Source organism: Zootoca vivipara, chromosome 3 (genome assembly GCF_963506605.1).
Source record: "Zootoca vivipara chromosome 3, rZooViv1.1, whole genome shotgun sequence".
In the NCBI taxonomy this organism is placed as follows: Eukaryota; Metazoa; Chordata; class Lepidosauria; order Squamata; family Lacertidae; genus Zootoca; species Zootoca vivipara.
The window spans coordinates 46,967,469-47,038,277 of record NC_083278.1 but is presented as its reverse complement, the minus strand read 5'-3'; the positions used below and the strand labels follow the sequence as shown (position 1 = coordinate 47,038,277).

The 70,809-nt window shown below is 40.4% G+C and overlaps 1 protein-coding gene across 2 annotated transcripts; it reads left to right on the top strand.

Moving 5' to 3' along the window:
- Window positions 1-28,068: 28,068 nt before the first annotated feature.
- HACE1 (HECT domain and ankyrin repeat containing E3 ubiquitin protein ligase 1) lies at window positions 28,069-64,960 on the top strand. Of its 2 annotated transcripts, none has more exons than XM_035109321.2 (24): window positions 28,069-28,335; window positions 29,509-29,563; window positions 30,127-30,216; window positions 30,980-31,084; window positions 32,713-32,788; window positions 35,016-35,147; window positions 35,862-35,944; window positions 37,268-37,364; window positions 39,307-39,408; window positions 40,611-40,717; window positions 41,266-41,416; window positions 43,091-43,428; window positions 45,236-45,304; window positions 45,729-45,816; window positions 46,977-47,088; window positions 47,177-47,274; window positions 47,873-47,960; window positions 49,153-49,302; window positions 49,817-50,013; window positions 55,298-55,429; window positions 56,024-56,122; window positions 56,360-56,430; window positions 63,142-63,255; window positions 63,806-64,960. In XM_035109321.2, the coding sequence occupies exons 1-24, from the start codon at window positions 28,260-28,262 to the stop codon at window positions 63,906-63,908; spliced, it is 2,733 nt and encodes a 910-aa protein (XP_034965212.1). In that variant the 5' UTR covers window positions 28,069-28,259; the 3' UTR covers window positions 63,909-64,960. The 2 variants fall into 2 exon arrangements, with proteins under 2 accessions (XP_034965212.1, XP_034965210.1); XM_035109319.2 differs by having other exon boundaries at window positions 41,266-41,512.
- The last annotated feature ends 5,849 nt before the right edge of the window (window positions 64,961-70,809 follow it).

Sequence of the window (70,809 nt, the reverse complement as noted above, 5' to 3'; positions counted from 1 at the left end):
CCCAAGTGGGGCTTGAACTCACCACCTTGAGACTCTCATGCTCTACTGACTGAGCTATCACAGTTTATCAATAAGCATACACTACATTAGACTTATGGGTAAAGTTAACTGTAAGGCTGCAAACCTCAATACACCTTACAAGAGATTAACTCTATTGACCAGAGGGATTTTTAAGGATGGTGAGAAGGGGATTGTGATGGCTTCTTAAGTTTGGCTCTGCATCTTCTGGTTCAGAGGGGGAGTGGTACTGTGTGCCTTTAAATACTTCCTGGGAAGTATTTATTGGTAAAACAAAGAAGTGTATGTTAAACTTAGGCTACAGAACTCACTGGCTATTATGATTAACTTTTATTTGGATGCAGCTGGCACCTAATTTAGGTAACTGGCAGTCAACCCTTGGAAAAATCAAGGTACATTTTAATGTTGCATTTCTTCAGGGAAACTAGGCTCAATCAGTTTAGGAAAGATGTTCTCGGTTCCAGTCACCCATAGGCAAACTAGCACAATCACAAAATGGGGTGGCGAGAGGAATAAAGAGGACTAACCTGGACTTGAAGAGGCTTCCCAGAATGATTTCATAGTCTTCTGAGGCACCTAGAAATCAGAGAGCTGCAGTCACTACTATGTTAATTCTACCAGAGCACTGTATTTAATTATCTGTTCTACAGTTTAATGGCTCATTAGAAGGCCATAAAATGTCTGTTCTTGACTCTATGAAGTGACCTGTAAACTTTTAACAGGTTGCGATTTACCTAGCTCATCACAACCACAATGGGATAACCAGGTGGTGTTCTAATCAGTCTAATGCACTGAGGGGAGAAAGACGCCCACATTTTTTATGAAAAGTGTTCTTTAACTGATCTCTTCCACAAGCAAGATACCTAATGGTAACTGGATAACACAATGCGTTGTTCAATTAATAATGGCAGAAGCAGTTCAAAGTCTATGGCTTGCTGGGTGTAGCATTCAGGCAGCACATGTTATATGCAATATAAAATTAATGTCATTGTTTAGCCACAGTCATGAGGAACATATATAAAATAACCCAGACAAATGCAAATAAACCGTAGTAGTAGCAAACTTAAAGGCATGTCACATTTCTCTGTTACAAATGAAAATCCTATCAGCCATTTTCCTTCAGAGCTTGTTCCTACAGACGTTAAGCAAAACTTTGCTTCGATAAACTGAACGTGTCACATTTTGTTTTTAAACTGTTTAGTGCTTGCATGTTGGGTGTCTAAAAAGGGCAAACTTATTAGCTGGGTTATGCATGTAGATTAGGTTACATTCTAACAATCCATTTCTGAGTTTTCTGGACTGTCCAGAAACCAGCTATGGTATGTAATGACTATTCCAATAACTGTGTCTCCCTTACAATTGATAGGTTAACACATGCCAAAAGCACTTCACCATTTCCTTTTGTTTTATTACAGCTTTCTTATCAGTACCTCCCCACCCCACTCCCAGCAAATTTCCAAAGTCACTCCACATTTGAAAGATAAATCACACAAAATACAGCAAGCTACAAGAATTCATGTAGTAATTAAGATTTAATTTTGTGTAAGCTTGTTGAATTATTCAGGTTGAATTTTTTCTATTCTATCAGGCTACATTTTTTCCATTATAGCTATCTGGTTTCTGATTTTCAATTATTTTATATTGTTTTCACTGTATATTCTAATGGATAATTGTTATAAACTGCTCTGATGTTTTTATGAATAGCAATGTATAACCGGTAGTTATTGAAATATATACATTTATGATAAATACTATATTGAGATAAAGTACCACATCATATCAATGATTCTTTGTACAATTTAAACTATAACACTGGAACACCTTGAAAATTCACACGATACAAATAAAATATCATTTGTTTCTTAACAGACCACAGCCATCTTGGACTGGAGCATATTTCAGTGATATAATAGTTACTCATGAGTGGAGAGCAGTTCCCTGCCCCCTCTTACTGTTACAAGATTGACACTATACAGCACATTCTTCAGTGCCTTGTGATTTTCTTTAAGCAACCATTTTTATTATTCTTAGAACCAAAAGGACTGATTCTTCTTCACTACATAACATTTACAAGGCAAATATACAGTACTTGGGTTTTACCTTGACAAATTCAATGAAAGTTCCCATTTTTCATGGAAAAAATAGCTCAGTTTCATGTAGCAGGTAGGAAGTCCATTTCCCCATAATTAAAAGGGAATCAAAACATCAAGAAACAGAAAATTTGCTAAATAATAATGGATACTTACAGAATTTGGGGGCTGCTGGATTTCTTTTAATTGTGGGCAAACCCTCCCAGAGTAATTTACCTGAGGGAAAATACAATTCCTGAGGCAATGATTTTTACCAAGTTTCACCCAAAGCTTCTAGTCCAGGCAAATTCCATCTGTCCTCTTCCACCTGCATTATCTTTTTGCATGCAGCAGTATGCTTTGGTATTGCATGATATTATGTAGATCAATAGGCTAGCATAATCCCCAGCACTAGCACAGGAGTTTCAGAAAGGAAGTCAATAAGTTGGGGGTGGTACAAAAGAGATGCGTGTTGGCAAATGCGGATTCCTTAGTCTCGAGAAAGTGCTGCACTACAATGGGATGGATCTACTGCAATTTCATATTTTTTTCTCCAACTGTTTAGTGAGAATTAGAAACTAATAACCTAGAAATGAACAAAGATCTTCATTGTATTATTGGGCAATGCAGAACCAGGCAACCTATTCAGACAAGCACATCCACAGCTTTCCTGAAAAATCCAAGCTATATTCTGTCAAGTAGTATAGTAATAAGTATGTTTGGGGACACTGTCAAATTCAAGATATTGATATTATAAATTTTGCCTAAGACAACCCAGAGCTTATTCAGCAAAATGTTTCCCTGACACTTGGACAAGAGATGGTAAAGTATTACATCAAATTGTGTCATATGTTTAAATGATTTGCCATTTAAATTATATAAATATTTGAAACTTCATTTTTATGTCATTTTAATCTGATATTTTTGAAACTTGTATATTAAGCCCCTGTATTAAGCACTCTTCCTCTGTCACCAAAGGCAATTGAAAGATAGAAAGTTATGGTTTTTAATAGATGCTCTGCCCTAAAATTTAATTAAACATGAGACAACCTGAATAATGTAATGTTATATATGAGTTCTGAAAAGCTGCTATTCTTTAATTTTCCTAAAAATCTGTATTAAAGAAAAAGTTTAATTTTTCACATTTTAAAAATTGAGATGGGTAAGAATCAAATGAGACAAATAAAACAGTTACGAAAAGTGAAGAAAGAATGTGCCTTTATTTAAATACATCATAATAATCCATGTTTCAGACCTTGTTTTAGTTTAAGTTATGGTCATGTTATATTGTATTTGTCTTGCTGTTCATTTCCCCCCACTTCTATTCCTAGATAGAAATTCTTCAGTTAAGCTATCTAAAATGTACAAAATACTTTTATTATTTCTATTATTTGTATGAACGTAATTCTTCTTTTAAAGGTGAAAATGAAAGCTGGAAGGTTTCCTTTTAAAAATACATTTCATTGAAAAAGAATTTTAGTGTTTGAATAAATTCTGCTAAGAGGAATTCAAACTACATGAAATTTTTTGTTTAGGTCTTTAGAAGATTAAAATTGAAAATAAACTTCAGTTGTAAAATGTTTAGAAAAACATGCAGTAAAGCCACCTCAAACCTGAAACTATTTGTTACATTTGTTTTCTAAAGCTTTTTTTAAAAAAAGAGAAAAGAAAAGAAAAAGAAAAGTGTATTCTAATGAATGATAGTAATAGAAGCAACATTACAGGTTTAAGGACCTGGTTTTATTATATGCAGTTGACTCAAACATATGCCCCACTGAATTAAATGAAAGTTACTCATAGGGATGTATGTGCTGTATAGAACTAAAGCCTTAACGATCTGCGTAACTAAGCAAATATGCATTTTGTCAACTGCATTTTAATGCAGCTTCTTTAAAAAAGAAGTTATGGGATTATTTTACCCTTCAATAATATTATAGTCCTATGAAAAGAAATTAAAGCCTATTTTAAACTGACAAAATATGTGAAAAATATATCAATTTTCTTGCTTATTTTTTTCACTAAACCTTGAGACATCATCATAGGCTAGTTTATGATTAAGGCAAACATGTGGTTTCAACAACACAGCTAGTTATGGTAATGCTTAAATATTCCTTTTTCAATTATAATAGAATTTAAATGTACTTCATTTTAAACTGGATTGTATTGTTACCTTTGTTCAAATCAGAATCCATGGGATTTCCTTTACCAAATTTAATCAAGAGTAAGATATCAGGTTTTATCTTTTTTTGTGAAATGTTGAATTTGATTTTTTTTTGCCACCTCTGTTTCTTGTTAAGGTATTAAAATTATTCAGATAGATTAAGTCAAGTGAAACTACACTTTGAAATTAGCATAGTTAAGAGAACCAATCCATTTATAAAGTCCATTAATTTCAATATATATGCAGTCAAATACAATCTGTTTTATTGATATTGAGAGATCCATATCTCAGGAATATATGCACTAGCATCAATGAGACTATTTATACCACCAGAGCCAAAAGGGAGACTTAATTTATTTATCAAATCAACATTTGTTAGCATTACATAGTTTAGTTCATTTATAGCACTCCATTCCAATTTACTTAATGAGAGGCTAAAACTGGATTCAGATATATTAGTGTACCATAGTTGCATAGTCACAAACACAGGCTGCTATTTTAAAGTAGTACTCAATGAGCAACGACTTACCCCTCTCTTCATCTCTTTTCAAATGTCTATTCAAAACATACACCTAAATTTCTTGGATACCTTAACAAAAAGAAATCAAGGGCCTTCCACTTTTTAATGATTTTCTAAACAGCCTTTAAATTAACATTTAACAATTAGTCAATCAAATACGCAACAAGTCAATGAAATACATACTGTAACTGCATTAAGTTTCCATCTGATTTACAAGAACGGAACCAATTTTATTTAAGGCCATGGTATAGTCTCAAGAGAAGACACATTTAAGAAGAGTTGATTCTGGTATTTTAATATTAGTAAATGGTCATATTTAAATTGACTTGGTATGCATGTGCAGTAAACCCCAACATATGAAGAATAATATTGATTTCTTGTCTAATCAGCTAGGCATGATATAAGACCTGGCTTATCTTGTAATTACAGTATATTCAAATATTATCCATGATTAGAAAATAAGCCTATTACCTTGATAACTGTATATTTTTGTACTCTTGTGAACCTTTGTCTATGTGGCCTGCCACAAATATTGTTAACATATTTATTTGAGAAGTTAAACATCAAGCTAATTTTTTTAAAAAAGTTATCCTAGCACTTGATGACTGTTCCAGGTATTAATGGAAACAAGGAAACAAACTCAACAAAAATATGCTGATTTTTATGTATATTCATTAACCAAGTGGCAACATTTTAACACGGTTAGGTAATATTGTATAAATGCAGGATTAAGATGTCTCCATTAAATTTACACATTTTCAGTTGTCATGAATAAAAACGAAGCTACTGAAAAGAAAAATTAGTAACTTACATTCACATAGCTTAAGTTTAATGCAGATTGTGCAAACAACTGAAGTTCATATTTAAAAATTCTTTTTAATGCAAACTATTATAAATAAAAACACATCCTGGTCCGTCTCTCACCCCCCCTCCCCAGTTTAGTGATAGGTGGTTGGTGTGTTTTAAAAAATACATGCTCCCGTTATTCTGTGCAGATTTTTAATTTGTTTAATAATACTGTATTTAGAATCTGACAATTAAAGGTGAGCAATGAGAGACTAAGTTTAGAAAGTAATTCAAGTCACTGTGGATGGCTTATTGTAATATTCAGTAATAATGGGAATCTTTTATTTGACTAAAGGAAAACAGCAAATTTGAGAGGTGTACCAGTGTTTTAGGAGGCTCACAAAGTCTGTGGCACTCAAAGACTAACAGATTGATTGAGGCCCAAGCTTTTGTGGACAAGGACCTACTTTAATTCTGAAGCTACCAATCAGGGGAAAAACATAACAATGTAACATAAACAATTCATTCAACAAAACTTTTTTTTGTACTAGTGTACTAAAAGTTTAAGATCTTAGTTCAGCTTGTTTAAATTGTGACAAGACGTGCTGTAATGATGAAATCGGTAAAGATGTGGTTGCATTAACATTTAGAGATTGTATCTATTTAGATGTAATTTACCATTAAAATAGCAATACTAAAGCTCACACACTGCTATGTAAGATATGAACAAGTTCATTACACTTAGCCTTGTGTTGTAAATGCCTATTACTTCAAAAACTGTAAAACAACCTGCATTTCTCATTTAAGGGTGACCGGATACATTTCTTTTCTGTATACTGTAGTTAAGTTTTCATTCTAGCATGAGGCAAAGTTAAATCTAATTGCTTGAAAATGAGCTGTGTGACCTTTGTCTTGATTTGTCACCTTTGGCCTTTAATTTAAGGACCCTGAATATCAATTCATTCTATTTTTAGAAACACAATTTCAAGCAGTCATGTGTTAAATATTAATATTTTTTAAATGGAAAGAGAACACAAACCGTAGTGAACTGCATGGAGTGTTTTTCTTGGGGGGGAAATGAAATACACTATTCATTCATTTATTCTGCTTATTTCTCTAAGAGCTTCTCCACCAAAAACACATTATGCTTTGCTTCACAATATTTAAGCTTATTATTATTGTTGTTGTTATTAATTACTATTATACATATAATTCTGCTGAAACTTTTATACAGACCTCACCCAACAGGTTTGTTAAGGATCAGACCTGCAATGTAAGCTTTCATGCTTACATTTCAAACTCTCAAAACTCTCAAGTCTATCTACCCTCCCTAAAATCTATTGCCACCATAGGGCTTTAGTTTGCTCGATTAAAACAATTCTAAGGTGGCCTTTCTTATGATAAGTTATTATCAATATAGAATGGTCACAGTATTCAACACCCAAGCATAAGGCACAATACACCAGGCAGACATACCTGCTTTTTGCAAAACCAGCCTCATACAATTTGTTAAATATATAATAGGGGTATAAAATGAAAGATACAGTGACTTACTCTAATAATGCTATCATTTCAGAACTTGAGGATGTTTGCAATTGGATTTCATAATGATCAAGATGGCTGTCTTGCTTCAGCACTCCGGTCAGCGACATCATACAGCGTCATGTCACCGGAGGAGCTATTGTGTAAATGCATATCCTCCAATATTTTTGCAGACCATAATTAGTTTTATAAATTTGGTGAAGTAACATAGAAGTTCAGCAATAAATATATTGGGGAAACTGTATTGATGTTTCTGCTTAATTCATTGGGAGCAATTGCATACTAGTACAGCCTTAAAATCTTTATTTAAAATGGCTCCAAAAACTGCCATCTAGTAACAAATACTGTATACAGTGAGATCTGCTGGTATGTATCAAAGCGATCAGGCAAAATGATGACTGTCACATTTTCCTAAACCATACAATTTAAAACTAAACCAAAGAATTATGTGCAATGCTTAGCTCTTTATACCTCATTTTTTCCACTCAAGGGATGTGCTCTGAGGATACTGTTTACATGGGAGCACTTCATTCTGTCAGTAGTAATAGTGAAGGATTTTAATCCTGACACAAGCCTTTTTTATTTTAATACATCACATTTTTATTCCAGCCTTTTAGATCATTAAAAAAAATTCATTTTTTAATATGTACTTTGCAAGCATGTTAAGATGCTCATTTCTGCAGATTTGGTTTTCACACCTTGTAGAATGGCTGCAAGGGGGTAATATTAAGCAGCAAAATATAAAAAGCCTTTCTATTAAGACTGTTCTTTCACAGTAAATTACGAGAACCAAAAATATAAGATCACAACAGTGTTTTTAATGTACATTTTTTGTCAATATAGCTACTTTTGTAGAGACAATGTATTTAACTAACATTGGCTCCAGATTCAATATAACTAAAAAGGAGTCATTTCCCAAATAGTGTCAGGTGTCCCTGCTTCATTAAATAATAATAGAATGGCCCAACCACCTGATTTCTATGTACTGTAGTGCTAACTACTTGACATTTTATCAGTAGCTTATTCTCAGTGGCCAATGGCTTTGCTTGGTTGAAATTAATTTGTTTGATTGACATTTCTGAAATTAAGCAGAACTGTTCCTGAAGACTATTTAGACGATGCAAATTTAAGGTGCCCCTAATTCCGATAATAGCCCTTTTAGACTTATTTTTAATGGGCAATATAGCTCTTCTGAAAGGGGAAGATGTTTTGATAAAAGGATATGTATATTAGGCTGTATCTAGTTTTCAAAAGAAAGAAAAGAATAAAGCACACGTAAAACTCTACTATACACCATCAATCATTCAACTTATATATTATTATAATCTAGATAAATATATACTATTGCTGCTGCAAGTGTCTTGAAACAGATTAGCTAAAACACCTCAAGAAGGCAGTTCAAATTCAGTTTTGGCTTGATTTTGTTGTTTTTCAGGTTTACTAGAACTTACCTTTACATGACTTTAATGGCCAGGGAACTTTTAATTAGAGTATCTCAGGAGCGTGAACCACTAAGACAGAAGACAGCCTACTTAAATACTTTAAATGTATTGTGGGATACATTAAGTTACCTTTTGTTTCCAAATGGAAAAGCAAACCATTTCTTGACTAGAGGAATACAGAAATCCAGCGCACCCTACCCCTAATACAAAGCACTCCCGTTTATGCCCACCAGATAATTTCTTTTTTTTCAGTATGAGAAAGCAGGCAACAGAGCTTATATAATTTTAGGTTCTTTATTTTCCCTTTCATTACATGCCATCAATACATCCAGACAGTTTCACAAGGAGTTTAGAATCATTGCTACGTAGTACTGCAACAACTTAACAGAAGAATAAGAAATAGCAACACTGGGAGCAATGGGGGCAGGCGCGAGGGGGGGGGGGAGGAGGAGGAAGGAAAGAATTACGGGGAGGGGGAGGGAAGCAGCAAAGGAACAACGTAAGACGACCAAGGATTTCATTTTCTACAGCATGAAACAGTTCAAAATGGCGGCCTATTACTTACATTTTACAATCCTAGTGAGGACCCCGATTTACACAAATGATCAAGCATCGACATGCCTTTCACCCTCACTTCCCCTATAAAAGCCACAAAGGTTAAGGATAGTTACGAAGGTGCATTTGTTTTGCTTTTTCTAAAAGAACCAAAACCAACAAGACTCTTTGGGCACAAAGTCGATGCAAAGGCCAGTCCCATCCTCTGCTCTTGCAGTCAGTTTTTTAAAGGCTCACGCCCTGCGGTGCTCAGCAAAACAATATAAGCGGCTTCTCTTCCTCCACTTGCATCCCCACCACCTTCACAGCTTAAGGCTCTCTCCTCCGAAGGGCTGGGCTGCGGTTCTTCCCTTAGCATCCCCCCCCTTGCACTCCCTCCCACCCTGCTCAGATTATTTCCTTGGTGGCTTTTTGGAGATACAAAGAGATACTTGCAACAAGGGGGAGAGGGGAGTGGCGAGGCAAAGGGACGGCGGGGTTGGGGGGGGGAGGGAGAGAGAGAGAGAGGAGGAGAAGACGCGGCGCCCCCTGGCGTTCACTTGCGGCACTATTACCTGGCTTCCAAAGAGAAATAAGAGAACCTTGGCGCAAGCGAGTTAATGCATTCAAATACAGGTTGGTGATACAGGCTTTGGCTTCGTGGCTGCAGACCACACATATGTGTATATATAATGTGTGTGTGTGTCTGGCTGTGCGTGTAATCAGTGCCGGATTTAGGTATAAGCTAAACAAGCTATAGCTTAGGGCCCCACTCTCTTGGCACCCCTAAAGGAAAAACAACAACTGGATGTCGATTTCCAAAATATAAGATAAAAAACAAATAAAATGAAAACTACATGCATCAACAGTGCTTTGTGTTGTGTATGCTCCTATTTGTTTTGTGCAAATGGCTTTAGGTCCATCAGTTACCATATAGCATATATTCAACAGACACAAAAAAAAAACAGCGACAATTTGTTGTTGACAAAGGACAGCTGGATATATAATGGGCCCCATTACCTTCAGTAGCTTAGGGCCTCATCAAACCTAAATCCGGCCCTGGCGTGGATGGGTGTAATTATGTATACCGGTATATGGTTCATATATATATTCTCTCTGCTTGGTCTACACATACACACACACGTACGTACACACATCTGTAAAGACCAAGCGGGACTCCACGACTGACTTCAGGGCGTTTGAGGGCTGACAGGAGAAGTCCTATGAAAAACCATCTAATATAGGTGTGAACCCGGAAGTGCACCCACCTCTCCAGCATCCCAGTGGCCACCCAGGAACACAATGCTCGCTCCTGCCAACAACTTTTCTTTCCAAGGGAGGGGGGCACACACCGCCTCGCGCGCACCCTGCTTCCCTCCCTCCGCGCTCCGGCGTCCTTGTCTCCGCCCCCTCGCCGTGTGAGAGGCGCCCGGAGGCCAAGGGCTTGCTTACCTCCCGCGCGCCATGGTTGTTCGGCCGAGTAGGGTTGGGCTTCTGCTGCTTCGCCGTGAAAGATGGAAGAGAGGAGGAGGAGGAGCAGCGAGGGGAGGGGAGGGGAGGGGGGGAGGCCGGGAGGAAAGAGCGGCGCTCGCTGGCTGCTGAGCGGGAGCGACGACGCTGAGGCGGCGCAGCTGCAGCAGCCGCTGATTTGCCGCCGCCGCGGGCGCACACCTGCTGAAGCCCTCCCGCGCCCCCCCCGGCCTCGCCGACGAGAGCGGCGCCGCTTCTCGCCCGGCCGCGCATCTTCCCTGCTCTACCTCTGCGCACCCCACCCCACCCCAAAAAGGCAGCTTTCCCTCTCCTTCGCCCCTGGCCCGGCTCGGGAGCAAGGGGGTTAGGTTTAGGGAAGTTTTTAATGTTTAATGCTGCATTGTGTTTCTAATATTCCCTAAACCTGGTGATTTGATTTTTTTTGCAGGGGCAGCTACCTCTGCCTGCCCCCCTTAGCTACACCCATGGTAGCCACTTGAGCACCACTTCCCACTTATGTAGAAATTAGCCTTGGGGACAGTGCTATACTTTATGTATATGCCACTTAATATAGATACTGTAGATGTTTTTCTCTAGAGCAGTCTTTCCCAACCTGGTGCCCTCCAGATGTTTAGTAGTACTTCTCTGATCAGCCTCCTCCAGTGCTGGCTGGGGTTGATGGAAGATGTAGTACAGGCACCCCCAAACTGGACCCTCCAGATGTTTTGGGACTACAACTCCCATTATCCCTAGCTAACCACTGGTCCTCTTAGCTAGGGATCATGGGAGTTGTAGGCCAAAACATCTGGAGGGCTGAGTTTGGGGATGCCTGATGTAGTACAAAACACCTGGAGGGCGCCAGGTTGGTAAAAGGTGATTCAGAGATATGTGTGGATCTTTTGCATGTGTAATATCACCAAGTTACACCCCCCCAATTGAAACACACAACTCCCTTGCAATTTCTGAGAATTGGTCTTTATCTCCAGTCCCTGGAATGACATTCCTGAAACTGCTAATTTCCAAGCACAGCTGGGACAGAAATGCAATACCAAGCATGCATCTAGTATGCTTTCCCCTGATTTCTCAAAGCATGTAATGTGCTTTCCTCAGTTCTCATTCTTGCCTCTGTTTATGTTTGTGTGGATGATTAGATCCTGTTGACCACAGAGAAATGAGTGGTGCTAGGACGCCTCATCAGATCTGAGCTTGGCTATGCAATTTAAGGCTATATTTACTATCTTCATTCAGTGGCAGACCTACCTTTTTGTGGCCCAGAGGCTAAAACCTCACAACCAGTAATGAGGTCTGGGTAACCACTGTTATCTTCTTCAATGGGGTTTTTTGCAACATCTGTGTTACTGACTCTCAAACTTTGGGACATAAAACATAAAATCAATTTGAGTTGTGTGACTCAAATTGGGTCTACTAAACCCCAAATGTTAAGCAGTGTGGACTAAAGTTGCTTCTGGGCTCCAAGATTAGGGGCCTTGAATCTTAAGCTTCATTAGTTTCATAGTAGATCCACCCCTCTCTCCAGGGACGACATTTAGAGAAGGCAAGAAAGGATTACCTTTGATTATTTATCAGGATTTTATTATTTCATAGGGTTGGAACCAGATTGTCTCTTCCATGCACAGAAGGGCTTTTTGTGTCCACAGAACTAAGATCCATCAAAGGCAAAAGGGAGAGGAGTCCATTTCCATGGATTCCCACTTCCCTCAGCAAGCACCACTTCCCACATGCTCTGGGCAAACTACTATCCCTCTGGAAAAACTGTAGGTGAAAAGAGGGATCAACAGAAATCACCTCTGCACTTTTTTAAGGTGGCTTCTGTTCACAAGAACTCTGCATCCAACTCATGGTCTCTTATTAAGTGACCACATCAAATGTTCTTGATGTACACTTGAGTTTGTTTTTAAATCAGGAGCAGTGCCTTGAACTAGCTTGATAATCTTGCCCTCTGCCCTATTGAAATTACTGTGCCGACTCTCTACATATCCTACATATCTGAGCTGATTGCACCCCCCCCCAAGAAACTCTTCACAATTAACTTTTTGTAAAGTCATAAAACACAGGCTTGATGATGCCCCATACCACTTCAGTCAAGGGATTCTAGATATCAAGAGTCTAAAAGAGATCAGAATAACCTCCACTGCTACCAGTAGTTTCTGAACTTAACTTCTCATGGCTTATGGTGGTACAAAGCTGGTTACATATAGACTCATAGTTTAAGCCATACTGTAATAGCAATCACTTGTAACTAGTGATGCCTTGGGGGAAAAGGCAGGGCAATGAAGAAGACAACTTGCTTTGACACAAATGTGTCATGAAGGATTTGCCTTTCATTGATCCAGAATGTGGTGGAAGGAAGGTCATATCCACACCGTACATTATGATGGGTGCTGGAGATTGCAGCTCTGTGACTGACAGACTACATTCCCTGGGATTCTTTGCGGAAAGCCATGACTTTAGAGCAGGGGTCAGCAAACTTTTTCAGCAGGGGGCCGGTCCACTGTCCCTCAGACCTTGTGGGGGGCCGAACTATATTTTGGGGAAAAATATGAACGAATTCCTATGCCCCACAAATAACCTAGAGATGCATTTTAAATAAAAGAACACATTGTTGTTGTTGTTTAGTCGTTTAGTCATGTCTGACTCTTCGTGACCCCATGGACCATAGTACACCAGGCACTCCTGTCTTCCACTGCCTCCCACAGTTTGGTCAAACTCATGTTCGTAGCTTCGAGAACACTGTCCAACCATCTCGTCCTCTGTTGTCCCCTTCTCCTTGTGCCCTCCATCTTTCCCAACATCAGGGTCTTTTCCAGGGAGTCTTCTCTTCTCATGAGGTGGCCAAAGTATTGGAGCCTCAGCTTCAGGATCTGTCCTTCCAGTGAGCACTCAGGGCTGATTTCCTTCAGAATGGCAAGGTTTGATCTTCTTGCAGTCCATGGGACTCTCAAGAGTCTCCTCCAGCACCATAATTCAAAAGCATCAATTCTTCAGCGATCAGCCTTCGTTATGGTCCAGCTCTCACTTCCATACATCCTCAAAAGATTCCATCAATGGTGTCTCCGAAAAAAAATACACATCACTTGGGAAGACAGGCAAACTAATATCAGTGTACTGGAAGAAGCAAAGATCACCAGTGTTGAAGCAATGATTCTTCAACATCAACTTCGTTGGACTGGTCATGTTGTCCGGGTGCCTGATGATCGTCTTCCAAAGCAACTACTCTATTCCGAACTTAAAAATTGAAAGTGTAATGGTGGTGGTCAACAAAAGAGGTTTAAAGACTGTCTCAAGGCAAATCTAAAAAAATGTAGTATAAACACTGACAACTGGGAAACACTGGCCTGCGAGTGCTCCAGTTGGAGAACAGCCTTTACCAAAGGTGTCATGGGCTTTGAAGACACTCGAACTCAGGACGCAAGGGAGAAACGTGCTAAGAGGAAGGCATGCTTGGCAAATCCACACCGTGATCAACTCCTGACCGGAAACCAATGTCCCCACTGTGGAAGGACGTGTGGATCCAGAATCGACCTCCACAGTCACTTATGGACTCATTGTTAAAACCGTGTTTATGGAAGACAATCTTACTCGGCTACGAGTGATCGCCTAAGAAGAAGAAGAAAGAAAGATTGCAGGTTCTCTGAACTGAGCTATATAACTATAATACTACAGTGTGCTAAATACATCTAATATTATTGAGCTTTGTGTGATATATATATCATAGAGTACTTTATATAGAGAGAGTGAGTACCTATATATTTAACTGATACCTATATGAAAACTGAAGGGGACACATTCACATACAGAAGCTTTTCATAAACCTGCATTAATCACATCTTTTTAGCAGTAACATGAATGATGCTTCGTGTGTGAGTACTATTTTCCCACCTGAAATAAAGAAATAGCATGCATGAAGTAATCTTATCTTATTTGCTATCCAAAATGCCAGATTATTTACACAGATGGGATTCTGCATGTATCTGTACTGAAGCACTTATGTGTATATCTGAATCAATGTTGACTTTAATCAACCAATATACATGCATATTTTCTACAATGCCTGGCCTTTAATGATCATTGGACACAACCCACTGGTATACAAGAAGCAAAATGATTTGTATGTGTCTACCTGTCTGTGCCACAATGTAACATAGATGTGAAGTATTCTTAAATCATAAATATGTCCAGACATTGGATTATAGATGGCTATTGTTTAAAAGCCTGGGTAAGTAAGCATGCTTTGCATTTTTAATCATGTATTAATATTATTGGTCTTATCCTAGCTTGAACCTTTTAAAAAGAATTTTGTATACATAATTGAATCTAAAGGATTGTATCATTTATTAAACATTAGATAATGATCAGAGGTTCAAGAAAAAGAGATTTTGAGAAATTGTGGAACATAAATTTAAGTTGTTGGGTGTAAGTTAAAGATCGTGATAATGAGATGAATTACAGTGCTCCTTGTTTTTACATATCATTTTACACTATATATCGATATCTATAATTACTAACTTATTACTTTTTTTAAAAAATGCAAGAGAGACATAGGAAGGGGTGGGTGTGTTACTAATAAGCCAAAGTTCTCTAGCCTTGAGCAAAACATAACCCTAAAATGAAGGGCACAATAATCTAGTTTTAATTGTTTTAATAAAACTAAAGTCCTGGTTCATTTCAGTCATTTTCGTATTCGATATTGGCAGTGTCAGTTATGACCCTCATTTAAGCTAATACTAGCAGGTCACCCTGTATTAATGGAAGAGTGATCATTTCCTGTGGCCCACTTTCATGAATGCATTATCCTCATTTGAACATGGATTTATTCAATGATAACAATAACATCCCTTGGCTGTCTAATGGAATCAGACTCAATTATCATGACCTCTAACTCCTAAAGAGTTTGCTTCCATGGTTAATTATAAGTACAATTGTAGTAAGTTTAAAGGGGAATAGTTTGATTATTCATAATATAAGAAACCTCCGACTCATAGTCGGATTGGTGTAGAAGTGAATTTGCAGCCTTGGGAATGGTGTAAACAAAACAAAAACATTAACAAAAGGGACTGAATTTGTGCGAAATTTAAAATATTTTAGAGCTGCCGACTAATGCACACCCTTGAAGATTAACGAAAGAGTAATCAACAGTGAGGGTAAGAAAGTGCTTATCATTAAGTCAAATACAGTGGAACCTCGGTTTATGAACACCTCGGTTTACGAATTTTCGGTTTATGAACGCCGCGGACCCATCTGGAATGGATTAATTCACTTTCCATTACTTTCAATGGGAAAGTTCGCTTCAGTTTATGAACGCTTCAGTTTATGAACAGACTTCCGGAACCAATTACACCCATGCTTCGGGTTAAGTACGCTTTAGGTTGAGTACTCCGCGGATGCGACTGGAACGGATTAATCCACCTTTCATTACTTTCAATGGGAAAGTTCGCTTCACTTTATGAACGCTTTAGTTCATAAAGCGCCTGCCCTGTGGAACGCCCTCCCAACAGATGTCAAAGAGGAAAACAACTACCAGACTTTTAGAAGACATCTGAAGGCAGCCCTGTTCAGGGAGGCTTTTAATGTTTAATAGATTATTGTGTTTTAATTTTCTGTTGGAAGCCGCCCAGAGTGGGCGGGGTATAAATAATAAATTATTATTATTATTATATTAGTTTAAGTACTCGTGGAACAGATTAATTCACTTTCCATTACTTTCAATGGGAAAGTTCGCCTCAGTTTATGAACGCTTCACTTTATGAACAGACTTCCGGAACCAATTGTGTTCATAAACCGAGGTACCACTGTAGACAATTATCAGCATTATCTTTCTGTCTTCTGCACCAACAGTTAAATATTGAGGATGGAATGTATGTAGTTAAGGGTCACAACAGTGCAATGTCACAAACTATTCTACTAATCTGGTGTTGCAAATAGATAAACCAATGTAAATGTTGCAGCACAAGTGAGTGAATTCAATAAAGCATCATACAATTTGTCAAGATGCTTGATTATATTGCTTTAATTTGTAAGTTGGCTTGGTTTCACATCAGAGAACATCCACCCAGCTGATAATGAGGATCCAGCTACATTAATCTGGAACATTAGGAAGCTGCCTTCTAGTTAGGCAGACCATCTCAGTACTGTCTAAACTGCAAAGGTTCTCTATGAATTCAGCCCAGAGTCTTTCCCAGCCCTACAGGGAGATGCCTAGGACTGAATCTGAGAATATTTGCTTTCAAAGCACATGCTGACCTACAGTCCTTCTCCTAAGCCTAATGCTACAAGGAAATACTTCATCTTGATGTTAATGTTTTGCTAATAAAATTTGACAGCCCTTGAAAAATTGAGTTTTATGAAGCTACTGAAACTCTTGTCAGCACTTGCTGGTAAATATTTTCCAGATTTGACTTATATTTTCCAGATTTGAAGTAACTATAGAAGTGACAGAATATTATTATTATTATTATTATTATTATTATTATTATTATTATTACCAGTGCTATTTTTCTAGAAAAAGAGGTGTTGGAACTTAAAATGAATGCCTCCTTTGTGCTTTTATAATGGCAATGGTGCCCATCGGAGAGGCGATGAAACTGAGTTCCGGTGAGTTTTGTCTGAAAAAAAGCCCTGATTACAATTATTTCTTAAATTAGGTATACCAATATATTTTGCATCAGACAGAATGTTTTCCCCACTTTATAATCCTAGTCATAGTTACCTGATGTGGGAGATTGCAGTCAAATACAACATAGGGCTAGTTAATGCATGAGGGGGTAAAGGACTACAGTGTTGTATTCCTAGATAGACTCAGTAAGGTCATGCCCCCTCTTCCTCCGGAGAGAGTGGAATAGAAAATTCCTCTCCCTTCAGAGAGGGAGGAACTTCCTCTCTCTCTCTCTGCATCATGTAAACAGATGTGTGTGAACTTGCATAGTACAGGTTTGGAATTATATTCTGTACTTCCTACCTAAGAGTATTCATGCCTGTGTTTCTCCTTGCAGCTGCATGGAACAACACATGTATCAGATGTATGAATCTGTAAGTAAAGCATTTAAAACTTACTTAGCAGTGCGTGAGCTGGTCCTTGCTAAGCAGGTAGGAAGAAGGGAACATTGTAAATGGGATAAGAAAGGTCTAACAACCTATATTCCTAACATTATTGCTCATCTTTTATGAGTTTAATACTCTGGGGCTGAAGCTCTCTGTGTGTAAGCCCTGCATTTTTAATCCAGCCAATTATTTAGCTGTTCACCCACACACGTGGGTCCACAGGGATTCATATATTAAATTCCTCCGACACCACTGAAAACAGGCTTACTTCAGAAAAAAAACATGCATAGGATTTCACCGCTGTTACATTTATCTTGCGTATGCAAAATATGGCTCCATGATAGTGGCAGGGGGTTTAGGATTGCCTTAATATTGATTGCTTGGAGGTTTATTAAATGCCTTTTAAATCCAGCATAAACAAGAAGGACTGATCTGCATCAATCTGACAGGATGTGATACAAGCAATACACAACATCTCAGAGCAATGAAATGGGGGACAGACACTTCTTTACTCCCCCACCCCAGTCTTGAATAAATAGCAATACCCTCCTGAAAATCTTTCAGCGCTTTGCATTTCTGACGCCATTTATTCATACATACAATTCATATCATGCTTAGCTTTTTTAAAAATAAATAAATCTCCAAGTGGTTTGCAAGGGAAAAAAATACAAGCGTAAGAATACAAAGCTAAATTCTGAGAGATATGTAAAAATGCTGAATCAGAACACTGAGTGCACCCTGAAAAACTTTTTATTTTGAATCCCTCTTGTTATTCAACCATGAACTGAAGCCTAAATAAGGACAGGCTTCTCAAATAATGATGATGCTCTCATCCCATTGCTGTAATAAGCAATACTAAAGGACATCCCATGTGGCAGTTATACAGACGCAGCTGTCAGTCTATAGAGAAGAGGCCCCTCTCCCCCCCCCATTGTGTAAGTAGTCATTAAAGCTTGAGATAGGAAATGGTGAACATAAGCAGATAAAGGATTAACTATCACTTTAATTATCTGTGGGATCAAAAGGAATCTTTTCTGAAGAGATGTGAATCCCATTTGAGGCTTGATTGTAAAAGGGCTGCAGTGATGTGCCTTTCAAGTAAATATGCTCCTAGCCTAGTCTTGCTTATCTAGAAGGCTAGGATTAAAATAATGAGAATTGTTGATTAGGCATCTATTTCCCTTCTTCAGTAAAACTCTTGTAGAATCCTCTTACAGGGAAAAGACTCCTACAGAGAGGCTAACGCATGACCTCCCTGAACATATTATTAAGGGGAATGGGTTAATATGTATAAATACAAAAAGAGTGGCAGCTTGGCTCTCAGTGGCATGCAGTGATAGTGGGTTTTTTTTGCAGGGGAACAGATAGGGCCAGATGTGCCAGCTTGTGAAGGCAATATGGGGGCAACGCTGCACGTGTGATGTTGTGGCGTCCTGACATTGTGCGCTTGAACATTGTGCCTCACTCCCTAAGCTGGGCAGAAGCTTCCTGGGCTTTGGGAAGGAGGTGCCAGGGTACCATTTAGGAGACTAGCCTAGTCTCCTAGCTGGCTCCTAGCATAGGTGTAAACAAACCTTCCCCTTGATCTGCCCAGCATTACTATTTTTTTCCATCAGTGTCCAGAACTGGGCCATTAACTGTAGCATGACCTGCAGTAACTAACATGTCAAAACATTTCTCTCCACACTGCTAAAAGCTTCACCAGCTTATTCCTGCATATCAGATTGATGAAAAATATTCCCTAGGTCGAGGTTTGGCTTAGTGTGAAGTGTGAAGCAGTTAACTGAGTTCACCCCCCCACAAAATAAGCTAAATTCTTCTTAATCCCTTGTCTTATTGCCCTCAGTTGCTACCGGTAGCAGCACTATTCTGCCAGCTCAGTTCTGAGATGAGCTGGTATGGACAGAAAAATGCTTGAAGCAAAAGTAGCATGGGTTTAGCCAAGACTGTGGGAGCTTCACCCCTAAATTAAGCAAATTACCGGTAATAAAAATGTTATACTAACTGAGATGCTGCTCCCCCAACATGAAACCTGCCCCCCTAACATAAATCCTGGCTCTGCCCATGGTATGCAGAAAGATTACAAGATGAGTGATAAGAAAAAGATTAGCTCCCCTTTAAACATTTGCAGTAACCACACTGTTTCATATACCAGTATATACCGTAACAACCACCACCCTGTGTTTCATATATATAACAGTTGCCTGAATAGCTCTAGATCAGATGACCTCTTTATTCAAATATGCCTGTTTTCATTTACAGATGGTTCTTTTTAAAGGGGAAAAGACACTAATAGGCAAAACGCACACACCACCAGCAAAAGCTTATCCCGTAATAGCGCTCTCTCTCTCTCTCTCTCTCTCTCTCTCTCTCTCTCTCTCTCTCTCTCTCTCTCTCTCTATATATATATATATATATATATATATATATATATATATATATAAACTGGCACATAATCGTGTAAAATATTGTATCCTTTAAAGTTATCCATTGCCTACACATTGGATACACCTATAATAAATGAACTAGCCTGTGATAACTATTATTGCTTCACATAAAAGGTACAAAGACCTGGTTGTTATTTATTTCACTTCTGTTGTAAACATAATCCCATTTCTCCAAGGCAAAACTCTAACCTTAAACAGCTGCACAAGCTATTATTGGATATTCAGTGCTAATCCAGCCCTCAGCTACTGTAGCGCTTTTATAGCTCCTTAGTAATGAGCACCGAAGCTGTTCACAGAGGCTTCTGCATTGGAGTATGAGCTAGTTATCTATATTGTAGCTGTGTAAACCACAAACAAGGAGCAGAACAGTAAGACATGATTCACACATACCTGTAAGTAGAAAGTAACTTGCAACAGCATGCTATAAGCAGTCACAAAGACCTAGTTTTTATTGAGGTGATAAACCTGTTCCTAGGCTGTGCAATTTCAGAATTAATGTGGCAGTTCATATGTTTATTTCTTCATGCAAAAAATGTACTCCAGGTAGAAAACTTGGTTATAAATTGTTTTTGTGTTGCCTACATGCCTCAGTGGGGTTATTTATCTAAGAGAAGCATTTAGTCATGCAAGTCCTTTCACAGAATCAGAATTGTTAAGCTGGGAGGGACCACGAGGGTCATCTAGTTCAACCCCCTGCAATGCCAGAATCTTTTTGCCCAATGTGGGGCTCGAACCCAAGACCCTGAGATTAAGAATCTCATGCTCTACCAACTGAGCTACTGTACTTTCTTGCAGTTTGAAGTGATGCAGAAGCTCAGACTCAGGTTTACTGCTCATGTGACAACTAGGCTAGAGTTTTATAAACATAAGAGGTCCATAGTTTTCCTGTTTTCGAATATATGATTTCAGATGTTTCATAAGACAGAACATAATGTACAATATCCTATGTCCGGTTTTCTGAGTTCAATGAGGCACATAAGAATCCAATCCATGGCTCCAGCCGCTGTTGCCTCTGGCCCATCAATGGACATATGGCCTCTGGAATGTCACCTATGAATTAATGTGGCCCTCAGGCAAAAAACATTCCTCACCCCTAGATGATCCTAGCAAGACGTTATCATTCCTTTGTTCAAAAGGGGAAAACACACTCTGTATTATGTGTTGGTATTGCTGTTGTTAGTAAAATTGCCGTAGGAACAAAACCCATATTAATAAGGTCATGCATTCTGAGAAATCCCATTGAGCATGAGGAGAAGCAGAATGGTCAGCAATGGGTGGCATATGTTCACATTGCACAAACAATCTATGGCATAATGTGATGCTTCAGAAAACTATGCAGAAATGTGAGGCGTAGCTCATTCTGAACGCATAGCCCCTGACTTTGAAGCTGACTTTGAAGGTGGTCTTCTCACCAAGTATCTGTAGAATATAATATTTAGCAATATATATATATATGTATATGTATGTATATATATCTTTTTTCCTCTGTGTGTGTTTGAATCAATAATTTGCAGCCCAGTACTGTACAGTGCTTCATTAACACTGACATCTAGTGGCAGATTTCTGAATAAAGCTTCCATAATTATTCCTCTTTTCCTTATGAATCAAAGACCGAACTTAATTTCTGGCATAAGTAAGAAACGTTTACTTTAGTAATGAGATATTTGGGGAAATATTTGTGTTAGTGGACTTTAGATTATTTGTTTTATTAGTATTTAAAGACAAAAATTCACATGGGTGCACTGTACAAAAACCATTAATGTATATGTCAGGCTAAATGATGTTCTAGGCAATCAGTTTATGACAGGCAGCTTATGTCCATGTAACAGTGCTGTCAACTTTCCATATTTTGTTTTGCAGGAAATTCCCTTATTCAGCGCCCTTACTTTCATATCCTGGAGCTGACAGCCCCATAGGATTCCTTATCTTCAAATCTGGGGGTTGACAGCTATGACATGTAATCTCCACGTAGCTTTGTTTTGCTCAGTGGAAAAAGTGAGAGGAAAAGGAAAGCATTGACCAACAAAGAGCATCGCAACACTGACAGCCACTCCCCTTGTGACCATGGCAACAGTGCTGAAAAGCATCAGTCATGGAGAAGTGTGCCAAACTCTTGTCAGCAGCCAGCAGGCACGCCTGGATGCACCATGGTGATCAGGATACAAACCATGAGATTATCCTTCCCAATCAAACACACATGGCTAAATCTCACAGCCAGACTATGGACACTGTGGCACCAGGGGGGCATAGCAGCCTCTGTGGTTACTGACAATTAGAGGGCACAAAAACTTGCTCTTGTGGCTTGGAATTGCATGCCACACTGCAGAGCAGTTTCAATTTACTTACAGTTACTTACATAATCTGCACGAGAGCAAGGAGGGGGTGCCCATCTGTAGCACAAACTGAGTAACAAGCCTCAAATGTTAAGAGTCTGAACATGTAGATCTTACAATGTTTCCAAAAGTTGTTCGAACCTGGACTTTAGCGAATCTACAGTGGGAAGGTCTCCTGTAATTTAAGGGAGTGGTCACCAAGAGCTCTTCAAGTCTCTACTGACTGTACCACATACAGAGTTCTGAAGAGAAAATCCTCAGTAGATCTTGGATATTTGAATGGAAGATCACAAGAGAGAAGCTTGATCTCTAAGGTATGTTGAGTACATATACAGTGTATTCTGTAAATAAAATAAAATAACTGCCACCTTGGCTAGTAGTTTAATATGACAGCTGACACTGTGGAAAGAACATGGCACAGAACTGTAATTCTAAAGGCCTGAGTTGGACTACTCAAGCCAGAGACTTTGAGAACAGCCCCCATGGCTTAAGGGTGGCTTTTCACGAATTTAAGGTTCGATGACTGAGGCCTTGCAATGCATCAGATCAAATTGCAATTAGCAGTATCCATTGACACAAATATAGTCCATATGAATTGTTAATTGTGTAGAAAGGTCCCATTGACATCAGAGTGAAATTGCATTGATTGTATTTCAGGCCAATCGATTTCTTGGTAGGCTAAACAAAAAGAAAAAAGAGCTGAACTTTCATTTTTCAGATTGTCAATACCATTGACAGCAAGATTAAAGGCAGATTTCGAAGGAAACCCATCTGGAAGAACAAAGAATTGCATAACAATTCAGTTTATCTAGTTTATATAAAAAGACCACTAACTTATATATGTCTATGAAGAAGCTTAGCTTTAGAAGATAGCAACAGAAGTACCTAAACATAGTATACTGATAGAATTCTTGCTAATATCAAGATTTTACATGCCCCTCCCTTTGAAAAGGTTTTTCATAAAATGCTGGACCACACACACACACACACAGGCTGATAGATAATCCATGAATTTAAGGGGTGGAATATTCTTCCAAAACATTGCTTATGGAAGAATATCTCGCCATAAAATCAGTTTACAGATACTTAGCAAGATATCCTCTCAGTAACTTGGAAAATTATATATATATTTTAAAGCTTCCACTGTCTTATTATTTTCCAGTGCTTAATTTTGAGTCACTGATATGAATCTGTAATTTGAGAGACTGTAGACTTTTCAGTCTGACAAGATTGTGTGGGTTGTGTAGATTGGTGATGCCCACAGTCAGAAAACAAAATTCAGGATATATAGAGCCTTTCTAACTCCAACCCAGTCCTATTGCCTGGGCCAGACACGATCTTCTCTCTGAAGAATACAGTAGCAATTCTAGGGGTATTAAAGGGGTAGCTCTGTAGCCTGGAGTTCTGCTCCTTGTTATTAGAATGGCAGTTCCTCATGGGGTTCAGGCAGTATTCAGTGTGGACTGTGTTTCCGCTAATGGGACCTGGTGTGGTCTCAACCAAGGGGCTATTCTATATTGGGATCATATGGACAAGAGAGTGCTGCCGGATCAGATAAAAGGCCCAGCTAGTTCAGGATCTTGTTTCCCACACTGGTCAACCAGATGCCTATGGCAAACACACAACTGCACATAAGCTCAATGGCTCTCCCCTGTAGTTTTTCTCCAGCAACTATTATTCAGAGGCATAGAAAGGTAGTATAGAGCCATCATGACTCATAGCCATTGATAACTTTATTCTTAGTGAATGTGTGTAAAATAAGTCATGATCATCTAAGTTTGTGGCCATTGTTGCACTGACACATTGTTGTGTCAATAAATTCCATGGTTTAATCAGCCATTGAAAGAATTTGGGGGAGGAAACTCATTCATTTAAAAGAACCAATTACCATAATTCCTGGATTTCATTGTTCCTTTTCTACTGGAAAGTCAAACTAAAAGAAAATGAAATATGTCTGCTTCAACTTGCTTAATATAGGATTTTTTTTTTTTTAACGGAAACAGTGACTTTTTATAGATGTGAAGTCATCATGGGAAAAATGTGTGTTTCTGCTGTAAGTTTGCAGAAACAGAGTCACTTTGTCTTGGCTCACCCATCCCATGACAACAACAACAATAATGAATAATTCATCTTTATGATGGCATAAAGGGTTTTTTTTTATATTTTAAACATATTAGCAGATGGCAAGCACCTTCAAAATCTTAATAATTAGATTTTGGATCAGGATGTGACTGTGAATTTACATTAGAATGACAATGTGTTATTCAAAGAGTTTTAGGTCCATTAGCAGAACTGAATTATGAAACTTATCTGCAAGGCAAGATAGAGGATTATGTATTGACATTACATTGTTCATTCTTTTTCAGCAGACTGTACAGGTTAGGATTTGTTATTTAATTCTCAACAGTACTGGATGCTTTATTGAAAGGTTACTGAAATATTTGCGTGAGCATGCAGTGCAATCTTTTATATATTTCAAAATTCAATAAACAAATGTGGGTGAAGGCAAGTAGATTACAGTGTATAAGCATGGTGATGTTTGAAATAATCAAAATATTCCTAAAAAGGAAACCTCAATCCAAATGTTAAATGTCATGTGGGTCGGATAATAGAAATAGCAGCATGAAATGGTGTGGGAAATCTACCACAGCATCATCTCTATGTTTGATTATCCTATGTGCAAGCAGGGAACTACATTGTTCTTTTGTGACCAGTGTAGTTACTTTGGGATGAAGAAGCTATAATATAAAAAGGATGGTCACAGTGTGATCCCTCAGTGATACGGTTGACCCTGGTTTTCTCCTGGTTTTGCAAGTGAAATAGCAGACATGCATACCAACAAAGGGACGCGGGTGGCCCTGTGGGTTAAACCATAGAGCCTAGGGCTTGCCGATAAATAGGTACTGCTACAGCAGGAAGGTAAACAGCGTTTCTGTGCGCTGCTCTGGTTTTGCCAGAAGCGGCTTTGTCATGCTGGCCACATGACCTGGAAGCTGTACGCCGGCTCCCTTGGCCAATAACGCGAGATAAATGTCGCAACCCCAGAGTCGGTCACGACTGGACCTAATGGTCAGGGGTCCCTTTACCTTATACCAACAAACTGGAAATTGGCAACCAATCATGCTTTTCCTCAATGGCTTTCGTAGTTTTAAAATAACCGCATGACTGCTTGTATGGTTGTCATTGTCGACTAATTCATAAAGAAAAGGAAAAGTTTTTTAAATGAACAACACTGTTCCAAGAATAAGGAGTAGGGACAGGTTTTCTGGGTGTTCTAGGAGGACCAAGCCTATCTGTACCATGTACAGCTGCTTTCTGCTTGAAACTAGAATAGCCCTTTCTACTCCCTCCCACCCAATCCCTCTAGTGAAGAGAATTGAATGTTTGGGTAGAAAACACCAAATATGTTTCCAGAGTGGCCCCACTGCTTTAGAAACATTATTATAGATGTGCACACCACCACCACCATCATCTTTATTGCACTAGCCAAAGGCCATGGCATCATTCACAAAGGGAACAAAAAGGAAAGCAACAATAACCATAAAAACCATAAAACATCAGGCACTGCAGATACAATAAACCATGATCATGTCTCCTAAAAATTATTTGTTGCATACGATAGACTAGCAAGGGGTTCTCGGGTAGAATGTGCCAGCTTAAATGTCCCCATCACCTTTGCAATTGACCGCTATTTTATCTAGTTCTTTTCTCCTGATCTTCTTAGCTCACAGGGTGTACCAGGTGAGCCCAGGTACACCCTGATGTTGTATGGAGTGGCAACCCAGCTCCCTCAGCTGCCACAACCCTATGTAGAAGGTAGGAGGATGGAAGCAGACAGGAGAGAAACACAGGCAGAATGGAAGAAATAGATCTGCAGTCTCTGCCTACATCTGTCTATGGTGGTGAATGGGGCATGGGCGACAAGCTGGAATAATAAGAGTGGAGGAATGTGGCTGTATTTTTTAATTTTGTATTTTTTTATGTAAAGTTGTTAATTAAACAAATTAGGCTTAGCCAAGTTTTAGTTTGTTTGATGAATAAGAACAATGCATTCAACAAATGTTACTTTAAAAGAAAAAAAATCCCTGAGTGCACACCCAGGCTAATGCAGAGGTTGTCAACCTGGTCCCTACTGCCCACTAGTGGGTGTTTCAGGATTCTAGGTGGGCGGTAGTGGGTTCTACGGCACAAGCTGAATCCTCCTTCCATCGAGCACTGGTGGGCGGCAAGGAAATTTTACCATCAAGGAAGATGTATTAGTGGGCGGTAGGTATAAAAAGGTTGACTGCCCCGTCCCCTGCCCTAATGAATACCAATTAAATGATAAAGATGGTATATATTTTAAAAATGTGTGTGCAAATAGAAATAACTGTTGAAATACAAAGAATGTGAAACAGAAGGGTGGAAGAGGAGTGAAGTGATCTAGGGGAAGGACAATATCTATCTACAGTGGTACCTTTACTTACGAATTTAATGCGTTCCGAACACACATTTGTAAGTCAAAAAAATTTGTAAGTCGAATCCCATAGGAATGCTTCTATCATCTATCTATCTATCTATCTATCTATCTATCTATCTATCTATCTATCTCTATCTTGTAAAGTCCCGACCGCTGTTGTGAATGGCAAAACAGTGGAATAACAAGACTGAAACAACAACCCCCCAATGTATGGAAGCATTGGGCGTAGCCAATGGGGAGCTGCGCCCCCCCCAATCAAGTAAACAATAGAAATACTCAACTAACTGACCATTCACGTCGGTTCAACCCCCCATCAACAAAAGTCCTGGGTACGGCCATGTATGTAAGTTAATATTCCAATCGCCTGCGCACACACATTCGGACCTGTTTGCAATATAAAGCGTCTTGCTCTCTGACTGAGTAGAGTAGACGTGCAATAAGATTGTGCTGTTTAAATACTTTTCAACCCCAAAATAGTTTTCTGTTGCATTGCCTTGTTCTTTAAGGATACTGCAGAGTTTGGACATTTTGCAAAGTGCTCCATGTTGTTGTTGTTTAGTCGTTTAGTCGTGTCCGACTCTTCGTGACCCCATGGACCATAGCACGACAGGCACTCCTGTATTCCACTGCCTCCCGCAGTTTGGTCAAACTCATTTCGTAGCTTCGAGAACACTGTCCAACCATCTCGTCCTCTGTCGTCCCCTTCTCCTAGTACCCTCAATCTTTCCCAACATCAGGGTCTTTTCCAAGGATTCTTCTCTTCTCATGAGGTGGCCAAAGTATTGGAGCCTCAGCTTCAGGATCTGTCCTTCCAGTGAGCACTCAGGGCTGATTTCCTTCAGAATGGATAGGTTTGACCTTCGTGCAGTCCATGGGACTCTCAAGAGTCTCCTCCAGCACCATAATTCAAAAGCATCAATTCTTCGGCGATCAGCCTTCTTTATGGTCCAGCCTTCATATGTGCTCCATATACACCTGAAAACCGGTATATAGGTTAAAATAAAGAAGAGGTGCTTTCAGTATAGCGCAATTGCGGGGCTGGGCAGCGGTGGTGAGCGGGAGTGTCCAGGCAGTCAATACGACAGCGCAATAAAAACCAAACTCGGAAAGTATTGGCATGCGAAGGGCAGAAGCTTCCGCCGAGCGTCGTCTCCCGTCTGAGCCTGCGCGCTTGCCGCGGCGCTTCCTGTCCGTTTCCCCCTTGGCTCTGTGGCCTGCTTCGAGAGATTGGCGCATGCGTGCTGAAGAGGAAGCGATTCACCCCCACGGTTCCAGGAGCGGGACCCGGACCGGGTGCGGCTCCGCCGCTGGGGCGATGGGCTGAGCCTGAACTGGGGAGGTCCGCAGTTGCCGGCTGGCAGCGGGCGGCCAGGAAGCGGCGTCGGCGGCTCCTCCTCCTCTTCGTCCTCCTGTCCGAGGATGGAGAGAGCCATGGAGCAGCTCAACCGCCTCACCAGGTCCCTGCGCCGCGCCCGCACCGTCGAGCTGCCCGAAGGTGAGCGGAGGGTGGCGGCGGCCGTGGAGTAGGGCTTGGCGGAGGCCGTGGAGTGGGGAGCAAGCCGAGGGCGGGCGTCGGGTGGGAGGCGGCGAGCGGTGACCTCGATGAGGGCTGGCAGCTTGGATAGGAGGAAGCATCCCCTGGGGAGAAGAGAGAGGCGGGCGGCGGCGCTGCCCGACTCCTTAAACACGAGGGGACACTTCATTGATCCAGGAGCCGGGGCAAAAGTTGAGCCCTTTCCTCCTAATCCCGGATGTGTAGGGAGCCTACTCCCGCCGGCGTTGCTTCTTTAGGAGGGGGATGCACTCTGTGCGTGCTCAGAGGCGCTCTGGCGATTGTTCCTGGGTTCTAGCTGGAAGCATGTGTGTGTGTGTGCGCGCGAGATGGATCTGTTTCCAGAGGGTTTCTCTTCCAGCGTGGCCGGAGTGCCGCTCCAAGAATCGGTTTCAACAGGGGATGTGTTTCTGGTGCCAGGTTTCAGCGCCGGGGTGTGTGAAGTAGGGCAAGTGGCACATGTGTGTACAATAAGGTTTTGGGTCCAGTCCTTGCTGTTTTTTCAGACGAGGCTGGCCAGACTTCAGGCATGCCAGATCTGCTTGGTTTGTTTTTGTACTAAAACCCCAGGACCTACCAAACAGAGTTAGGCACAGAAGACAAGCAGTTCTACATAAAGAACAGAGTGCCTCTGAGGATATTCTGAACCTAGGAATTTTCTTTCAGTATCAGAACTGGACTGAGTGTAGTCCATTCACATAAATTCCCTAGTTTGTTTTCTTCATTTCAGTAGCCTAATGAAAATGTGTTTTATTAATTCTGCTGGGAAACGGTGTTGTTAAAGGGTTTCCTAATCTGCCTACAGAGTGTAGGCATCATCCTAGCAACTGTGAGCAACTGTTTTCCAGGGCATGCAGGAAATAGGAATACTGTACTGTATGTAAGGATGCACTCTGGGTTTCTTCTACCGGTAGTAATCAATATTTAATACTATGATTATTGACAGTAACGTTTGTGCAAATCTTGCTGATGTGTTCTATGAGTTACAAGCCTGAGTAATGGTCAGGTTGTGGTGTGGAATGTTAGAAGGCAAGTGGAAGGTGGAATTCAGAGTAGAATATTTTGCTAAGTTTGTGCCTCCATTTGTGACATAATTATAATTTAATTTCTACACAGATAATGAAACTGCTGTCTACACTTTAATGCCAATGGTAATGGCTGACCAACATAGGTGAGTCTTCATATCTAAATAGTGGATCTACAGTAGCACCATTTTTTTAATAGTGTGGTATATATATACACATTTGTTTAATTTTGAAACCAGGCCAGGTTTTTTTTGCCCTAGTACCAGGCCTGAAACTTATTGTTTTTTCATAAGCAAGCATAAACAAGCTGGAGTAAAGCCTTTTTGGCCAAACTGAGTTTAGAAGAAACACACATGTTAAATCAGCTGTGTTTCTCTGGTGATATTTATCCCAAAACAGAGCAATTCTTTATTTGTAACTACACACACGGGGGCAGTGTACTGTATAGTCCTTGCCCAATTCCCTAGTACAGGATACAGTTTACACAAGAGTGATTCGAATTCATTTCCAAATAATAAGTACCTATTTGAATTGAGGGAGAAGAAAGAAATTGAAGAAGAAATTAAATTAGAAATACTCATTTTCTAGAGAATGCTTTTGTTGTACAAATTGACTCACCTTTTAGGATTGGTTTTTAAACTCCAGAGGCTATTACGAGTAGTTGAAAACACAGTTTTTTTGCTAAATAAAATTAACCTTTTTGCTTTAGATCTGTTTCAGAGTTGCTGTCAAATTCGAAGTTTGATGTCAATTATGCATTTGGACGTGTGAAGAGGAGCTTGCTTCATATTGCAGCTAAGTAAGCCAACTTTTGAAAGCAATTGTTACAGTGTAAAAGGCAGATTTACATTAGTTTTATCTAGATCACTGTTTCTTGCTTTCAGTTTATTACTATTTTTGCCTGTCATGTTGAATGTGCTTGGCAGTAATGGTGCATATAAAACATAAGAAAGAGCCCTGTTGTTGCCATAACAAATGCTTATCTAGTACAACACTTTGTGATCCCAGCAGCTGGTATTCAGAACTAATCCAGCTATCATTCCTAGTAGCTATAGATGGTGTTACCATCCATGAATTTGTCTAAGTTCTTTTTACAACCACCTAAGTTGGAGGCTACAGTGTGTGGTTCATTTCCCCCCACTATATAGATTAGTTTTCCCCAACCTGGTGCTCTCCAGGTAGTTTTGGACTATGGTCCTTGATGAGAGATGATGGGAGTTGGGCTATAATTCCCCTCATCCTCACCATTGGCCATGCTGACTGGGGTAGATGGGAGTTGTAGTTCAACCTCGGCAGGGCCACAGGTTAACTGATCCTGCTTTACAGAATGCTTTAAAGAAACACTAATTTCTTTATAAATTCAGATCTTTATACTAAATGCCACTGGGCTTTTAATAAAAGGCCCCTTGGCTGATGCAGAGTTAACCTTAACTGCCTGTTAATTCAAAATATTCAAACTTTGATTTGATGCATTTTCATTATGCTGTTCGTAAGGGAAGTTATCTTTTTGTAGCCAAGCTGCTTTAACCTTTTGTTAAAACCTTTCTAACCTCTTTCCACAGCTGTGGGTCAGTTGAATGCCTAGTTCTACTGTTAAAGAAAGGTGCAAACCCTAACTATCAAGACATTTCAGGGTGCACTTCACTTCATTTGGCTGCTAGAAATGGGTAAGAGATGCAGCTTTTTACATTTAGCTTTTTATTTCTAAATAGAATAGTCTTTCAATAACAGTAGTTCTTCTGTCCTATAGAAGCTCTGTAGCCAAGCAGAAGCCACATTTGTTTCATTGCTCCGCAGACTGAATTGGGGAGGGGGAGGCTAGCATTATTATTATTTTTTAAAAAGCTCAGTGTTATTGATGTAAGTTCTATTGCACACAAAAAAGTTTGTTATGCAAATGGAAGCGCAGCATTGGATGCAACCCCCATCCCTCTCATTTTTTCTTCAAAACTAGAAACGTGGGTGTATTGGCTTTTGAATGAAGCTTGAAAATTAAGTAGTGGTTGAAATCTGATTCATACACTAAGGCTGTAAATTTATGTACACTTACCTGGGAGTAAAACCTGCTAACTTCGCTGAGGCTTTTTTCTGAGTACAGATGCATATGATTGCACTGTTACTGAGTTCGTTTGCATGGTGGAGCTGTAATTCTACATCTCTCTCTCCCATCACACACACAGATCCATCCATTCCAGTCTGGTTTCAGGCCCTGTCTTGGCGCTGAAATAGCCTTGGTTGCCTGGCTGGTGACCTTGTTGGGGGAGTGTGCTGCTGTTGGTTCTCCTTGACCTTTCAGCAACTTTTGGCTCACTTGACAAGGGTGTCCTTCTTGGAACAGCTCAGGTGGGTGGGAGCTGGAGACACAATATTATGGTTCCTCTCCTACCTGCAGGTTTGCTGCCAGAGAGTAGTTGTGCAAGATTGTTGCTTGGCTCCATGGCTTTTGAGCTGTGGGGTCCTGCAAGGGTCCATTCTGTCTCTGTGCTATTCAACATCTAGATCAGGCACCCCCAAACTTCGGCCCTCCAGATGTTTTGGACTATAATCCCCATCATCCCTGACCACTGGTCCTCTTAGCTAGGGATCATGGGAGTTGTAGGCCAAAACATCTGGAGGGCCGCAGTTTGGGGATGCCTGATCTAGATGAAAACTACTGGGAGCTGTCATCCAGTGATTTGGAGCATGGTGCCATGAGCATGCTGATGCTCTCTTCATTCCATTGGAATCCTGAGAGGCTGTGAAGGTGTAGGACCAGTATCTGGGAGCAGTGATGGGCTGGATAGGGGCCTTTTAAACTGAGGCTGATGGAGGCGCTGTGGGTAGGTTGTTTCCATGTCTGGGAATTAGGTACACATCCTGTTGTGAAAGGAATTGCACTCCCCCTGGGAACAAGTTTGTAGTCAGGGTGTATCCATTGGTACCAAGTGGAGTTACAAGTGGCTTTTGTGGCTACGAGTGCTTATGCCCAGCTATGGTTAGCTGTTTGGACCGGGAGAGCCTGGTCTTAGTTGTTTATGTTCTAGTTATCTCCTGCCCTGATATATATTTAATAAACAACATAAGTTCAGTTTGTGTATTTTTTTAAAATGAAAATAATAATTAAAGTCAGGTCTCCAGGTACACAGACCACCCTATGGAATGCCTAGCTTGCAGATTAAGTAGTTTGCTTTTTACAGGGACACTCGCTAATCATGTCACATGCAAGAAATTTCCAGCCCTAGGAAACTAGGGGGGAAGCTGAGGAAGTCTTGTTTTATTGGGCTTGTGGCCAATATGTAATTTGTTTTCCGCACAGCCAGAAGAAATGTATGAGCAAGCTGCTAGAGTACAGCGCTGATGTCAACATTTGTAATAATGAGGGCCTGACAGCAGTAAGTCGTGCAATTTTGTTCCTATTACCCTTCACTTAAATATTGCCATTATATGATCATCCCTAAACTTGCTTATTTCACTGCTTGACCTTCTTCCGATAATCAAGAAATGTAATGAGCTATACTTACAGTCCTTGGTAGTTAATGGAAATAATACATCTTGTGTTCTGAAAATTGTAGTTCTGGCTGGTGATGCTGAATTGCTGTTTAATCTGTAAAATATGTTCATGTGCGCCGGGTTGTATTATTTAAAAATTCAGCCTTGTATAGTGACTTCTCACTCTAAAGATTTGACTTGGCATGTGATGTGAAACTAATGTCATAATCTGCAGTGGTGCATGGACTGGTGCAGCAATTATTCCCCATCCATTATCCTCAAAACTTGAGTTGTGCTGTTTTGTTTTGTTTTGATCACCACCACCAAATCCTTAGACTTTTACCTTATTTGAAGTAAAATACAAGACGGCTATGAGAGTTTAATACAGTGGTACCTCTAGTTGCGGACTTGATCTGTTCCGGGGTGCTGTTCACACCCCAAAAAGTCCACAACTAGAGCGCCGCTTCTGCGCACGTGTGCGATGCGATAGAGCACTTCTGCACATGCGTGAAATGCACAGATAGCTTCTGAGCATGTGCACGCGGTGAACCCAGAAGTAAACACTTCTGGGTTTGCCGCATTCGTAACCCGAAAGGACACGACATGAAGCGAATGCAACACAAAGTATGACTGTAATGGTTTTGCCATGAACACTTGAGCTGGAGAGCAGGATGGCAGAGTGCCTGTTGTTTGAAGTGCTCTGAGTGCCTTAAGACAGTGGCACCCAAACAGGCCACTGGCCACCAGAGGGAAGTGCCAGCTTAACTGCTACTGGGCAAAGGCTCTTGAAGGGCCTTTGCCCAATGTTGCTCTGGCAAGAGGTTTCTCTATGTGACTTCTCTATTGCACTGCCCCCTCGTTTTCATCAGCAGTCTCACTTGCCAGAATTCAGGAGCAAGTGGTGGAGAGGATGTGGGGAGCAGTGGATTGGCAGAATCTTCTGGTCCCAATAAGCAGTAACACCACTGTAAGCAACAGTGCAGTGCTCAACTTCATGCACTGTGACTACAAGCAAGCTTCTCCCATTGTCCCTTTCTGGTCTGGAGCTGGAAAGGTTGATGGGCTGGGCCTTTTCCCGGTCTGGCTGCCAAGCTCCAGCCTTCTTCCCAATCTCGAAAGTGTGGAGGTGGTGGAGATAACTGTTGCAATATTTTACGTCCATCTCTGTAGCTTTAAAGCTGGATAAAGTTTGCTCATCATGCTCACCCGCCTTGCTATTAGCACTGCTAAGGAATAGGCATGCTGCGGAATATTAGTTTCCTTGGGTGGGATGGCAAGCATTGTTGGAACAGCTGGGCCACGTAGATGTTTGGCTTTACCTGGCAAGGAGACTGTATAAAGACAGACAAGGGCAACTGCAAAAGTTGTATGTCATTAAACTCTTGCTGTTCGTTCTAGACGAAAACAATTAGCAACGTGAGTTCAAAGAGCCAGTGTGACATATTGGTTAGAGTGTTGGACTTGGGAGAAGCTCACTTGAAGCTCACTAGGCCAGCCTAACCTAACTCAGGTTACTGTTGTGTTCATAAAATATTGTGCTTATGTAGAGAAAGGTGGGATATAAGTTTAAGGTAATTAAAAAAAACCTCCATAGTGTTCCTGGAGCATCCCCTTTTTCATTGAGTATGTCTTAGAACAAGGCATCCCCAAACTGTGGCCCTCCAGATGTTTTGGCCTACAACTCCCATGATCCCTAGCTAACAGGACCAGTGGTCGGGGAAGATGGGAATTGCAGTCCAAAACATCTGGAGGGCCGAAGTTTGGGGATGCCTGTCTTAGAAGCTGAATTTGCAACCCTCTGCATGCATGTTGGAATCTGGGAGTCTTGTGTTTCTGGTATATTCATTTTCCTAAAGGAAGAGGAAAATGTGTTCCTTGCCTGGTGCAGGTTTCTGTGAGTCCCTCTTTCATGCACCGTTGGAAATTTCAAGTTATCAAGAGTGCTTGTTTATTCAGTACTCATGAATATTAAGCCATTGATTGGCACCTAAATCCCTTTTATAGGATTACAAATAACATTAATACTAATATTTCCCTTTCCCTCAAATTTCATTATTTAGATTTATTGAATTTACTTGCTGAATGTATTTCTCTCCCTGGTTGGTGTTTTGTTTTGTTTTTCGTATCCAGATCCATTGGCTTGCTGTGAATGGGCGAACAGAATTGCTTCACGATCTTGTACAGCATGTTACCAATGTAGATGTTGAAGATGCCATGGGGCAGACAGCACTTCATGTAGCTTGCCAAAATGGCCACAAGACGGTAGGCTAATGATCAAAACTTACAATTTTAAGGGCTTGCAATGTAAGTATTTTGTGGCAAAGAGGCCCATTAACAGGAAACATCAAGCGTTTGGACTCTCAACTGATGGTACTCCTAAGGAATTGCTTGTTCTTGTGGCTCTTTCGCTTCTGCTTAGAAACGGCTTTATAGTGCAGCTGATGAGTTACTTAGGAGATGACACATTTTTCTGCATCGTTGTTTCATGGATGCTTTTTACGAAAGTTAATTAATTGGAACCAGTCTAATAATTAGAAATATATAGTTTATTTTAATTGGCTTCGGTTGGAAACTAGATTTATACACAATGACGTATTCTACAAGGGCCCAAATTCAGTTGTGTGAAATTCAGTTGTTAATTCAGAATTGGTCCCCTTGAAATTAGTGAATAATAAATCTCTGCTGTTAAACTTGAAAATGTAGGTGGGAGAGAAATTAAATCTGTAAGCTTAACTATTTTTTTTTTAAAATATGTCTCTGTAAATGTTTTTTTTCCTGCTGTTTTTTCCCCCCGGGCCGGGGGGGGGGGCAGGGCGGTAACTCAAAGAAGTAACAGTACAATCCTAGATGTGTATACTTGGAAGTAAGTTGTGTTGAATTCCCCGGGGCTTAATCCTAAATAAATGGGATAGGAATGCAGCTCAATAGTGCATATTTGTAGATTATTTTCATTCAGTTTTTTCTTCTTCCCAAAAGACAGTTCAATGTCTTCTGGATAGCGGTGCAGATATCAACAGGCCCAACGTTTCGGGAGCAACTCCACTCTACTTTGCTTGCAGGTATGATTCGTTTTTGTTTTTAAATTATTTTATTAAATGTTGAAGTTCATAATATCTGAGGAAATCAGGAGAATGTTGACTTAGGTTTGCAAAATCTGTTCTTCACCACGAGGATCACTGAGAAACCTTGCATTCATCACCCTCTCGGCCTTCTTGAACCTGTTAATCTTGAATGGTACTAAATCAGGCTGGTGGCACACATAGCCTGGTAGTGGATGCTCTGACTGACACAGAGGTCTTTCCTGGCCTTGGTAACAGAGGTTCTTTCAAATGGAGATGCCAGGGATTGCATGCCAATCAAGTGCTCTGCCACTGAGTTAACTGAACTATGGTTCTTCTTGGCTGGAGCTTAATTTTTTATTTAATGCCATAATCAGAGTGTGATGTAGACTATGAGCAGGCAAACTAAGGTCCGTGGGCCGGATCAGGCCCAAATGCCTTCTGGATCCGTCCCGCGGACGGTCTGGGAATTGTCGCGTGGATCTCCAGCGCACACATTCTTTCCCTCTCCCTCCGTCTCCCTCACACGCTGCCGCCGGCGCCTCCTCCCTCCATCCCTCCTCCCGGCTTCTCTCCGCCCTGCCTAGAGGAGGAAGGGGGCTGGGCTTTGTTGGTGCCAGCAGCAGCAGCGCTTGAGCGGCTGCCATTTTAAGCTGCCCCTCCCCAGAGCCTTTTTTGTGAGCCACTCCACCGCCAGCAGCTGCTGCTTGCAAGACACAGGTACACAGCCACTGGGGCTCATGGTGCTCTTGCATCATTCCTCCCCCAATATAGTCTGGCCCCCCACAAGGTTTGAGGGACAGTGGACCAGCCCCCTGCTGAAAAAGTTTGTTGACCCCTGATGTAGATCATTACACTATACTGAGGATTTATAAATATTATAAACATTGAATCAGCACTCACTCAGTGTTTTTCATTGTATTCTCTTCAAATGCATTAAACTTCTTAGGGGGTGCAGGGATGGAATATGGTATGGGATCTTCTTTCCCTCAGTCCAAGGTTTAAACATCCCAAGAAAATCATTTCTAGGATGTCTTGAAGTCTTCTGTTTTCTTCTTTTTAAAATGTTTATTTCCCCCTCCTTTTGGTTGTAAGTACCATTTATATTTGAAAGCTAGGCAGAATTTATAATCACCTTGCTTCTATTTGCTGATCCAAACAATTCCCTTGCTGCTTCTGGTTTATATTTAGAAAATCATGATTACCCTTCAGTCAAGTGCCCTTAATACTTCTTTCATTTTTGAAATATTGCATGGATTCAGGAAGGAAGGCTGATAGAACATGCACTGAATGGATCTTATAACTTCTCTATGATTCATTTAGCCACGGCCAAAGAGACACCGCACAGATCCTTTTGATGAGAGGAGCCAAATATTTGCCAGACAAAAATGGGGTCACTCCACTTGATCTCTGTGTACAGGTACAAATTTGCTTCAGGTTTACATACCTTGCTTAAAACTACTGCTGAGTGCCATTGTAACCTTTTCCTGTTAGTTTGAGGGTGTTGCTGGAGGGTGGTGTTGTAAGTGGCTGTTGTTTCCTGTTTCTGTGCAATGGTAAAAATTATGTCTCTTCTCCGCTTTCCCCTTTGCCCAAGCAGAATGTGTAGGTTTCTGATGCAAGAGGAGCGTATTCATTGTACCACAGGGAGATGCATGACTTGCCCTCCATGTATTAGTTTGGGCCTGGAAACATGGAAAGAGGATTCACTAGTCACTTGTGCATCATGTGTCAGTTCCACATCCTAATATACAAAGCCCTAATTAGATTAATTGCCTACAGTTAGAGGCTTCTGTGTTCTGTGCAGCACCTGTGATATTACTGAAGCTAAGCAGATGTTAAATTCTTATGAAGTAACTCTTAGAACTCAAATCTGAACGGCTGGTTAGAGTAATTGTGTTTAGAGTTCTGCCTTGAATGATATTTCATCTAATCCTAGTCAATGAAATAAATGATTCCATGGAAATCAGGTCCCCCCACCAATGCTGAATCCAGCCATTAATGTATTCATTAAAAAATGCCACACTGGAGTTTTAAGTCCAACATTTTATATTAATTTAGCTTTTTTATTATTTGAAGGCATACTGCTTTACATATACACAATATCCAAAGTGGTGTACACTCGTACCTCGAAAGTCGGAACGGAATCTGTTCCAGAAGTCTGTTCGACTTCCAAAATGTTCGGAAACCAAAGCACAACTTCTGATTGGCTGCAGGAAGCTCCTGCAGCCAATCAGAAGCCCCGTCGGAGGTTCGGCTTCCAAAATTAGTTCGCAAACCGGAACAGTCACTCCGGGTTTGTGGCGTCCGGGAGCCAAAACGTTCGAGAACTAAGCTGTTCGAAAACCAAGGTGCGACTTTGTAGCACTATTAAGATGTAGCATAATCAATAAAACCATGTAAAATCTTAGTACAACCACAATTGCAATAGTAAGCACATTAAAAGAAAAACTTCAGTATCCTCTAGTTGGGAAATGCCTGGATCAATAAGCATGTTTTTAGCATGTGTAGAAAACATAGACATCAGCTACCATATCTCTTTAGGAAGGCTGCTCCACAGGGTAGGGAGGCTGCTCCACATTTTCTTGGTGTTCTGGAGATGAATTTCTAAGGGTTGTGGTATCACCAAGAGGGCCACACCTGCTTATCTCAGTGCACAAGCACGTCTATAAGTATGGTGTGCTTTCTTTGGGGAGCCAAGTTGTTTAGTTTTCACAATAGAAAGTTCTATAAGGTCCATGTTCAAAGCCAGTTTACACAGTAATTTGGAGTAGAAGTTATTTACGTGGTAGGAAACAAGCACAAATTGGGCTAATGTGTCCTTGCCTCCTCTTCCCACCCTAAAATACGTTATTTGATCTGAGCCTCTACCGTGTTTCTCATATTATAAGACACGTCTTATATTTATTTTTTCCTCAAAAAAACACACTATGGCTTATTTTCAAGGGATGTCTTATTTTTTTCCTCCTCCTGCCGCGGCTGGCATTGCTGCTGTGCCTATCACTATATCTTATTTTTGGGGTATGGCTTATATTCCTTGAATGCTTAAAAATCCTGCTATGGCTTATTTTATGGGTATGTCTTAAAATATGAGAAACAGGGTATATTCTCTCACACAAATGGACTTCCCTAACTTAAGAGTTGAAAAGGGAAGTTTCAATATTGAGATATGAGTTAGAACACTTACCCTTATTTTTCACTGCTATTGGTTTTTTTAAATTGACCTTGCTTCCTAGTAGCATGTCCCTTTAAAATTGTATCTATGTTTGTGTTTCATTTAAAACTCAGTGTATTTCAGTTACGACATTTTCTGAAGGATATGATTTAAATTATTGCTTAAATAAAAATCCTCTCTTTTCCAGGGTGGCTATGGAGAGACTTGTGAAATCCTAATACAGCACCATCCTAGACTTTTCCAAACAATTATTCAAATGACACAAAATGAAGAACTTAGAGAAAACATGGTGAATTCAGTTATCTTCTTACGTTTAGTCTCCAACCCAATGTGTTAATCAGCTAGGTTTTGCAAATTATAGCAGTTTTCCTTTTAATTAAAAAAAGTTGTATTGGTTTTTAAACAAATACAAAAACTAGAACCATTAACCACTTATTCAGCATTACATCTAATGGTGTTTGCTCTATCCAATGACTTTAGACATAAGCTTACAGATCCAGTGTTCAAACATGTTACTTAACGTAACCTCTCCACCAGGAAGATTGAGCAGTTGGTAGAACAAGGTCTTGAATTTGGCCGTTAACATAGTTAAAGAAAGAGGTCCACATTTCTTGGAAGGTGTCATAGAATCCTAGAATCCTAGAGTTGGAAGAGACCACAAGGGCCATCCAGTCCAACCCCCTGCCAAGCAGGAAACACCATCAAAGCATTCTTGACATATGCCTGTCAAGCCTCTGCTTAAAGACCTCCAAAGAAGGAGACTCCACCACACTCCTTGGTAGCAAATTCCACTGCCAAACAGCTCTTACTGTCAGGAAGTTCTTCCTAATGTTTAGGTGGAATCTTCTTTCTTGTAGTTTGAATCCATTACTCCATGTCCGCTTCTCTGGAGCAACAGAAAACAACCTTTCTCCCTCCTCTACATGACATCCTTTTATATATTTGAACATGGCTATCATATCACCCCTTAACCTTCTCTTCTCCAGGCTAAACATACCCAGCTCCCTAAGCCGTTCCTCATAAGGCATCGTTTCCATGCCTTTGACCATTTTGGTTGCCCTCTTCTGGACACGTTCCAGCTTGTCAGTATTTCAATTCATTGTATATCATTTCCCAGTAAGCTTTGACCTTGCTACAAGACCACCACATATGAGAAAAAGAACCTTCTTTCTCTTTACATTTCCAACACTTATTTGATTAAGATTTATGAGTCCAAGCTGGTCCTCAGCCCCACTGCTCAGAATGGACCCCCCCATCTCCGTCACCCATCTCCGTCTCTTTTTGTTAAGCGTTTAATTGCCCTCGTGTGTATGGTGAGATGCTCAAACATTGCTGCAGCCCATATATTACTTTAAAAACTATAGCAGTTTGGTGATAGCCCTACTTGTGTTAGAAATTATTGGTTGACGTTGGTTGGTTGGTTTAACATTTTAAATTACTGTCTGGTGTGATCAAAATTTTTGTGACTGTTTCCCTCCCTCCTGTATCTAGTTGCGGCAAGTCCTAGAACACTTGTCTCAGCAGAATGAAAACCAGTACCTTAAAATTTTGACTAGTCTTGCTGAGGTGGCTACAACAAATGGTCACAAACTACTCAGGTAAGTTGGGCCTCACCACAAATAATCTATTCTCTTAGGTTTCCTTTGTGTGTGTGTGTGTGTGGGGGGTTTCTCCTGCGATGGAATATTTTAACTCCCACCAAAGCACATTTACTTAAACACATAGGTTGAAAGGTTTTTTCTTAAGTCTTTGCTGCTGTCTGCCAGAAGAAACAAAGCAGGCCCGGATGTGCAACTACATTGTTGGCTTTTGTGTACGTGGATACATAATGTGTACCGTTTCTTCCTGTATCACTCCACTCCCCCTGCCCTGTGGTCATTTGGAAAGGGAAAATAGTATGGCAATTGACTGGGTGGCTTGCTCCCATGACCTAAATTCCCTTGCTCCCATGACCTAAATTCCCTATAAAATGCAGAGTTGAGGCAACAAAGCAAGACGTCTAAACAATGGATAGGCTGAAGAGCAGAGCTGGGGTGCTATGCCAGTGGAGAATTGACGGGTCTATGGTTGTAGCTATTTCGAAGATTTTGATTTGGGTCCTAAGGAAGTCTCTCCGTTATATTGAAGCCTTTCTTGTACTTTCCAGCTTGTCAAGTAATTATGAAGCTCAAATGAAGAGCCTGCTGAGAATCGTGAGGATATTTTGTCATGTCTTTCGACTTGGGCCATCCACTCCCAATAATGGAATTGACATGGGGTACAATGGAAATAAAACTCCAAGAAGCCAAGTGTTCAAGGTCAGAAAAGTAGTTGACGTTATTAGGAAGATAGACCTTAAAGAGATGAATTTCACAAAGCATGCATTCATTAATCAGGCATCTCATGAGGAGGACGTAAGTTTATTGATACCCATTTTAAGTTGGGACCACTTGTTTTTTCTTTGTAATCAATGCTTAACTTAACTGATTGCCAAAATGTTTTTCATTTTATTTCCCTCGAGATCATCCTGTGTAGCATGAAACGGAGTGCCCTAAAAATTGCATATCCCAGTCCTAACTTTATAAATATCATTGCTTCTGCTGATGTGTGATTGATATGATAGCCCATTTTGTGTGCTTGATTTTTCTGAAAAACCCTTGTGTTGTGTTTATAGCGAGACTGAAGAAGTGGGTCTACTGAGGTCGAGACCTTGCTGCTGAACTGTAGACCTTTTTTTAGTTATGGATCTCTTTTCTCCCTTTGCATAAAATCTAAGGTGGTTTTCTTGCACATGTATGAGTGGAAGGAGAGCTGCTTCTCTTTGCTGCCTCTGAGAAATGAGTGGGTACCACAACCACGTGGGCAATCTTTATCACAAGAGTTTTCTCACTCAATAGGCTTCAGATACTGTCCCCATATTGGCTATTGTGGAAATCAACCCTCTTTTTGCCCCTTTCCCTGTTATATTTAGTGACACATAAGATACAAGTGTGGCAACTGCAATATTTCTTCATACAACCTTTAGTATTGATATAATTATAGGCCTCCAAAACCTGTTGCCAAATTTGTCTGCAAAAACTACAAAGTTTTTGAGCACACTCAGAACATATGAACTGCTATGTTAGTTAGTATTTCATAGGAATAAGCTTATCATTGGGTCAGCAAGACTCACGGGTAGCAGATTATCTTGTCTGCAAGTTTAAAATCTCAGAAAAAGAGAGAAAAGAAACAGCAAGGGAGAAAGTAAATGTAAAAAGTTACCGCGTGAAAAACTATAGGAAAACAAGAGGAATAGGCAAAAATAACTTTCTCCTAGAAACACAAATGGATAGGAATTTGATTTTTAAAAATCCTCTTTTCACATAAAAAATTAGAATTTTGTTTAGGAGTGAATACCTAAGAAATCTGAAGTATAAAATAAGGCATGCTTATTGGAAGCTTACATTTCCCTCTGAATCTTTAAAGTAACGTTTTCTGAAATTTTGCTCTGGCATTCTTTCTGTGAAACCTCAAGCCTATTCACAGAAAAAGGGAAATATTTAAAGTGGTAGGAATTTGTCTTGGTCACTGCTTACCTTGTGCTAACTTTAAGTTCTGCTCTGTGGTCTATTCAAGGCTATGACTGGATTCTGGTTGTCGTTTGGTGCAGGGTCTGGTGTTCATAAAACCAGCATAACCCATAATGTAGACTTGATTTATACCTTTGGGGATCTCTGTAGCCCTTCTATCTGCTTAGTAGTTGTCTGCGTACTATCTATTAGTAACAATATGAAATGATTATTATTTTTTGGCAAAACCATAATGTCAGCATGGCTTTTAATCAAATGGGCTATTTTCCTTTGCAGATGCTCCACACAGATGGAGGATATGGCAGAAAACTGGTTTCATTTTTTTATAATATCGCTTTACTAGAATCCTAATAGCTTCCCTATAGTAATCTAAAATTACATCTATTGGTCTGCTTTAAATTCAGTTTCTCTTGTGCTTTGCAGCCTCTGGAATTACTCTGGCACTCATTAGATGAATGGTTAGCTCTAATATCCGCAGAACTGATGAAAAACAAAAGAGACTCTGCCAATATCACTTCTATTTTACTGAAGCAAAAGGGACCAGATCAACAAGATGGCGCTCCTACGCATATATTTGATGTTGCCGCATCAGAGAAGAGCACAACGTTATCTATGGACACGGGGGACCCTAAAATGTATGAAGTTGGCAGTACGCAAGAAGCGTACGCAGATTGCCAGGATGTTATTTCCGTGACAGCAAACCGGCTGAGTGCTGTCATTCAGGCATTTTATATGTGTTGTTCCTGTCAGATGCCTCAAGGGTAAGAAGCCTCAGACTTGCACACCTTTTCTTTTACAGAGTCCAGGTCCATAATGCTTTCTTTAAATAATAATAATAATAATAATAATAATAATAATAATAATAATAATAAGGTTGAAAGGTCGGCTGTAAACCTGAGGTTAGAAAAGGGATGAGAAGCCTAGGATGTTCTAGATTTTGTTGGACTCCAGTCCTGGCCAGCAAGGCTGGTGTTCAGGGATTATTGTATTTATCAGGCACCCCCAAACTCGGCCCTCCAGATGTTTTGGGATTGCAATTCCCATCATCCCTGACCACTGGTCCTGTTAGCTAGGGATGATGGGAGTTGTAGTCCCAAAACATCTGGAGGGCCGAGTTTGGGGATGCCTGGTATTTATAGTCCAACAACATCTGGAAGGTCACAGCTTTCTCTTTCCTGGGGTACAATCGGCCTTCATGAAGCTTTCAGCAATCATGGCGTAGCAATAAGTCATTTTGTGCAGGTTCTAGTAGCTTCCTGCGACCTCCGACTTTTTTGGACCAGCCGCTCCTAACAATTCCTACCGTCCACCACAACTTTCCAGATTCTAATTCTCCCCTAATTGGCTGGACCTCATTAAAGCTTTTCATTACACTGGTCGTTGCTTCATGGACTATAGTTTTCCCAGCACAGGCACGAGACAGGACCTTTACAGAAAATGTTGTTTAAGCTAAAACAGTGGTTCCGGGTTTTTATTTGAGAAGAAGAAAAGGCACCCTTAATAAAAAGCTGGCAGTCTAGCAAGTAACAACCCTCTTTTCTGGACAGCAGGTATCTTTGACAAAAGGAGTCATTGGATAACTTAAATTATAAATTGGTTTGTGTAAGCTTTTACTGTTACTACAAAGAAAATGACAGTTGCAGAAATTAGCCTTTCTCATTTAGGACCAATCTAGACCAGTAATTAGGCTAAGGAAATGCAGGCCTGACTGCCTAGGAATGTGTATCTGAAGAAGTGTGCATGCACACGAAAGCTCATACCAAAATAAAAACTTAGTTGGTCTTTAAGGTGCTACTGCCTAGGAATGTGTTAGTGATTTTTCACTTCCGCAGTGCCTCAGGGAAAAGTATGTATCTTCCCATCTTTTCATGTATTGTGGAAAGCTGAGCAGATGGCCTTTCTGTTATCTATATCACTGGAATACAAGGTCAGAAAAACATACTCTTCATATTTGCTTTGTAGATGTTAGGATTGCTGAAACTTGTACCCTCAGTGCCCAAGTTAGAACCATCTGTTTATGTTCAGTCGAATGTGATGCCAGCAGAATTCTAGAATATTGTTGGAAATAAAAACTAGTGTTCAAGGCTTTTTTGTTCCATTTTTGGGGGTATATTTTAAAACACCTTTCAGGGTTCAAACAATTGGCTGGGGTGGATGGGGAACATTTTCAAATTGTAGTGGTTTAGTGAAGGAGAGTCACTAAACCGCTACAATCTCTGGTCCAAATGTCTGCAGCCATAGTAACGGGAGGCTACAGGAGACATTTGCATACTGTCTTTTCTCCAACACAATGGTGTTGGTCCCCATTGCATGCTCACTATAATCCTGTGCTACTGTATTAAAGTTTGAGGCTCTGTCTTGTTAAAATTATATCTTTTGATAGATTGCTGCAGGAGGTTGAGGTCCCCCCCCCTATAAAAACAGCTTCTCTAATATGGAATGAGTGATTTTAAGAAAGCTGCTCCAGACTGAATTGTTTGGATTGCCTCCTAGAAAAGATAATGGTGTGACGGGTTGTTATCTTTAGATTTGGATACTTTGTTAATCTGATTTTTATTATTATTGCAGAATGACATCTCCTCGCTTCATAGAGTTTGTCTGCAAACACGATAATGTTCTTAAGTGCTTTGTAAACCGGTATGTTACCAGAAATTAACATTTTCATGAAATATTTCCCGTGAGATAAAAAACTTCAGTCTAATGGACTGAGTTTATGTAACTTGGTATGTTGTATAAAACTCCATTCTTCATATTCCAGTACTACTCCATAGAATGCTATAGTTCACTATAGGGTAGCTTTGAATGTGGGAGTCATCATGTTTGTAATATGTGCACTACCACTAGATCTCTTATCACACTTGCTTTATATTCATGATGAAACGTTTTTCAAAGTCAACCACTTCCGTCTATTTCTATGCTATTATTTCATTTGTGAGCACCTACTCCTTTGGAAGCACAGGAGTGGTATTTGCACATCCTCCGTAATGTGTGTGGGATTAAGAGGAATCATATTTTTTTTCAAAACTGGGCACATTTCTTAATCTTAATCTTTTCCCCCCAGAAATCCCAAAATTATTTTTGATCACTTCCACTTTCTTCTTGAGTGTCCTGAACTGATGTCCAGATTCATGCACATCATAAAAGCACAAGTGAGTGTTGAAAACATATTTAATGTGTAATACAAACTGTGGCTCCATTCTAAAACATAAAACATAATTGTTTGCCAAAAGCCATGTGGGTTAGAAGGGGATGCGGGTGGCGCTGTGGTGTAAACCACTGAGCCTTGGGCTTGCCAATCGGAAGGTCGGCGGTTCGAATCCCTGCAACGGGGTGAGCTCCCATTGTTCGGTCCCTGCTCCTGCCAACCTAGCAGTTCAAAAGCATGCCGAAGTGCAAGTAGATAAATATGTACCGCTCTGGCGGGAAGGTAAATGGTGTTTCCGTGCGCTGCTCTGGTTCACCAGAAGCAGCTTAGTCATGCTGACCACATGACCCAGAAAAACGGTCTGCAGACAAATGTCTGCTCCCTCGGCCTTTAAAGCCAGATGAGCGCCGCAAGCCCAGAGTTGTTCACGACTGGACTTAACTGTCAGGAGTCCTTTACCTTTACCGTTATGTGACTTAGAAGCCATAAATGAAGTTAAATCTATAAATATGCTATTCACCTTCATTTAGATTTATTGGTACATCTAATCCTCTGATTGCAAAAATGATAAGACTGATACAATAGTGTAATTTTATTATTTACATCTTGTTGAGAGAGAGACTATTCCCATTTCACACCTCTGGGAGACTGAGCCATATTGACTTGCTGAAAAGCTAGCCATATCTATATTCTGAAGTAGAAAATGTGTTTTTATTTAATTTTTAAACCGTATAAACTTCAGTTCAGATGAACAAAATCCTTTACGATCCTATTTTTCATTAGAATGTTATGTGAAAGGAAGCATAGGTTACATGTTTTTCCCAGGTGAGGAACCTTGGTTGAGAGAGGAAGACTTGCCATTCAGTGAGTTATCCTGAATTGGATTCAGTGTACTGCATGCCTACGGAGCTTTGAGCACCAGCTTGCTATACCACTAGGAAAATACCTTTGTAAACTGAGAAAGTTTTCAAAAGTAGCTTTGGCCTATTGCTATCCCAAGTTGTTAAAAGAACCAGTCAAAAAATCCACTGGACTAGCGCAAAGGAAGGCTCTTCTGGATCCTGGGCGTTCTATAACTTGGTGCCCAGCATAACCCTTTAATTCCTTCCTGTTTCATGATACACCTGACACACTTGATCTTGTGTTTTTCCCCCCTCCACCTAGCCCTTTAAAGATCGCTGTGAATGGTTTTATGAGCACTTGCATTCAGGGCAGCCAGACTCGGACATGGTTCATAGGCCAGTGAATGAAAATGATATTCTGCTGGTCCACAGAGGTAAGGAATTTTCACTCGAGCCATCCTCTCCATGCAAAGCCCTTCTGTGCAGACAAAAGTAAAGGAATTAATTGGTTTTCATATTTAGATTCTATTTTTAGGAGCAGCTGCGAAGTTGTATCTAAAGCAAATTGTGCAAAGCTGAAACAGGGAATTGCTGTCCGTTTCCATGGCGAAGAAGGCATGGTGAGTGTAATTGTGTATAATGTGTAAAAGCATAGTTTTTTATGAGATGCATTTTAAAATAACCCCTTAGGATAGCAGTTCTGAAACTCTCACTGCAAGTCTAAGCTAAGTAGGAGGAAAAACCTACCTGGGACTGTTTGCTCACTGATGGATATGCCAGGCTCTGATGTAGGTAGATCAAGAAGGAAAAAAATCTCTGAAAGCAAAAACTCTGCAGAGCAAATGCATATCAGAAGAATAATGTGTCACTTTTAGGGCTTTTGCTGTTGGCTGTGAACAGCGCAATTGTTTGTGATTCTGGTCAAAGTCTTTTGCAGACCCTTGGGAATATTGATACACCATTTCATATACCAAGACATACAGAAATGTGCTGGGCAGGATAACACAGTGTAAAAATTTGAGCCATGTTTCTTAAGAAGGATCACAAGACATGGTGGGCTTTTTTCTCTCTTAAAAAAATACATTATACAAATTGATATTTTTAACAGAAAAATATAGGACAGAAAAACGAATATAGGACAGAAAAAATAGGACAGAAAAATGAATACTGTATACAAAACTCTATCTGAAGTATTTCACCTCTGTGTTTTGCACCCAGGGTCAAGGCGTGGTACGTGAGTGGTTTGATATCTTATCCAATGAGATAGTTAACCCAGATTATGGCCTTTTTACTCAATCAGCTGATGGTAGGTTGGAATCTCCTTTCTCTTACAATAGCTCGAAGCTAATCATGAACAGCAAACCAAGACTGTGCCAGAAATAATCTAAAACTCTCAGAATTTTACATTTGGCTCTCAAAAAGTGTAAGTATGAGCCTTTTACAAGAGTTCACTTCCTAATGTATAAAGGAGAAGGTTTTGAGATTAAACATTCATCCGTGCTAGATTTATATTTTTTAAACTTTTACATGTATTCAATTATATTCCTTACTTTTTCTCTTTAAACCGCAGCTCACCCCAGTTTCCCAAAAATTGCTGCTTTAACACCCTTCAGTTTCAAGGTCAAGTTGCCAACCTTCAGCTGAAAGCTCCATTTGGCTTATTGATCAATTTCCTGGACTATGTGTTCTCGGTCTGAAGGTGGAACAGATAGTTTTGTGTAACACCTAATAAAATAATTCTGACATTAGGATTGTTTTTGTGAAAATGGAGATGTAGGAGAAGGAATAATATGTTGGCAACAAGCAAACATTGGGTGATGTCCAACAAAGTTTTTCCATTAATGTGAGGGCTTCTGGCTGAGCAATGAAATTTCTTCTTCCTATGCTTCTCCACAGTCTGTTCTGGGGTTTCCAAACTCCTCCAGAGCTGATTTGCAGAGCACATGTTGGGAGCAGATAGGAAGGAAAAGTTCTGTTGCACAAATGAAAGTCATTGCACTAACATTGGATACTGCCGATTGTTTTTAATAAAAGGTATCTTCAGAGTGAAATTTAATTTACAGTTGTACCTTGGAAGTCGAACGGAATCCGTTCTGGAGGTCCATTTAAAAACCAAAGCGCGGCTTCTGATTGGCTGCAGGAAGCTCCTGCAACCAATCAGAAGCTGCAGAAGCCCTGTCGGACGGTCGGCTTCCAGAAGAACGTTCAAAAACTGGAACACTCACTTCTGGGTTTTGATTGTTTGGGAGCCAAAACGTTCGAGAACGAGGCTGTTTGAAAACCAAGGTACGACTGTAAAATAGAAATTAAGGTTATATTTCTTGATTTTATTTTATTTCATTTTTAATTACAGTATTTTTTTTTAAAGTGGGATTTTGTTGGCCACATTTTCTTTTGTACTGATGCTGAGCTACAGAAAACAAATCAAATGTTAGTGTTTTAGACAGTTTGAAAGCCTGTAAGTGAAACCTAATACTTACATTTTTTTTTGACAATAGGAACCACTTTCCAGCCAAATAGCAACTCTTCTGTAAATCCTGATCACTTGAACTACTTCAGATTTGCTGGACAGATCTTGGGTTTAGCACTGAATCACAGACAGCTGGTCAACATTTACTTCACAAGGTCATTCTACAAGCATATACTTGGTATGGTTCCAGCAGTCTTGAATCTTCTCGTGATGCGCAGTGTATCATGCTAAAGAGATGTCTTGCACTGTATTTAAATTTCATTCTCACCCCATTCCTGAGCTCAGCAAGAGTTAGGTTGTTATAAAGATCCTCCTGTACTAATAGGGATGCTATGGACCTGAGCAGCAATTTGCAATGGAACTTTTTTCAAAAAATGAAAACCTGTTTCATGTCTGCCCCCATCCTCCTTTCAGATTTGTTTTGGCTTTTTAATTTAACTTGCTAAACTATTGAGTCAAATTCACACCTATTGGAATGAATGGGAAAATCAGAGCAACTGCTAAATTAACAGTTTTCCAGAAAAACATTTGTTTGTGAATATGGCTGTTATATATTTGCTATCCCTGCTGCCCTGCACTGTTTCAGTGTGTCTGTAGATGGCAGTGCTTTACCACAAATAAAACAGAACACAGCAAAAAACCGTTCCTGAACTAACAATGCATGAAGGGATTTTTCTTTGCGTTTTTCCAAGGTATTCCTGTAAACTACCAAGACGTGGCATCTATTGATCCAGAGTATGGAAAGAACTTGCAGTGGATTCTAGATAATGACATCAGTGACTTGGGGCTAGAGCTGACCTTCTCTGTTGAGACGGATGTGTTTGGAGCAATGGAGGAAGTGCCTTTGAAACCAGGGGGTGCAAGTATAATAGTCACACAGGAAAACAAAGTGAGTCGTTTTGGGTTATATTTGCATGTCATGCCTCTTGCCCCTTTCTAGCTGAGACCTGTGGCAGCAGGCTGGTTTTCCATGAAGCACAATGTGCCCTGAGCAAAACAGCACCTATTACTGAGATTGTGATCCTGTCCTGTTTTGACCTCTCCTTCTGAAGACTGAAGCAAAGCAACATTTGAGGCACAGGTACACAGTATGATCTGAATTTCTTGCAGCAAGCCCGCTGGACGAGCCTGTAGCAGCTTGATTCAGAAACATTTCTATACCACTCATTAAAACCATCATTTGAAACTCACATGCCACAGATATAATCAGAAAATATAGGACAACTGAAGTGAATCGTTGGGGGAAGTCTGAGTAAAGAGAGATGTTTTTAAACAAATATCAGAAGTACCCTAGCACATTCTAGAATAGCTGCCAATGTAGAGGGCTTAACTTCATCTAGATCTTGCATCTTCATCTAGATCTAGATGGTTTAGTTAGGGACTCTTCATGTCCTTAATGTGAATTAAGAACCTCTGAGCATGCACAGAGTATCTCTGCTTCACTACTGAGTAACCACACCCAATGCACACAACTGCTCAGAAGCAAGTCCTATTGAGTTCATGGGACTTATTCCCGGGCAAAAGGGCATCCTATTTTCTGCCTAAATATCCTTCTCAGGAAGATCTCTGTGCGTGGATATCCATTCTTACATTTCCATGCTGAATCTTTTTAGAATACCCACCTGCCATGTTAGCCAACGGCCACCTGGTGTCACTTTGTTGTGTTTGGGGCGCTTTGGATGCTTTCATAATGTAGGACGCTAATTTTTGTTGAAACAAAAGAGAGTTTTGTGCAGGTAATACAGTACCTGTTTGTGCTATCCTGTGTCTTGATCTTTTTTAACGTTTTATGGCAGCCAAGTAGACCAGGCACCCCCAAACTGCGGCCCTCCAGATGTTTTGGCCTACAACTCCCATGATCCCTAGCTAACAGGACCAGTGGTCGGGGAAGATGGGAATTGTAGTCCAAAACATCTGGAGGGCCGAAGTTTGGGGATGACTGAAGTAGACTATTCCCCACATTGTGCATGAAGATGAACATTCCAGTCGTTGAAGAGTTATGTGTGCCTGTGAAAAAAGGCAAATATTGTCCTTGCTTCCAGTATTTGTTTGTGAGGAAGGGTGAATGTGATGTATCATGCAACTACTACGGTACTAGCCGCTGCCTGTGATGTCTATTCTCTACCTCCACTGTCAGAAGTAGTCTGCTTCTGAATTTTGGTCGCTAAGCATCATAGGTGGGCAGAGTGGTGTTGCGCTCAGGTCTTGCTTGCTCACTTCCCAAAGGCATCTGGTTGGCTACTGTGAGAACAGGATGCTGGATGAGAGAGGCTATAGGCCTGGCTTCTGTTCTTAACAACTGGAATTCAATGTTGCCCTTAAATTCTAAGGGTGGAATCAAGGGAGGAGTAAGGGGGTGCGGTGGGTGCCCCAGGTGTCACCACTGAGGGAGGTGACAAAATGCCGGGTGGCACTCACCGTGGCGCCTGTAGCGCGCCCGAGCCACGCGTCTCCTGGGAGAGATGCGGTGGCTTGGGCGTGCGCAGGCTCCGTGCTGCCCAAACTGTCCGCCCGCTGCCTCCCCCCAGTTGTAGGGCGGCTGAGTGGGTGGAGGCCCTGCAGTGTGCCCCGCCCCATGGGCGGCTTGCTCCGCCCCGCCCCTGGCGCCTGAGTGGCTTCCTTTGCCACTGGGCTGAATCCAGGTAACTTGTTCTCTTACTGCAAGGATTTCCACTTGGTCAGAGGGACATCGTCTCCCTGCATGCAGCCTGTGCCGCCCTCAGATCTGCTGTGGAGGCTTGGGGGAAAGGATGTAAGTTCCTTTGTGCAAGTGAAAATTCTTGCTGGGCCAGAATGCGTCTGTTGGATACCAACCTTAGGGTCTGTGTAGTTGTTGGGATATGTTAGTAATGTGACTCTCAGCACTGAAAGACTTGTGACCTTTATATATCCCTACAAACATCCCTTCCTGTTTAGGGAAGTTTTAAATGTTTGATGTTTTATTCTGTTTTTAATCTGTTGGGAGCCGCCCAGGGTGGCTGGGGAAACCCAGCTGGATGGGCGGGGTATAAATAATAAATTATTATTATTTATTAATCATCTCACTGCAGATTTGAAGATTCATATCTTGCTGTTCCGCATGGGTGGTGGCCTCCAGTAATAACTTTAGTGCTGTTTGGATCTGTGGTCGCTGGCTATGGTGGTTGTAGGCAAACCAGATTTGTATAATGTTCAGTCTGAATGCAGTAAAATCTTAAGCACGCCATTTGCATTTTAGCGGTAGACCTCTGTACAATTTTTGTCTCATGCTCTTTTGCAATTAGCTATTGAACCAAGCTGCTGGGGGTTGTCACTGCCTGATAAAGTAGTTACATTCACAATACTTGAGAAAGCTTAAATAGATGAGGAATATTTGTCTATGTTTCAGTATTTGCTTCCCTCTGAAGAACCTGCCTCATATATAGGTCAGATGCAGCAAAAACTGAGCATTAAGTTCGGCATGGACCCCCATAGTTTATAGTTCTGCACTTTTGGCTCTGTCTTTATCCTGCCTCGTGATTCTTTTCCTTTGGAACTTATTTTGGGCATGGTAGAAAGGAGTGAAATATTTTAAAAGTATAAGCCAGAATTGTACGACTTCAGGGATTTTCATATCTTTTCAAATTAGGTCCTGCATACCTTCAAATAGCTTGCCTCAGCACCTGTTAAGCTGTTCAAATATTTTTTCAAAAGTGTTCGCATTTTTAACAGGTTTGAAATACAGATGTTCTTAAAATGTGAACATCCTGTTGATTATAGAACTGGGCCTCTGGGGATCTCCACAAGTGTTCAGAACGTGGTCTACTTTTATGACAAAACAGATAGTGGTTGAGTCTTACAAAAATGCAAATAGGTACATGTGAGTTTGCATGTACAGTACATGCACCTTTGAGCTGCCGACGCATTTATCTGGGTCTATGGATAAACGTTACATCTTACTAGAATTTTGCATGCCGTTCCTGCTGTATGTGAAGGAGTATATACCTTTTGATTAATTGGTTTGTTTGAGGGTAGAGGCCTTGGAAGATGATTTGGGTCATGTGAAGAATGGGGTAGAAAATATGCTGCTCAAAAAAAGGAGAGAGTAATATGTGGGGTTCCATGCAGGTGTTTGTGCGGATAAATCCTTTCATGAGTTGATGGGAAAAAGGATGAACCAATTATATGAGTGCAACTTGCCTAAATTAACATTCAGAGGGTGGGCACAGAACCCCGAGACTGGTGACTGGCCGCCAGGACCATATAACACTGCTCCTTAAGGATGTTCACTGGTTCTGAGCACAATTAAAAGCGTCGGTGCTGACCTTTAAAGCCCTAAACGGCCTTGGCCCAGTATACCTGAAGAACGTCTCCATGCCCATCGCTCAGCCTAGACACTGAGGTCGACCTCTGAGGGTCTTCTGGCAGTTCCCTCACTGCGAGAAGTGTAGTTACAGGCAGTCCTCCCCCCCCTTAAAAAACCGTTTAGAGGTACTCTTATTTTGACTCAAGAAAATCACCATTTTATAGTGCAAATCGGAGAAAAATAAATACAGTAAATGGACAAAAGTACAAAGATTCCCAAAATGTTTAGGGGTATGCTTACCTCTGCGCACCCCCAGAAAAAAGCACTGGTTACAGGGGACCAGGCAGAGGGCCTTCTCGGCAGTGGTGCCCACCCTGTGGAACACCCTCCCCTCAGATGTCAAGGAGATAAAGAACTACACAACTTTTAGAAGGCAGCCCTGTAGTGAAAAGGTTTTAATGTTTGACAATTTATATCTGCTGTAAGCTGCTCAGTGGCTTGGGAAAACCAGCCAGATGGGCAGGGTATAGATAAATCATGAATAATAATAATAATAATAATAATAATAATAATAATTCTATACTACCTGTACAATGGAATTCTTTCTGAAAAGGCCAGCTTACACATCTCTCTCCGTTATGCTTCGGTTGCCTATTCCTTCCATCTCCTCTGTTGGAGCTTGGGCAGTAAGCTCTTTTAATGCAGCTGCCCTTTAAAGCTTACACTACTTTATAAGCTCCCCATACATTGCTGCTATTATTACAGTGCCGTCAGAGTTACTGTGCTTTGTTTGTGACAAGCGTAAATGTTCATGAGGGCATGAGGTTTATTAACAACGAAGACCCTTCTAGAAGAAAGGGAAGAATCGCCGGTTCATTAGGCACTGGGGGTCAATCTGCCCACATCAAACTAGGCTTGAGTGCTAGATTTCCGACTGGCCACTGAGAAGCTTTCTATTCTAAGACCCATCAAGCAGTGGTGGGAGGTTTGAGCAGAGGGGAAGAGGGAATTGGGAAGTGTACAAACAGAAGTTTGTAGAAAACAGTGCGAAAAACTATTTACTGGTGTCTGTGCAGCTGAAACTCTACACATGTGCAGAGAGAGAAGTATAAGTATGCTAACAATCATAGGTATGCAATACCCTCACCAAAGTCTTCCCTTCAGTATTCTGATAATTGTCTCTTAACTGCTATGTACAGTGGTACCTTGGTTTAAGAACAGCTTAGTTTATGAACAACTTGGATTAAGAACACTGCAAACCCGAAAATAGGTGTTTTGGTTTGTGAACTTTGCCTTGGAATAAAAACATGGTTTGCTTCCTGTTGAGTGTAAATTGAGTCCCCCGCTGCTATGGGAAAGCACGCCTTGGTTTAAGAACGGACTTCCAGAATGGATTAAGTTCAGAAACCAAGGTACCACTGTAGTTCATTGTAATTTTTTCTAAATAAAATTCTAAGCAATATCTATATATCTATATAAAGTTATCAATTATGTACACAGATGAAATCAGCAACATATAAAAGCAAAAAAACTAAATTGCATTGTGAAAGTCTTCAAATAAAAAAGTTTTTAGCAGGCATCTTAAAACAGTATAATAAATGTTCCTGTCTAAATAATTGCTAACCATGTTGTTAAATAAGTTAATGTTTTAATTCCAAAAAAGTTATAATTCCAAAAAAGTCTGTAAATACATGTCAAATAAATGGGCTTCACAAGACTTTGTCCCCCAGTATTTAATGGCCTTCCTTGGAAACCTTCTACCAAACATTCTTAATTTTTTCCTCTAACTTTTTCGCCTTTCTAGATTACAGATTGACCAGAACTGGTTTCAGATGAGCGAATAAAGCACTGAAATTCTGGTCAAATTGGATTGGATTTGTATGTGTCACATAACTATATACCTTTTCAGGCAGAATACGTTCAACTTGTTACTGAACTTCGAATGACAAGAGCCATTCAGCCTCAAATAAATGCTTTTCTCCAAGGCTTCCATATGTTCATTCCACCTTCTCTGATACAGTTATTTGATGAATATGAACTGGTAAGTAAAATGCCCCATCTAAGTTGCGTCAGATAGCATTCAGTGTGATAGAACAGCCATAATGTCTGTAATTGGATGGTATTGAAGCTATCTGCTTTCAGGATTGCATCCAGCCATGTCACTCAGCTGATAGCAAGGCTTCTGTTAGTAGAATGGGGAAGAGAGCAGTTTTAATCTATTTCCCTCTGCTTGTGCACTGCAAGGTCCCCAACCCCCTCACCTGATAATGCAGGGGGCTGGCATCAGCTGACCATTGAAGAAAAGCATGGCTCAGCATTTTACTTAATTTTGTTGGAGATGGGTACAGTGTTTTATGCAACTTGGTTTTTCTTTAAACCCTCAAGATTGGGTTATTTCACGTGACTCTGAACTTCTGCATCCATTAATGGAAACATTTATTTATTTGTTTGCAGTGCCCCCTATTTTGAATCATAGTAATAATATTTGAAATACCAGTATTGGAGCTCTTTCTTAAAAAAAATACCAAAACCTCACCCAGTTTAAAAATTGTATCAGATTAACACCAGCTGTTTTCAAATTAAAATTCCCTGGCAAATTCACAATCTTGGTTTGGTTATCTTCTTTTTTTTGAAGGAACTGCTGCTTTCAGGCATGCCGGAAATTGATGTCAGTGACTGGATGAAAAATACAGAATATACAAGTGGTTATGAAAGAGATGACACTGTTATTCAGGCAAGATCTCCATGAACTGGATAAGGGCAATTAGATAACAATTGTGTATTTCGGAGATTAACTTCTGGGTTAAAATAGTATTGTGAGAATGATGCATAACCGAGTTATTTGAATCAAGCAGTTATTAATTTCCATAACTTAACAACATCAAATGTATAAGCATGTCCCGTCTTTCGGCTAGTGTACAGTTGAAAAAGAAACCAGCTTAGATTTTTTAAATATGCTTTCTTCATCTAGTGGTTTTGGGAAGTTGTAGAAGAACTGAGTCAGGAGGAACGAGTATTGTTGTTGCAGTTTGTCACTGGGAGGTGAGTACCCTTTTGTAACATTTAATGGTAACATTTCAGATAGTCATTCATTGAAGATATTTTATAATACACAGAGTTGTGTCATATAATTCATTTAGTCATATCCACTCAATGGCATATTGATTTTCAGGTCTGAAATGTCCACTATCTTACATCCCAACATCATGACTGATTAATCCTTGGTCAAGTGCTTGGAAATTTTCTGCCATCAACTTTTGTAACCCCCATGGATTAATTCTGCATCGTACGCATACTTAACAGCTTTTCTCTTTTTTGGAGTTATTACCAATCCTGTTTCAACAAAACCAGGTTCTAGTTTTAGTATTCTGACAACTGAATAAATGTGCTTTGGGGCCTCTTCCTTGAGGAACAACCAAATATTTGGTTGATAACATGATTTGTCACATAGCACTGAAATCCTCACCATGTCTGCTCAGACATAACTCCTGTTTACTTTAATGAGGCTTATGCCCAGGTAAGTATGGTAATATTAGGGTTACAGCCTGTGTTACCTGCTCTTGTAGCAGTAAGAAAGGCCTTAAGAAACTTGTGAAATTTATTCTAGACTTGGTGGCTGAAGTTGTTTCACTCCTGTTAATGGGGAAAACTGTTCTTTCAGTCTTTCCTCTTTTTGGTTGCTCTCCAACCCATAAAGCTCCATTTTTATTAATCCATATAATCTTCTTCCTTTGGTTCAGTCGTCCACTTGCTAGCATGAAATCAAGCTTTACATTTTTGTTGTTGTTATACAAATCATAGAATCATAGAATCATAGAGTTGGAAGAGACCACAAGGGCCATCCAGTCCAACCCCCTGCCGAGCAGGAAACACCATCAAAGCATTCTTGACATATGCCTTATTCACGCTTATTCAAGCTCATTCAAGCTTATTCACATTTGATGGAAAAGACTACAATTGACTAAAGAGGCCAATCAGGTTTTAGCAGAGTAAGAAATCATTGGACCTTGGAGCCGCTGAATGAGAAATAACTATTAGGGTTGCTAGGTGCTATTGAAATGCATGATTACATTACCCATTTCTGGTCTCCTCCTCTCCTGTTTGCTTATTAAGGAGCAACTATGAGAGGGCCCATTTAAGATCTCTTAATGCAACTTCCTTTCTGTGGAATATAGCAGCAGGGGGCTGGAATTTTGTAGGTTATTCTTGTTTGCAGTTTTGTTGAGTGAGGGAAAAGAGTTAACTTCCCTCTCTTGCGATAACCCTGGTTCTTATATATACTTACACCCACCCCATGCAGAGTCTATTGGTGAAATCATGTATTTCACATATTGTCTTCTTGGGTCCTTGGTCTACTATAATTGCTTATAAAAAGCTATTTTAAAAACACGTTCTTTTGTTACGCATTACAATGAAATGTGTTAGGCATCTGTTTTCGTTTAAGACAGCAGGACTGAGAGATCAAAAAGGGGGTTGTCATATTTCAAACATGAAATGTAGATCTGATTAATGTTGAGCAAGCTTTCTGTGAGGTCATTAATGAATTGGCTGTTTATAAAGCATATTTATGAATCTACTTATGAACAGTGAGTTATGGCTTCATTATTGATGAGGAATGAAGTTACACCCCCTTAGTATCCTAAAAGTATTCTAAGCTTCCACTATGCTGAATTTGTCTGTGGAGAGGTTAGGCTTATTTTCAGTATAAGCAAAATCCCATTTGTAAATCCTGTGTGTTGTGTGTGACAAGTCTTTCCTGATGTTTGTCAAGCCTGTCTTTCTGTAACCCATTTCAATTGCTCTCTAAAAGCTGTGTCTGTGCGTGTTTAACTATGAATTGTGTCCAGATTTGCTATTAGCCGCTTGGCTCTCTCTGTTCAGCATCTGGATCGTAAGTTTATCCTAAAACCAGAGTAAACGTTTAGTGCCACTTGAGAGAACAATCAAATTTCCTTCTGCAGCCAGAAACCATCAAATTAATTTCATTGATCTACGATAATAACAATGATAGGTATTATTTTGCAGAAGTGTCCTAAGCACATCTTGTGCTTCTCTTCCTTTTAATTTTTGTTACATCACGCGTAATAAGAGTGTAATTCCACTGTGGATATAATAGTATCAGGGGGATGCATTTGACTTTAGTGTTTTAGAAAGTTGCTCTGCTTCGTATGCATTCTGGCTTAAGTTTGCTTCCTCCCTATAAATGTCAGCAGAAGATATCTAGTAGCCTTTGGTTATTTAATGTTCTTTGGGATTTTATTAGTACCATTGCCTAGTTGCAATGGTATTGTGGTTTTTTTCCTTCAATGTGGTGCTGCAAACTCAAGCTTCCTTTTGCATAGCTACATGTTAACAGTTGGTGAATTTAGCTATGAAATGGAATTTTACACACACACAAAAAAGCTTGATCAGTGGCAGGGGGAAGAAACTGTTGTCTGTGTACCTGGCCAGGTGATTTGGCTTATGGTTTCGTTCTCTCAGGCCCTCTGCCTGCTGCAACCCATCTATGAAACAACAGAAAAATCAAAGCATAAGGTAATCTATAAGTATAGTTGCAAATTTCGACCTGTCTTTCAGGGGGGGGGGGGACAGTCTCTTGGGTTTACTCTGAGCTATGCTGAGTCATCAGGATTGTCTGGGCCCAGTAAACTGTGTGTGGATTGGCTCCTCAAACCGACCAGTGATGTGTTGAAAGGAATGACAGCTTATGTACAATTTAAAACTAAAACAAGTGCCTCTGGGTGAATTAGAATTGCAGATGGTTGTCTTACCAGTACTGTGGTTTGTAGCATGCCTAATCACCCTGTTTTTTTAAAATAAATAAATAAATAAATAAATAAATAAATAAATAAATAAATAGTTTTACGCTCGGGAAGGGTTAGGGTTGGAGATGTGGGGCAGGGAACAAAAGACCCATGGCTTAGGTTCCATAGACCATCCTCTAACAATGCCCTGCTGCTTGGACATGACTTCTAATGTATGAAATAGGAACCTGATAGACCATTGAACTTCTACTACCAGGTCACGATGCAATCCAATGTGGGATGCTGCTGCTGCTCCACCATGCAAATATGTGGTGAAAAAATTAAGAAAAGGGCACCCAAATGCTTTTTTGTATTACTATACAAAGGATTACTGTAATAGGCTATTGCCTAATAATGCCCCCCCCCACCCAAGTGTTGGAACTCTTTAAGCATCTGTATAGCCAATAGAGAGAAAAAAAAGGAAGAACAGCTTTTGGAAGGTCACTGCTTCTAGACCAGGGATCAGCAACCTTTTTCATCCATGGGCCGGTCCACCATCCCTCAGACCATGTGGTGGGCTGGCCTATTTTTTTTTGGGGGGGGGATAAATGAATTCCTATGCCCCACAAATAACCCAGAGATGTATATTAAATAAAAGGACACATTCTACTCACTGATTCCTGGACCATCCGCGGGCCGTATTGAGAAGGCGATTGGGCCGCATCCGGCCCATGGGCCTTAGGTTGCCTACCTATGTTCTAGACAAAAATAGCATTAAAAGTTTGAAATAAGCAAGGCTTGTAGAACTGGGGATGAGGAATCTTTGTCATAGTGGAAATGATTTTATTGGGTTATGCTGTAGAACAGGAATGGGAAAACATATCCCCTTCCATGTCAGGGCCCATATTCTCTTGAGGGTATTCTGTCAAGGGCTGAAATTGGTAGTGGGATGTCTTCAACCTCTTTATTTCAATGCTCCATCCCTTTATTTCACTTCAGGTTCCCCCTATTTGCTTGTAATTTAGTGAGGACCACAGGTTCCTGGGCCTGTCTTAGAAAGTGTAAGGAGGTGATTTAGAAAAGAAGCAAAACTCCCCCCCCCCTCTCACACACACACAACTACTTCAGCTCCTTATCTGATTTCAGCATCATTCAGAACAGATAAACTTGCGGAATGTATATTTGCTGGCACTTCTCAAGAGAAGGAATGCTTGAATATGTTACTGTTTTAGAATGAATATATTATGTGGTGAATTGGATTTGTTTATTGGGAATGGCTGTGGAGGTTATTTAAAGTGCCTGAAATAAAGGTTCAGATAAGAGAGACCTTTATCTCAATTAGGAATGCACACACACATCCATATCCATAAAGGGATGCCAGAATGATGATGAAGCTGTAAAACCTTTTCAAAGTGAACACCTTCCAAATGGGGATTAAACACAGCACATATGGCAACCAACTTTTTCTCAAATGCAACGTAAGCCAGGAAGGAATTGAAAAAGCAAATTCATGTGGATAATCTTTTTTAAAAAAACCTCATGATTGGAAGCAAGAAACCAGACAGATAGGAAATAAAAGCTTTTTATGGCAACAGGTATAAAAGGGAGTACTGAAGTAAAATGAGGAGATTGTAGGAAAGCACAGACGATGCTTGGCTTCATTCTTTACTAAAAAAGATACCTGTAGTGTATCCACAACTGAATTGTTGCTTTCTGGCAGTATAACTAAAAGGGTAATCAAACAGACAAAACAGGAAGTTCTGGGACTTAAATCATGTTCAGTTTGGAACTAAAGTAAACCTTGTTGTATTGTTTTATTTCAGGTTTTATGTGAGTGTTTTCAAACATTTCATTTTGCTACTGTGTTGGATTGTATGTGTGTTGCCCTGGGCTCCCTTTGTGAGGATGGAAGGACCACAAACATAACAAATAAATGTTGGTTGTGCTGTGGATTCTTATCCTGTCATTCTGTGCTCCTGCAATATGGGACAGTGATTAAAAATAATCCTATGTTTTGTTTGTGAGCCAACATTTGAAAAAGTGGCACAGACATGTTTTTAAATAAATACAAAACCCTTTGTGATGTGTCAGTTAAGGTAACATCTCTAGGAGCCCTGGGCTCCTAGAGTGAATGATGTAAAAATACCACAATTAAAAGCATCTATGAGACACATCTGTAAAACTAAATATACAAAAGCAATACCAGCTGCTGAAATTCCAGTGCTTGAAGAGTTCAGATATGAAACCAATCCTGAACTTAACTAAAATAAGTCATAGGAGGAGAAAACTGCAGGATGCCTAATGCAACATTTTTCTTAAAAGAAGACTTTGTTGATGATTAAGGGTGAAATATTTCTAAATATTTCTTGTGAGGAAAACAAATACCCAATATTTATGTTTAATTCTGTATGTTCCTAAATACATCTATGAGGTGAAAATGTAACCCACTTTCAGTCCTGCCTTGTGAACTCTCTTGCAAAGTCTATTGCATTTTTTTAAAAGCAAGCTCATGTTAAAATTTAGCTTTGAAACCTGGAAATCTTGCATTCCAGTTTCTATTTCATGTGAAATCTTTGCATTAGATACTAGTTAGTACTTCACTTTGGGGGTATTTGAATTTCTCACTTGTTTATTTGCAGTGCTATAACTGGATGCTTAGCTAACTTTCGTAGTTCCGCTGGAAGCCAAAATGCGAATTTTAGCTCCATATAAAACGGAGGTCTTTGCATAGGAAATTATTAGGAATCTGCTGACTGGTTTTAATATAATGAGGGAATGGTAAATAGGATGACCTGCATATGATGAGGAACACAGGGTTGCCAGCAAAAAATAGCAATCTCTGTGAGGTTCCCCACCCCCACATTCCTGAAGGCTACTGAGAAATATAGCTACGCATTAGTTTGACATCAGGTTGCTATTTTCCCCTCAACTAAAGTTGTACTCATGCATTTGCTCTAATTCATTGGGGACCCTGATTTCACACAGGACTCTACTCATGTTCAAGTGCTTTGCACATCTCCTTTTAAAAAAGGGAGAAAGTTAGGAACCGAGTTGAGGGAGTGGGAGCCCAGTGAATGTAGGACATATGGAGCAGGGCTTCTGCATATGACCTTGCCTCCATCCTAACTTTGAGCACCTTTCTGTCTAGTTCTCCTCTTAGTGGCCTTGATCCAGGCTTGCCTCTCCCAGTTTGGTGCACTCCAGATGCTTCAACTCTCTGTCTCCAGCCATTTGGGGGGGGGGGAGAGAGCAGGTTCGGAAGGTGCATTCGAACTGCCGACCTTCCGATTGGCAAGCCCAGGAGGTTCAGTGGTTTAGACCACAGCGCCACCCGCTCCCTCACCTCTGCAGGGGTGAGTGGGGGATAGATGAGTGGGCATGAATGTTAACTTTGCATTTCCTCCTCTTGCTTCCCCTTGCCCCTCCCCAGTACGGAATTGCATTCACTAAATAATTATCATTGAAAAACGACAATGTACTGTAAATACTGCGCAAAAAGTAAATTATGATAATGATGATCACTGAAGCACTTGCGCAAGTTAAAAGGATGTTTTATCATCTATTATCTATTATCATTTTTTCACCACAATTCTGTGCAGTGATTATTTCCAGTTTTAGGGAACTGAGATCACTGCATTAGTGGCTTGAGCTGACGTTGAGCCAGGACTTCTTGGCTAGTATATGCTAGCCATTCTGCTCCATAAAAAAAGACAGTAACAAGAACTATAATAATTTGGTGTTCATCATAAATGATTGCTCAATTGTAGACCGCAGAAATACTAACACAATAGTATAAGCACTCTAAATACTTAGAGGGTATTGGTGCCAATTAATGTCTGCCTATGCACACATTGTATTTGAACTTTTTTTTTACTTGTGTTGCAATACAAGTGGAATTTCAGCTGAATTTTAATACATACTGATGGTATATCTGTTAATAACATGCATATTAATAACTGCAGTAAATAAATGTTTAACATCCATTGTAATGCCTTCTTTGTGTTTCTAGTTCCAGGGTGCCCCATGGTGGCTTTGCCCACATAATGGGTGGCAGCGGATTGCAAAATTTCACAATTGCTGCTGTGCCATATACCCCAAATCTTCTACCAACATCAAGCACATGGTAGGTTAAATAGCCTCATTTAAATGCATGGAGAACATCCCTTTGTTTTTCATTTGCTTTCCTTTTGTAGAGAGGGGCAAGAATTCTTCAAGATCAGAATTATATCTTCGTATAAGCTCATCAGAGAAATAAATGCCTCTGGTCAGTATCATTAGCCAAAGCAGATCTGGTTGTTCTAGTCATAAGCTATAGGTGTTTCAATTATTTCTTCCACACTGTTGAAGAAAGAATTCAAACTTGTTGTATAGTTTTAATGGGCAGCAGTACAATCTCACTAAAGGATACTTCATGTTAAATTGCTATATTGCTTTTCTTTTTCTTTTAAGCTAAGAGAAATGTCTCCCTCCCCCCCAACCTGGAGAACATCTGAATACTAAGGGGGACTGCAATGCAGCAGCGCGTTTTCTCCCTGTAAACTTCATTTTCAAGGCTTTGGGATCTGAATGCAGATTTGAGAGTTCAGTGTTTAGCGTTGATTATCTTGTGCAAGACAAATGTTTCTTTCCAGATTGCATATTCTTAATGGGATGCTTTCCTCTTTTCGTTTTAGTATCAACATGCTGAAGTTGCCCGAGTACCCCCAAAAAGAGATCCTTAAGGACAGGCTTCTTGTGGCGTTACACTGCGGAAGCTACGGTTATACAATGGCATAATGAAGTCAGACAACGCCTCTGATTACCGATGCGGAATTCAGAGTGGCAGAAGTAATTTAACAAGCTGTCAATAAGAAGATGATGTTGGTTGGAAAACAACTTGATTTCGCAGTCTGTGAGCGGGATTGACTTCCATTGCAATTCAACCAGTTTTTCCTCTTCCTGTATCTCATCCTGATCTTGAGATAGCTGTTTCATGGTATACCGAGTACATTATAGCTTCAGTTTTTAAATGGTGGTTCTGTATTAAGCATGTCATACTTTCCCCTTTCATCTCTCAAATAGGAGGTTTCCCCCCATCTGATTCTGCCTGCTCTTTATCAGATCTTTCAACTTGGTGCTTTCCCTCCCACTCAAAGGCCAATTACTCATGAGGGCTGCAATCTGGTATACACTTGTTGGGTCAGGATTTCTCAGATGTGGCTACCAGGAACTTTCAATGCTGCCACTCAGTCACTAGTTTGCGCCATAGATTTGTATTGGATATGCAGTTCCTGTGGCTTTGCCTAAGGGTCACAGTTAAAGGGCAGTTTGAGAGCCAATGCATCAAGCCCAATCTATTTCATTGAAATAAAAACACTTAAGCACGGGGGGGAAACTGGTGCAAAATCTCAGCCGCTGCCTTTGACCATGCATTACCTTGCATGGGGAAAAATGCCATTTATTTATTTTTCTCTAGGGAGCATTGTACAGAAAGTTAAAAACTATGATGCAAAATACCAAATCTGATGTATTTTTTGTTCTGCTTACCTTACTGAAACTGTCACAAAAAACGTTTTTTAGCTTTATAGTATTTTAATACTGATCTAAACATTTTTAAAAGTCTGTTCTGTTGTCAATAAAGAAGTTTAACTTCTGGAAAAAAAAAGATAATTTATATTCTACATTTCAGATGTACAACACGATTCAAGCACCACTGAAGTGTCAGTGGCTTCATGCCCCTCCAGAGTTTGTATATATTTTAAAGGAATGAATCCTTTTATTTGGACGATACAGTTCTCAGGCCTGAGCTGTGTGAAAAGTATGCATTAAAGTTAAATATTTTATTGTAACTTACTACTGATTGGTCATGTTTGTGAGTCTGTCCATGTTCATTTTGATGCTCTTCAAAGTTTCATATCTGCTTATTTAACTAAACAGACAGGTTTTGAGTAGTTCCTATAGCAGAGCACAAAATAAATAAAGGCCTAGGACAGGCATCCCCAAACTTCGGCCCTCCAGATGTTTTGGAGTACAATTCCCATCTTCCACGACCACTGGTCCTGTTAGTTAGGGATCATGGGAGTTGTAGGCCAAAACATCTGGAGGGCCGCAGTTTGGGGATGCCTGGCCTAGGACCTAACAAGTGTTTGACACCTTTCTCCTGATATGTATCTAAAACTTATTTACCAGGAAGCACATTCCCTTTGTGTCAGTGGAATTTACTTTCCAATAAATGACTTGGGATATAAGTGGCGCTGTTAAGTCAGGACTTTGGGGCAGGTGACCAAGACTGCACTTGGAATAATGAGTAGTATTGTTCCCAAGTAATAATAATTTATTATTTATACTCCACCCATCTGGCTGGGTTTCCCCAGCCACTCTGGGCGGCTTCCAACAGAAAAATAAAATAAAATAATCAATTAAACATCAAAAGCATCCCTAAACAGGGCTGCCTTCAGATGTCTTCTAAAAATCTGGTAGCTGTCGTACCTCTTGTTTACGTAACCCTTGGGATGTGCGCGTGGCAAACCTGGAAGTATTTTACCGGGTTTCGCCCCCCGCGCATGCACAGAAGTGGTCCTCAGGTTGTGGATACCTCAGGATCCGACCGGACCTCCAGAATGGATCCTGTCTGCAACTGGAGGTATCACTGTAAGAGGACTTTAAGATGGTTGGATGGCATCTTGTATGCCTCCTTCCTTCAACTCCTGGTGCCAAATGTATTGCTCTGCTTTCCTTTGGACCAAATCTGTGAGGCCTCCATACACACTGCCCAGGCTTGTGCCCTGTGAAGGTCACTTCGGTGCTGCTTACACAGCAATTTGACTTCACCCCTGCCCCCAAGGTCCACTCCATTGTCTCTTGAGACAGACGGATACCAGCAACAAATTGTATCGTTTCCATAGAGAATTGCTGCATCTTTCTCTAAACCAGCTTTCCCAAACCGGTGTGTTCTGCAGCCTACTGAGGTTCCACTAAAATGAGCAGCTATGGAAGAAAGGTTTGCACATCAGTTGCTGGACTCGGGTACCTAGGCTTCTGGACTTTTCTTTGCATGTTGACCACTGGTTTTTAATGGGCTCACTAGTGTTGTGCAGTTATAAACTGCTGGTGGTGAAACTGCTGCAGTTAGGGAAGCCTGTAACTTGTTCCTTTTCAAGAAGGATGCATCATCTTGTCCTGTGGGAAGCCTTGAGGGATGGATAACATCCATGACATCCACCAAGAGACCCTATTTCCAGCTCTTTGCCTGCACAGTGAATGAACTTCTCTAAGTTATTTCAGGTGAGTGGTTTTTCTTAAAAGTCATAAGATGTCGTTGGTATTTTATTTGTATCACAGAAAGCTTATCTAAGTACTCACTGGGGAATAGAGATACGATTAAGCAACCTAGATTTCTAATGACTTTAAAATTTCAAACCAATATGCATTTTCAAAGTGACTTTTGGTTATGTAATAGCCATGCATAAAGTGGAGTGTATCTAGCATATTGACACATGATTAATGTAGGATTTCATTGTATTGAAAAGAGTATTCTAGAACACCTGCATCCTATTAACAACTGAGGACAACCTTGTTGAGAAACTATAACTTAACTATATAAGCTTATCGTTTAGACTGTTTGATAGGTTGCTATCCCTCAAACATCTCATATTCTTTGCTATGTGTCTTACCTAAAAAAGTCTTGTCAGACCATAGATTGTATTTATTCACAAACTTCTATCTTAGGAAAGCTTTGCATCTTAACTTGCAAAAGCGCTAAAGGCTTAACTCCTGTTCTACATGCCATATTGAGAATCAAGGCTTGGATAGAGCGACAAGAAACTTTGGCGGGTGTTTCTTTTACAACATATCAGTTGCATTGTTACTACAGTGGTACCTCGGGTTACAGACGCTTCATGTTACAGACTCCGCTAACCCAGAAATAGTACCTCGGGTTAAGAACTTTATTTCAGGATGAGAACAGAAATCGCACAGCAGCAGCGGGAGGCCCCGTTACCTAAAGTGGTACCTCAGGTTAAGAACAGTTTCAGGTTAAGAACGGATCTCCAGAACGAATTAAGTTCTTAACCCGAGGTACCACTGTACTGGTTGACACATTAGTTGGAAAAATCTAGTAAAAAAGAAGAAGAGAGAGAGAGCAAGTGAGTGAGAGAGAAATACTCAGTTAAGCCCTCTGGAAAGAGTTCTGAAACTGGGAGTCATTCCAGATTCTGGCTCAGTCAGTGTGATTTGGATATCATGCAGTGCATATTCCCAAAGGAGGTGATTCCCACACACAGATCACATCCATTTTTAGGCAATACATTCAGATTCCAGTAAGGTCTCCATTGCACGTTATCTTCTGAGCACGGAAGCCACCCCTGCAGCTTGCTTGGTTCCTTCCTTTGCTGTGAAGGTTAAATCTGACAGCCTGGGCAGCATGAAAAAGATCTCACACTGGGTTTCCTCCCCATACGAACACACTCCTGTCTTCAGGTTAAGTGATGCTGACATGGGGAAGAGCTCCAGGATAAATGATGCTGGCTTGGGTGTGCTACTCCAATGTTTCTTGCGCAGTGTAGCAAAAAGCTGATATACATACGGCAGCTCACATCTGTGGTGTCAAATGCAAAAACCTACGTCTTTGCACCCCCAGCCTGCAAAATATATCGCTCCAGCTGGAATCCCCAAACTCTTGTTTGAAATCTAGCTGGGCTGGCCTGCTGTGGCAATTCTGTAACATTTTAATGGATACCTGCTGGGCTCTGTGGGAACGGGACCTGGGCTGCTTTGCCCACCTCAGCTTTAAGTACTTGTGACATCCGATGGCGAGAGTTCAGTGGTTGAGTTTTCTAGAGAGCACGGCTATTCATCAGCATTATTAGGATTCTCTGGGGATAGTTCAGTATACTGATTGTCTTTGACACATCAGTTTGCTTAGATTAAAAGAAAATTGCTACTGTCTGGTTGAATTTTAAACACTTCAGAGAGAGGGAAAAGAACTCTAGAACTGTTTGGGCATATAACGCACCCTTCCAAATTTATTGGGAGGTGGGAAGAAAACCGATTGAACAGTAGGTAGCCGTGTTGGTCTGGATCGAAGTAAAATAAAAAAATTCCTTCAGTAGCACCTTAAAGACCAACTAAGTTTTTATTTTGGTATGAGCTTTCGTGTGCATGCACACTTCTTCAGATTGAACAGTAATATCTGATAACCACTCAGTGTAAATTTGTGGGTGTATAGAGTTGTGCAAATATTTCGGCGCTGTTTATTTGTAATGTTTTTCAATAATCTGTTCCATATTCTGCGGCAGCTTTATTGATTTTGATATCTAATCTCTTATCACCCCAATAGTTTGACGTGGACAGAAATGTCTTAAATAAGCCTTGGATAAAAGATGTTATGCGTTAGATCGGCTGCTTCATATTGAAACAAAAGTAGCCCAGCTTTTGTTTTGAGCCAGCCTTGCCCCCCCCCCCAAAGGCCTTGGGATAAATATGGAGTATGTTCCTTCAAATGTTTTTGTCTGCCACTCCTTACTCATGCATTTCTAGCCTCTGAGACCCAGTTCAGACCCAGTGTAAGGTTCTTACTCCTCTGATCAACTCATGTTTAAAGTTGTGTCTCATTAACAGATGCAGTGTTAAGAGCCAGTGTGCGATGCAGTGGTCAGAGTGCCAGGGAGTGCCTGGGAAACCAGGGTTCAAATCCCCACTTGGCTATGAAGCTCCTTGGGTGACCTTGGGCCAGTCACTGCCCCACAGCCTAACCCTACCTGCCAGGGATTAAATGAGGTAGGGGAGAACCATGTATGCCACTTTTTATGTAAAACAAAACACTTGGGAATCCAAGGCAGAATGGTTGGTCCAGATGTACTAAGCTTCTTGAGACTGGGGTGCAGGTTAGAACACTCTTTCCCAGCCCTGAGTCCTCACAGACCACAACCCTCACCATCCTCAGCCAGCGTCAGGGATGATGGGAGTTGTAGTCTATGCTTCAGGAAGCCTGGGGCTTAAAGAAAGCAAGGGCTCTATGGAACTGCAGCATGAAAATGTCCATAGCCAACAAGACAAGCTCAGCAATTACTCTCTGGACCATGCAGAATAGGCAGCCCCTATTCACTCTATGTCCTCTCTATCATACAGAGCAACACTATTCTCGCCACATCCTTTTCTACCATTTCTACAGTTTGTACCAATGGAAGTGTATGTTGTTATGTGCATTTCCCTATTCCCTGATCAACATAATTTTCTGCTTGAAGTGGGCTCTGTGTGTGTGTCAAGCCTGATGGCATCCCACTTTTCCATTATCACACGTTACTCTGAATAGGAAAAAGAACTTAATATGCAAATTTCCCATTTCCGCAGCAGCCTGTGTTGTCCACCATATCTAGCTTCACTTGAGATGTATCTTCATTCTACCATACGTATGAATATTTACAGTGAGCCTTCATAGTAGAACAGTGGGGGGAGGGGGCTGTCAATTTGGTGATCTATTTGAGGTTCGAATTTACATACTGTATTAGAAACTCAGGGAGCAAAGTAGGCGTGGGAACCCATGGCACTCCAGTTGTTGTTGAACGCCCAGCAGCCTCCTTCAAAATGACACATGGTCCGGGATGAGTCGCAGGTTCTCCACCCTGGAGGATAACCAGGAATAGAGATCACAGACTCAAGATGGTATAATTGAAATAAATCTGTTGCCTAATTGCTGTACAATGCTTCATTCAAAACATATCTTTAAGAAGACGTATCTTCTTACCGAAGATAAAGATATTCTGACCTTTGAAGCAAAACATAGCAACAGAAAGCAATTTAAGATAGCATATAGTACTTGGAAAATGATGCGGATTAAGAATGGCATAAGGCTAGCATAATTGCATTGACAAAGCAATCAAAGTGGTTGCAATGACAATCTTCAGCTTATTATTTTCTTCTCTAATTGAATATTTGGCCCCCTATTGCTCTCCAGCCCTTTTACTTCAGGTTTGTTACTTCACTAGGCAAACCGATGTAAGTTGTAGACCATGGGTGCCCATAATCTAACTAGAGAAGAGTGTAACTGGGACCCTTGTTTACCTGGCATTTATTCATGTCAATGTCACTTTGAAACATTCCTATCTTGACAGTGTTATGATTCCATATTTGCAAAACAATCTTGTATTCCTTTTGTGCACTTTAGCATCTTATGATGCTGATATTATGTTTTTTAAGATGCCATTATGACTGCCACTGAGAGTCAGCAAAAAGTTCCAGGCACCCTGCACAAAATAGCACAAAGCTGGATTTTTCTATCCTTGTCATCAACATTGGTCCATCATGGCTACTCAGCTGATTGTTGAAGTTGATGGTTCCTAAGACTTACCAGGGATGGCTATGATTTGAAGGAAGGATCTATTTTGACTTCTTTAAAGGTAAAGGGACCCCTGACCATTAGGTCTGGTCGTGACCGACTCTGGGGTTGCAGCGCTCATCTCGTGTTATTGGCCGAGGGAGCCGGCGTACAGCTTCCAGGCCATGTGGCCAGTGTGACAAAGCCACTTCTGGCAAACCAGAGCAACGCACAGAAACACCGTTTACCTTCCTGCTGTAGCGGTACCTATTTATCTACTTGTACTTTGACGTGCTTTCAAACTGCTAGGTTGGCAGGAGCTGGGACCGAGCAACGGGAGCTCACCCCGTCACAGGGATTCGAACTGCCAACCTTCTGATCAGC

Coding starts and splice junctions, on each gene's coding strand:
- HACE1 (XM_035109319.2), top strand. CDS start 28,260: ATGGAGAGAGCCATGGAGCAGCTCAACCGCCTCACCAGGTCCCTGCGC. Junction 47,961..49,152: donor TTTTACTCAATCAGCTGATG/GTAGGTTGGAAT, acceptor TTTTGACAATAG/GAACCACTTTCCAGCCAAAT. Junction 49,303..49,816: donor ATTCTACAAGCATATACTTG/GTATGGTTCCAG, acceptor CGTTTTTCCAAG/GTATTCCTGTAAACTACCAA.